At 34.7% G+C, this 72,089-nt stretch overlaps 1 pseudogene; it reads right to left on the bottom strand.

Moving 5' to 3' along the window:
* Positions 1–2,303: 2,303 nt before the first annotated feature.
* On the bottom strand, positions 2,304–43,008 carry LOC105730510 (COP9 signalosome complex subunit 4-like; annotated as a pseudogene).
* Between the last annotated feature and the right edge of the window lie 29,081 nt (positions 43,009–72,089).

The following is a 72,089-nucleotide window of genomic DNA, read 5'->3' on the forward strand; positions in this document are numbered from 1 at the left end:
CTCTGGCTCCACGGCCCTGTGTGCACACCTGCTCTTTCCCCCATGCGGCACTGTTATCTGCCTATGTGCCTGTCTCCCCCCAGCAAACTTCCAAACTCTTGTGGGCAGGGATTGTGTCCCAGAGCACTCTGCATCCCAGGGCCAGGCCGAGTGCAGGGCATATAGTACGTATTCAGTAAAAGCCCATCATAGCCAGGTGTGGTGGTGGGTGCCTGTAGTGTCAGCTACTCAGGAGGCTGAGGCAGGAGAATCACTTGAACCCTATGTCTCAAAAAAAAAAAAGCATATGAAATGGATGTTTGATCCTCTATCCCCCCAAAACCCAGCTACTCTGGAAGGAATGTACACAAGGGCTGTGCCCCTTATATATGTGCCCAGCCAGTAAGTGGCAATGGAAGTGTACTGCATGCAAGCACATGGCCCTTTCTGGGGTCCTCTCAGGCAGGCTGGAAACCCCGGCTCACAGGTAGGCAGGTGTACCTGGAACACAGGGCTCACCCAGTTAGAGCTCCTAAGACTGCAGTTTACATACCCGCGATAGGGGAGTTGATTATTTATTTTGGCTTCTTGGATTCTCTGGGAATATCCTCTGAGCCCAACGCCAATTCCCTTTTCCTCTTCTGGGGCCCTCTACCAAACATCTGTTCTTAGATAGCTTACATGTCTGGCTCGAGTTTAGAGAGATCTTGGAAACGCCCCCTATGTCCAGGAAAAGCCCTTACGGAGGAGATGGAGAAGATCTGCGCTTTTGTGCAGGGAATACTGGAGCTGGATTCACAGCAGCCTGGGAGACTGAAGTTAGCTGTGTGATCTTGGGCAGGTCACGTTACTCCCCAGAAGGTGGATGGGTTTTAGCGATCCCACAGACCAACGCTTGAATACTGGCTCTGTTCTGGCACTTCCCAGCTATGCAGATGGGCAAGTTATTTACATTTTGACTGCCTCATTTTTCCCAGCTGTGAAATGGTGATAAACACCAATTTCATAAAGTAGGTACAGGAATGAGGTAGGAGCCAAGTGTCTACAACGCTGTTCAGTTTACGACTCAGGAAGGAGGGCACCTATGCCAGTTGGCAAGGCATATGGCACAGGGGTTTCGAGTGCAGCCTCAGGAGGCAATGGCCAGGTTCACATACTGCATCTTCTCCTTTCTAGCTGTGTGACTTTGGACAAGTTATTTTCCCTCTTTTACCTCAGTTTTCCCGTCTCGAAAATAGAAATAAGATTAATCCTCTCTCCTAGAGTTATTTTAAGTATGGAGTAAATACATCCGTGTGAAACCCATAAAATAGTAAAGAAAAAATAATAATAAAAGGAATCCGTGTGGGTAAAGGAAGAGTGGAGGGAGGAGGATGCCGCCGTCACCGCCGCCACTGGGCCCCAGGACCTTCACCTGCTGTTTGAGAGGCCCAGGCCTCCCGGGTTTCTGGTCCCTAGCCCATCAGAGCTCTGCGCTGGCTTCCTGGAGCCAACCTGGTTGGCAGCACCCCACGCCTGGCGAGGCCACCCCGGTTCTATGAGGTGAGGTGGGTGAGAAGCTAACTGGACCTGGGGCCGTGGCTGCTGCCCGCCTCTGTGGTCTGGAACCTGCTACCCCTTGCTCTACGGCCGCTTGGCTCCTCCACCGCCACCTGCTGCAGCCCGCGGAACCCTTTACCTTCTCAGCAAGTCCCCACCGGAAGCCCTTTCGGGGACACCACCTCCGCTTGTGCGGGCCCCACTGACCCAGTTCCCCACCTAGGAGCCCTGGCCCAGCTCCTGCTCGTAGGTGAGGGGAGGGGAGGGCTGGGGCAGAGCACCATCTCCCCATCCTTTAACCAGGTCCTAGAGCTGAGGTTTTAAGCCAGGGCTGGAGGGCAAAGGTCATAACGTCACCAGCCACCTACGAGATCATGGAACCTGGAACAGAAGCCTCAACCCCCACGAGACCAAGCTTCACATGGAGTGCGGGGTCAGTGGGAGAACAGAGGTCACAGTCTCTAGAGACAGAGAGGGGTGTGTACATGGGAATATAGCTCATCTCTGGGGCCATGGGGCCTCCTAAGGAGCACCTTTGGCCCTCTAAGGGCCTCTAGGCCCTGGGCCTGCCTCCCCAAGGGCTCACGAAGCCAGAGGCCAAAGTGCTACCTTCCCTTCACTTACCACCCAAGTCCTCATGCCCTCTGAGGTCTGGGAGAGGAGGGACTCAAGGAAGGGGGATTCCATGTACATGTTATACATATTTATCACTCGTTTCACGTAGCCTCAGACCTTTTGTACATTTTTACAGGGGTGCCCCTTTCAACAGTATCCTTCCTGGTTAATTAACTCCTCAGACTGGTTAAAAAAAAATCTTTATGAAGCTGATTTCCTCTGATGATCCTATCTAGGTACATTTTCTCTAGAATCCCATAGGCAGCAAGTTGCTGGCACTTTTTGTCCTCACAAGAGTAGCTAGAATCCGAGAATACTGCTGTCCTGCTGATGCTAAGATGGTACAGTGCAAACCATGTTTTATGGCCTCTAGTCTTTCACTTTTGTGGACTATTGTCTTGTAAGAGAACTCATTGTACCTTTGTGCAGCTTCAATGAATTTTCTTCTATAATCAAGAACACACACATAGCATACCTTATAATGTATCAGTAATTGTTCATTGATTGATTCATTCTGAAGCAATGATGCACAATTTATGTAAGCCTCCATCTGGACTGGAACATCATCCTCCAGACATAGCCTAGCAAGCTTCAAGTAAGTCTCTCATTTATAATCTACATTGTATTGCTTTTGTCCTGTTTCCAAAGGAATTCCCACCAACACTTGGGCGGCATTTCTCCAATCTTCTTCTTTCTTATATATGGATGCAAGATGCTGCCTTATGGAAGCAAACTGCTCCTCAAATGAAGTGACTCTAGGCTGGATCTTTTCCAAGGTGAAGCGATAGATTTGTTTGGCTGTGCCATCAGGCAGGTTAGGGAGATGTGTGCAAAAATCAGTCAACAACGGCCATGAGATCATGAGACTAACATCCTCATTTATCATTGCTTCCACAAAAGCTTTCGCTGAGTGGCTTTTTCCCAGATCTGACGATAGTCGCCAGCCAGATCCTTATGAGAACCGCTTATAAAGATCTTTTTTATGATCCTTTTCTCAGTGACCTGGCCAGCATTTGGGATTGCCTCTATTTTAGATAAAAGCCATTTCAACTGGGGTGGGATGATATCTTGTTATGGTTTTGATTTGCATTTCTATAATGATAATGTTGTTGTGCATCTTTTCATACACCTTTTAGCCATTTGTGTGTCTTCTTTTGAGAAATGTCTATTCAGGTATTTTGCCTATTTTAAAATCAGATTATTGTATTTTTTCCCATTGAGTTTTTTGAGCTCTTTATATATTCTGGTTATTAATCAAAAAGATGAAGAGTTTGCAATTTTTTTCCAATATGTGGGTTATCACTGTACTGTGTGGATTGTTTCCTTTGCCATGCCGAGGCTTTTTAACTTGATGTGATCCCATTTGTTCAGTTTGGCTTCAGTTACCTCTTCTAATGGGGTATTACTCAAGAAACTGTTGTCCACTTCAATGTCCTGAAGAATTTCCCTAATGTTTTCATTTAGTTAGTTTTAGGTCTGAGACTAAAGTCTTTAAAATTCATTTTGATTTTATTTTTGCATATGGTGAAAGACAGTGGTCTAGCATCATCTTTTGCATATGGATATCCAGATTTCCCAGCACCATTTATTGAAGAAACTGTCCCTTTCCCAATGTATGTTCTTAGCACCATTGTCAAAAATAAGTTTTATATATATATATATATACACACACACACACACACATACATATATGTCACTGAGTTTTCTATTCTGTTCCATTGGTCTATGTGTCTGTTTTTAGGCCAGTATCATGCTGTTTTGGTTACTTTAGCTCTATAGTATAATTTGAAGTCAGCTAACATAATTCATTAATTTCTTTTCTTCCTTTTTGCTTAGGATATGTTTGACTATTTCTGAGTCTTTTATGGTTCCACATAAAGTTTAATGTTTTTTTCTATTTCTGTGAATAATATAATGGGTATTTTGATAAGGATTGCATTGAATGTGCAGACTGCTTTCAGTGGTATGGACATTTTAACAATGCATATTCCTCCAATCCATGAACATGAAATATCTTCCTATTTTTTATGTTCTCCTCAATATCCTTCATTAATATTTTAAAGCTTTTCTCACAGAGATCTTTCACTTTATTAGTTAACTTAAATCCTAGGTATTTTATTTTGTTTTTAGTATTGTATATGAGATTATTGTCTTGATTTTCTTTTCAGATTCTTCTCTGTTGGCATATAGAAATGCTGCTGATTTTTGGTGCTGATTTTATATTCTAAAACTTTACAAAATTTATCATTTGTAATAATTTTTTTCATAGTCTTTAGGTTTTTCCAAAAATAAAATTATGCAACCTGCAAACAAGTATAGTTTAACAACCTCCTTTCCGATTGGATGACCTTTATTTCTTTCTCTAGTGTAATTGCTCTAGCTAGGACTTCCAGTATTATGTTGAGCAACAGCAGTGAAAGTGGACATCCTTGTTGTGTTGCTTATCTTAGAAGGAAGGCTTTCAGTTTTTTGTTGTTTAATACGATACTAGCTGAGTCAGCCACATATGGCTTTATTGTGTAGAGGTATGTTCTTTCTACCCACAATTTTTTGAAGGTTTTATACATGAATGAATGTTGAATTTTACAAATGCTTTTTCAGCATCAATTGAAATGATTGTATGGTTTTTGTCCTTCATACTGTTCATATAATTTATCTCATTGATTAATTTGAATTTGTTGAATTATTCTTGCATTCCAGGGATAAATCCCACTTGGTCATAGTAAATGATATTTCTAATGTGTTGCTGAATTCTGTTTGCTAGAACTTTGTTTAGAATTTCTGTGTCAAGGTTCATCTGAGATATCAATCTGCAGTTTTTTGTTGTTTTGTTTTGTTTTTATGTGTCTCAGTCTAGTTTTGATATCAGGATAATACTGGCAGTGATATGGTTTGGGTGCGTCTCTACCCAAATCTCATCTTGAATTGTAACTTCCAGAATTCTCATGTGTTGTGGGTGGAACCCAGTGGTAAGTGATTGAATTATGGGGGTGGATCTTGCCTGCATTGTTCTCCTGATAGTGAATGAGTCTCAGGAGATCTGATGGTTTTAAAAATGGGAGTTTTCCTGCACAAACTCTCTCTTTGACTGCTGCCATCCACATAAAATGTGACTTGCTCCTCCTTGCCTTCTACCATAATGTGAGGCCTCCCCAGCCATGTAGACTTGTAAGTCCACTAAACCTCTTTCTTTTGTAAATTTCCCAGTCTTGGGTATGTCTTTATCAGCAGCATGAAAATGGACTAATATAATAAATTGATGCAAATACACTGGGGCGCTGTGGAAAAGATAACTGAAAATGTGGAAGCAACTTTAGAACTGTGTAACAGGCAGAGGTTGAAACACTTTGGAGGGCTCAGAAGAAGACAGAAAATTGTGGGAAAATTTGGAACTCCCTAGGTACTTCTCGAATGGCTTTGACCAAAATGCTGATAATTATGTGGAAAATGAGATCCAGGATGAGGTGGTCTCAGATGAAGATGAGGAACTTGTTGGGAAATGAAGTAAAGGTGACTACTGTTACGTTTTAGCAAAGAGACTGGGAGCATTTTTCCCCTGCCCTAGAGGTTTGTGAAATGTTGAACTTGAGAGAGATGATTTAGGGTATTTGGCAAAAGAAATTTCTAAGCCACAAATTCAAGATGTGACTTGGGGGTGCTGTTAAAGCATTCCATTTTATAAGGGAAGCAGAGCATAAAAGTTCAGAAAACTTGTAGCCTGACAATGTGATAGAAAACAAAATTCCATTTTCTGAGGAGAACTTCAAGCCAGCTGCACAAATTTGCATAAGTAACGATTAGCCAAATGTTACCCCTAAGACAATGAAAAATGTCTGCAGGGTGTGTCAGAGGTCTTCATGGAAGTCCCTCCAATCACAGACCCAGAGGCCTAGGAGAAAAAAGTGGTTTTGTGGGTTAGGTCCAGGGTCCCCATGCTGTATGTAGCCTACGGACTTGGTTCCTTGCTTCCCAGCTGCTCTAGCCATGACTGAATGAGGCCAACATAGAGCTTGGGAGGTGGCTTCAGAGGTTGCAAGCCTCAAGCCTTGACAGCTTCCATGTGATGTTAAGCCTGTGAGTACACAGAAGTCAGCAGTTGAGTTTTGGAAACCACCACTTAGATTTCAGAGGATGTATGGAGACAGCTGGATGTCCAGGCATAAGTTTGCTGCAGCACCACAGTAAGGTAGATTCACTGATAGCTTACACTGTGCACCTGGAGAACCCACAGACACTCAATGCCAACCCATGAAAGCAGCCAGGAAGGGGGCTGTATTCTGCAAAGCCACAGAGGCAGAGATGCCCAAGGGCATGGAAACTCACCTCTTACATCAACATTACCCAGATGTTAGACATGGAATCAAAGGAGATCATTTGGAGCTTTAAGATTTGACTACATCACTGGATTTTAGACTTGCATGGGCCTGTAGCCCCTTTGTTTTTAATTTCTCCCATTCAGAATGGCTATATTTACCCAGTGCCTGTACCCCCATTGAATCTAGGAAATAACTAGCTTGCTTTTGATTTTACAAACTCATAGGCAGAAGGGACTTGTTTGTTTGAGATAAGACATTGGACTGTGGAAATTTGAATTAATGCTAAAATAAGTTAAGACTTTTGGGGACTGTTAGGAAAGCATGATTTGTTTTGAAATATGAGGACATAAGATTTGGTCCAGGACTTAAGCCTGGACATCCATGTGTCTCCATACAGTGTCTGAAATCTAGGTCGTGGTATCCAAAACTCAACTGTTGACTTCTGCACACTTGCAGGTTCAACACATGGAAGCTGCCAAGGCTTGCACCCTCTGAAGCCACGGCCCAAGCTCTATGTTGGTCTCTTTCAGTCATGGCTAGAGGGGGTGCGGTGGAATGATATGGTTTGGTTGTGTTTCCATCCAAATCTCATCTTGAATTGTAACTCCCACAATTCCCATGCATTGTGGGAAGAACCTGGTCAAAGGTGATTGAATTACGGGGGCAGGTCTTTCCTGCACTGTTCTCATGATAGTGAATGAGTCTCAGGAGATCTGATGGTTTTAAAAATGGGAGTTTGAAACTCCCTCTTTGCCTGCTGCTATCCACATTAGATGTGACTTGCTCTTCTGTGATGACTGCGAAGCCTCCCCAGCCACGCGGAACTGTAAAGTCCATTAACCCTCTTTTTTTCTTTTTCTTTTTGTAAGTTGGCCAGTCTTGGGTATGTCTTTATCTGCAGCATGAAAACAGACTAATACAGACAACATAGAATGAGTTTGGATGTATTCCCTCCTCTTCTATTTTTCAGAAAGTTTGAATAGAATTGGTATTAATTCTTCCTTACATGTTTGTTAAAATTCATCAGTGAAGCTATTGGTACTGGGGGGTTTTTTGTTGTTGGGAGACTATTATAGTTTCAAACATTTTACTTATTCTTTTCTGTTCAGGTTTTAGATTTCCACGTAGTGGGCCGGGCTCGGTGGCTCACGCCTGTAATCCCAGCACTTTGGGAGGCCGAGGCGGGTGCATCACGAGGTCATGAGGTTGAGACCATCCTGGTCAACATGGTGAAACCCTGTCTCCACTAAAAATACAAAAAATTAGCTGGGCATAGTGGTGCGTGCCTGTAATCCCAGCTACTCAGGAAGCTGAGGCAGGAGAATTGCCTGAACCCAGGAGATGGAGGTTGCGGTGAGCTGAGATTGCGCCATTGCACTCCAGCCTGGGTAACAGGAGCAAAACTCCGTCTCAAAAAAAAAAAAAAGAAGATTTCCACGTAGTTCAATCTTGGTAGGTTGTATGTGTCTAGGAATGTATCTATTTCTTCTAAGTTTTTCAGTGTATTGACATATAGTTGCTAATAGCTTTTAATGATCCTTTGAATTTCTGCAATTTCAGTTGTCATGTCCTCTTTTTCTTCTTTGATTTTATTTCAGCTTTCTTTTTTTCATAGTCTGCTAAACCTTTGTTGATTTTGCTTATATTTTCATAAAACCAGCTTTTCATTTTGTTGATCTTTTATATTACTTTCTTCATTTCAGTTTCATTTATTTCTGATCTAATTTCAAAAAATTTTTTCCTACTAATTTTAGGTTTGGTTTGCTCTTGTCTTCTAGTTCTTTAAGATATATCCATAGGTTGTATATTTGAAGTTTTTTTCTTTTCTATGTAGGCACTTATAGCTATAAGTTTTTCACTTAATAGTGCTTTTGCTGTATACCACCGATTTTGGTACATTATTACCATTATCATTTGTTTCAGTATTTTTTTTTTAATTTCCTACTTAAGTTTTTTTAATCCAAGGCACATTCAAGAGTGTATTGTTTACATGTGTTTGTATAGTTTTGAAAGTTCCTGTTGTTATTAATTTGGGGTTTTATTTCATTGTGGTTACATAAGATACTTGATATGATTTCAATATATTTGAATTTTTAAAGACCTGTTTTGTGGCCTATATGGTCTATTCTTGATAGCAATTCTTGTGTTGAGAAAAATATTGTGTACTCTGAAGCTATTGGATGAAATGTTTTGCAAATATCTGTTAGGTCCATTTGGTCTATAGTGCAGATTAACTTCACTGTTTCTTCATTGATTTCCTCTCTAGATGTTCTGTCCAATGCTAAAAATTGTGTGTCGAAGTATCCAGCTATTGTTGTTTTGGGTTATTTCTCCTTCTTCAGCTCTAATAATATTTGCTTTAAACATTTGTTTGCTCTAGTGTTGAGTGCATATATATGTTAATAATTGTTATAACCTCTTGCTAAAGTGATTGCTTTATCATTATATAATAACATTTCTGTCTCTTTTTATACTTTCCATGTTCGTATCTATTTTGTCTAAGTATAGCTAATTCTGCTCTCTTTTTTGTTTCCATTTGCATGGAATATATATTTTTTGATTCTTTTATTTTCAGTTTAAGTGAGTCTTTATAGGTGAAGTATGTTTCTTATAGGCAATAGATCATTGGGTCTTGCTTTTAAAATCCATTCAGCAACTGTATATCTTTCAATTGGAGAGTTTTCATCCATTTATAATCAACATTATAAGTATAATTGATAAGTAAGGACTTACTCCTGTCATTCCATTTTTTTTTTCTGGTTGTTTTGTGATGTTCTATTCCTTTTTGTTTGTTTGTTTTTTGTTTTTCTTTTAGTGAAGATGATTTTCTCTGGTGGTATGTTTTAATTTGTTGCTTTTTTATTTTTTTGATATCTGTTTTATATTTTTTGATTTGATGTTACCGTGAGGCTTATGAGTAATATCTTAAAACCCATAATTTTAAACTTATGGCAGCTTAACACTGATGACATCCACAGACAATGTAGCAAACAGGCAAAGAGAATACTAATAAAAATGCTGCACTTTGACTTTATCCTTCCACATTTTACCTTTTGCGGTTTCTATTTTTATCTTATTGTAATGTTTGTGTCTTGAAAAGTCAGTTTAGCTTTTATTTTGATCATTCATCTTTTAGTTTTTCTCCTCAAGATATTAGTAGTTTACACACCACAATTACAAGTTATAGTGTTCTGTCCTTTTCTCTAGACTTACTATTACCATTGAGTTTTGTACCTTTAGATAATTGCTCATTTCCTCATTAACATCCTTTTATTTCAGATGGAAGAACTCCTATTTGCAATTCTTGTAGTACAGGTCTGGTGTTGATAAAATGCCTCAACTTTTGTTTGTATTGGAAAGTCTTTATTTTTTCTTAATGTTTCAAGGAAATTTTTACTGGATATACTAAACAACGTAACCTTTAATTACTAGTATGCACTACTTTATATTTAATTTTAATGTACTTTTATTATATTTTAATATTAAGTTATTCCTACATAAATTAGAAAATAGAGGAATATGAAGGTATATTTGAGAAGATCATCAATAAGCCATTCACTTTATATGCTATTTTATAGAAGGTCATTTTGCACACAAATTTTTATTTTTTATGAATTTTTAAATAACTGAGAGCAAACACTCTTTAGTTAAAAAAGGCAAATAAAATAAGATTTATAATATATGAACACATACAGTGGTACAGAGAGTAACAATTATGTGATTTATATTTTTAATAATAAGTCCAGTATTCTTAAATTGAGATTTTGCTAAAGATAAATTTAGATACTTTAAGTTGAATAGTTATTGGCATTATCTATGCTATGAATCTATCAGCTCATTGCCACCATCTATGTGCCAAGTACTAATTACCCAAAAGTTTTAGTCACAATTGATATTTGTTTGTGAGGAAAATATATTAGTAATTTTTTTGCTATAATTCTTATTAGACATTTTAAAACAAGATTGAATATTTGCATCAGATAAAAATATAAAGGTATATTTTGTTCCTAAAGGTGTCGGAGTTGTGGATAAACCAAATAGGCGTTGATCTGAATTACTTTTTACAGAATAATAAGCCATTATATTACATTATAAATTGTAGCATGAAGGAAAATGAGAGGACATTTAGGATCAGTGTTTCTTACTTTTCCTCCATTGGTGCCAATGTATATTCAACTTGCTAAACTGATGAACAATGTTTGTTTTGCTTAAATGACTAGCTGGTGAAAATATGGACGCTCTAGAATTACTCTTTAAATCACATACTCAATAACTATACAGATTATAAAAGTGAAAGGCCAGGCGCGGTGGGTCGTGACTGTAATGCTAGCACTTTGGGAGGCTGAGGGGGGTGGATCATGAAGTCAGGAGTTTGCAACCAGCCTGGCCACACTGGTGAAATCCCATCTTTATTAAAAGTACAAAAAATTAGCTGGGCATCGGGGCACACACCTGCAATCCCAGCTACTCAGGAGGCTGAGGCAGGAGACTTGCTTGAATCTGGGAGGCAGAGCTTTCAGTGAGCCAAGATGGTGCCACTGCACTCCAGTAACAGAGAGATACTTCCTCTAAAAAAAAAAAAAAAAAAAAAAGTGAAGAATAAATACTGATACTGGAAACATAAGTACATAATCAAATTGTATTTTTCCGCCCAAACTAAAAACTTTGCTTTTTTTGCATGATGATTTTGTACAAATGAATATTCATATTCTCTCTCATTTACGCTTCTGGGAATAATCTTGAGTCTTGAATAGAGAATATATTGTAGAAAAGATGGAAAATATTATATAGCATCTTTAGAAGTTCCAAAATGGATGCTTAACTTCACGATGAAGAAAACAATATCTGGCCCATTGAGCGTATCTTTTTGTCCACCATAGTAAAATTAGTGACCACTTCTACTTTTGATTGCTGAATGGATATGTGAACTGAGAAGGCCAGATATTACTGCAGAGAGAAAAGCTAACAGTAGGGGATACTGAGATTTTGTGGAGGTTATTTTTTCAATTTTAGTCTTTGTTTACTGAAGAAAAAGATATTTCAATATTTTGAGTATGACTTCTGTGCCTCATTTGGTTCAGCTTTGTTACCAGGAAACAAAGAGAATGACTCAGAATGGTACTTGGCTCAAGGATAATGTCTTTCTGCTGTCTATATTCTTCTGGCATAAAATCTCTCCATGATTCACAGGAGACCAAATAATTCTGGAGTGAGAAATCCCAAGCATTACATAAAAATACTTTCAAATAGACGATGAGAGAAAACATTGAAAGGGATAGATTTCCTCAACTAGATTAAGTTCCATGTCTATATTATATTTTAAGAGTTTTCTATAAAAAATTCTGCTGTTCATTATATTGTACTATTTATTGTTATCATCCCGGAATAATCATAAATGAATAAGCATTATATGATGACAAAAAGGGAAGGGAAAAATAGAAAATATCTCATTACTTATTTTACTGTGTATAGACGTGTGATACTGTCTGGGGATTCTAGGGAGAATTTTTGTTATTTATCTAATGCACGATTTATTCAGTTGACACCTTGACAGCTATGAAATGTGTAGTATGTGTTAGTATGTTGTATATGTGTGCACAACAGCTACGGTCTAGGCCAGACACAAAGATGTTTGAAGTAGTTATTTTCTTATCAGTGTATTCATAAATTAAAAGATAAACTTGGGGCAAAGATAGCATAGTTTCAGAAATTGACATTACAGAACAATTGGGTTGCTATTGAAATGTTTTCTTTGTTGTTGGTTGGGTAAGAAAGCTACTGTGTTATTGATTATTTATCATTGATATTTTTCCAAATCAAGTATTTATCCTTGAGCAGTAAAATCATATGTGGAGATTTGTACAAAAAAAGAAAGTACCTATATGTGTGTGTGTGTGCGTGTGTGTGTGTCCACATATTTGCTGATAGGCATACTCAGGTATCTTTGTCACTTTGCCTTAAACTATATAGTCAATAGTCTTAATGACTTAAAATACAATTCCTGCTCAATGTAAGGAGTCCCAATGAGCCTACAGTAGTGTGTTGATTTTTTTTTTCTTCTGTCTTTATGGAAAAAAAAGTGGTTGAAATTTGTGGGATACTCCCTGATAGCCCAAGATAATAGGGAGTATTATAAAACGTAAAGAATTTTCAAACTAGATTATCTCGTATTACAATAATACAGGATAATTTTAGGCTAGTACTTGCTATGATATTATATATATTCTGGAGACATTATCTAGGTCTGTACAATCTAATATTTTATATTGTCTCCAATTGAAGAGCTTGTACACAGCTATAATGTTCTTTGAATGGAAGAAGATATCTGAATTTTGGAGGATAACTGGTAGTGTTTGAACACAGGGATTAACAATCAGTCTCTGAAGCATAATGGAAATACTAGTTTAAACATTAGTTCAAAATTTCACTAGTTAAAAATTAGGTAAATAATATCAATCACATGGGACTGTTGCGATACTTATATATTCTTGGCCAAAGTAGGTGCTCTATAATTGGTTGAAATCTTTGCTGTTGCTTAAGATCCATTTCATAATTTTGTAGCAGTCTGTCAGCCTATCAACATTTTGTCATTCGTGTATCATCTATCTTTGTCTTTCATAATTTCATAATTATACAATGATCTTAAATATTCTTGCCTTTAGTTGTGAATTTTTTAGTAAATTATATTTTGTCATTTAATAACACCTCTTATAGAAACTCATGTTTCTGTGAATTATTTTTATTGAGTGAGTTTCAATCTTCATAACATGCCTGCAGTACATGTTAAATTGATAGGAAAATACTGTCACAATAATTTAATATTCATTGTCTCCACTTGTTTATTCTAAATATCTGAGGAAAAATAATCAGAAAACTGTATAAATACATAAACACATACACAGAGAGAGTGAGAGAGAGAGAGAGAGAAAGGAGAGACAGAGAGAGGAAAAGAATAAGTCCCTGAACAACGCCATTTTGTTCAACATAGTTTCATTACAACATTAATTCGGAATGAAAACAACAACAACAACCAATTCCCATCTGTGCCACTGTCTGTGTGGAGCTTGCATGTTCTCCCCATCTCTGCATAGGTTTTTCTCTGGATGCACCAGTCTTCTCCACATCTCAAAGATGTGTACATTAGGTGAATTGATGTGTCTACATTGTTTCCATGTGGGGGTGTGTGTGAGTGCCTTGGATGAGATGCAGCCTGTCATGCCTAATGTCCTGTCTTGCTTTATGTCCTGAGCTTCCAGCATAGGCTTCATGTGACTCTGAACTGGAATTATTGGATAAATTATTATCTTACTTATTTTTATTAATGTTTTACATATATGTATAGCTCACATGTATTTCAGTGTTGAAAATGAGAAGAATTTTGGTCTTTATTTCAAAGTTTGGTGGTGTTTTTGTGAAAAGAAATATGTGATAGGAATTTAACTCTCATTGATGTCAATTAGCCTATCATAAAATTGATTTCATCATACATTGTTTCACTTAAAGTGACAGTTTCCAAAAACCTATTGATGACGTTAAATGAAGACTTATGTGTATGTGTATGTATATGTATATGTGTATGTGTATGTGTATGTGTGTGTGTGTATGTGTATACATACACACATTCCAGTATTTGTCATTGAAAAGCTTGACAGTAATCACTAGGCAAATAGGATGATGCATTAGTTTTCTGTTGCTGCCGCAACAAATTACCACAAACTTAGCAGCTTACAACACCCATTTATTATCCCACAGTCTAGTACATCAAAAGTCGAGGGACATCATTGCTCAGTTGGTACTTTGTTTGTCACAATGCCAGAATCAAGGTGTCAGCAGCCTGTGCTTCTTTCTGGAAGATCTGGGCATGAATTCACTTCCAGTCTCATTAGAGGTGTTTGCATGATTCAGTCCCATTGTGTGTATAGGACTAGAGTGCCCTTTGGTTACTGGCTACTGGTTGGAGTCATTCTCTAGCTTTAAGAGGCCACCTGCATTTCAAGGTTTATGATATTCTTTCAGTTTTAATAACAGCAATGATTAGTCAACTCTTCCTCATGCATTAAAAATCTATCATGTCCTCTTCCATCTCATCTCTTTTGTGCCTTCCTCCTCTGCTGCATCTCTCTAACTGTTCTTTCTTTTTTGCTTTTAAGTGCTCCTGTGATTACATTGAGCACACCTATAATTCAGAACAATTTCTCTAAATTTAAGGTCAGGTGATTGGTAAATAAAATTACATCTGCAAAGGCCCTTCACAACGCAGCCTAGATTCGTGTTGATTAAATAACCAGGGGATGAGAAACTTGAAAGTAGCAAAGGTATCTTAGGAAGTCTGCCTGTCATAAATAGAAAATCTTTTAATTTTGTTATTTGTATTAATCTATCAATAAAAAGGCAGTAACCCATTCCCAATTGTGAATACAAAGGAAACTGAAAGGTTGCCTATGCCAGTTGTCATAAGATTTATGGAAGCAAATTTAATAAATACTGATGACTACAAACAGACATGTTTTGAATTTTTAGTTATAGGATGTGGTATTAATTAACTAGTTGAATTTATTCATATATCAAGCTTCATTTACTTCCTTAAAGTGATGGAGTAATTTGCAATATACTTCATGTTTTCATTTAATATTTAACAAATATAATTTTCCCTATTCTGATTATATTCCCCTAAGAAAATACCATGATTTGGGAGATTAATCTTATAAAATATAGTTACTTTTTAATCTTATTCTAGCGACCTTAAGATTTACTTAGTACTATCAACTTAATATGAAATCCATCCTCTAGCTCATTTTTATCAAAATAAATCTAGATCCCTGAAAAATTAATTGACTTTTCCAAGCTTATACAATGTGTTAGTGAAGAGAGGGAGACGATGTTTCTACCTGCTTCTCTTTATTTCATCTGTTAGTCTACATTACCTTGTTTTAGAGATTTAAGTTCTTATATCCATTTATTGACTGTGCTCCCAAATACTACATAGGCCTTTATAATAGAGAAAGTAATTTACAAAATTTGCATTTTATTTTGACCATTCAGTTTGCAAGTTAATGTAAACTAACAACAACAATTTTTAAAAAACCATGTTTTCTACTTGTTTTTGTTATCTTTTTGCTTAGAAGAAGCTGTGATGTCTAAAAGGTTAAAGGTTTCACAGAGCTTCATTGACATTAGGACATTTACATAGCAAAAAGCTATTAAAAACATCCATTTTACAGTATAAGCACAGAGAAATTAAAACATGATTAATTTTTTTGTGAAAGACTCATTGGCTTTGGAAATAAATAAAATGTTCTAGAAAACATTTTTTAGTCATTTGAAGAATAATTTAATATATTAATAAAGTAAAAAATGCTGGAGGATTTGTATTTTGCCTGCCAAATATTTTTAAATAACTCAGTAATCACCACCGTTAACAGGAATAGCAATTACTTACTTTTTATCTAATTTGCATATGATACTTTTTGGTCCTAACAATAAGAGATATTTACAAAGTTGATCCTGCAAATTACAACACTAAGATTATAAAGGTATAAATATGGAACATATACATAAAATTATTAATTTTTAACTGTTGAACTAGCTTTAGGACAAAGGAGTGTTAAGTATAACAATTCAGAGAAACTGGTTGTAACTCACAATTTGTTTAGAAAGGTGTCTCTCAAAAGTGTGCACCCCAGGCCTGGGAGCTTGTTAGAAAGGTAAGTTATGAGGCCCTTTCCTAGACCTACTGAATCAGAACTTCTGGATAGGGGAACAGTTATCTGTGCTTTTCTAAGCTGTGTAGGACATTCTGAGAGAGCTAAAATTTAAAGGAACCACTCATCTGAGGGAAAGCAGAAGATAAAATAACTTTTTAAAGCCTTAAATGCATCAAAAAGAACTTCTTAAAACATAGCGAACTTTACTTTTTGAACTGAGACTATTTAAATGTTACTTTGTATGGTGGGCTATTTTGGAGAGAGATTAAGAACAGATAAAGAAAAAAAATTTAGATTATCTTTTAAGTTCTAAAAAAATGCAGATTATTTGTGCAAAAGAGAGACAACATTTTGAGTACTCTACTTGAGAATGAAGAGTTTACTCTTAGCAGATAATGTTGAATGAAAAGCAGAAACTCGGTAAGAGAATGATGATGAGATAGCAAGCAATATAAGTAGTGGATTCCGCCTTAATCTGCAGGAGTTTATTACACACATAACCTTCAAGTTTTTTTATGCCAAGATAATTAAGAAGAAATAATTATACATTTATATAGGCTTATTTCATTATACAGAATAAAGGCAGTGAATCTATTTCTCCTCAAGCTCTTAAAGCTTTTTTATATAAAAATATGTTTATCAGGTATGGTGGCTTACGTCTGTAATTCCAAGATTTTGGGAGGCTGAGGTGTGCGGATAAACTGAGGTCAGGAATTCGAGACTAGCCTGGCCAAGATGGTGATACCCTGTCTCTACTAAAAATACAAAATTAGCCGGGCATGGTGGCACAAGCCTGTAATCCCAGCTACTAGAAAGGCTATACGGCATGAGAATCACTTGAACACAGGAGGTGGAGATTGCAATGAGCTGAGGTCGCTCCATTGCACTCTGGCCTGGGCTTAAAGAGTAAAACTCCATCTCGGGAAAAAAAAAAAAAAGTCCCTGCCTGATTTCCTCAGAGGAGTGACAACCATTTATATAATAATTGACAAATAGTATTTCATTTAAAACAGTCTAGGTTATTATATCTCATTAGGTAAATAATTTTAGTTTATTATAAATAGCATTTATTAAATGTTTTACATAATTATTTCCATTTCAATCTTATTTTTTTCATGTTTTTTATTACTGTTAAAATTATAAATGTACTTAAATCCTGGGCTATATATGAGACACAAGTGAAATGTTTAACTCACTATAATAATGTGAAAAGTTATGGAAATTTTTGGCCAGGCATGATGGCTCATGCCTGAAATCCCAACACTTTGGAGGTTGAGAAGGGAGGATTGCTTAAGCCCAAAAATTTGGGACCATCCTGGGCAGTGCAGGAAGACTCCATCACAACAAAAATAATTATTATTATAGAAATTTTTATATAGAATCAGTGAATATCAGAATACTCAGAATTATAAACTGGACATCAAAAAAGCAAATATTTTGTTTGAGTTATCAGTTGTGGAGATATTATGTCAGTTTTGTGTCAACAATTTGGTTTATCTCAAATGTAGCATATACAGGTTAACTGTTTATACCATGATGTAAACAGTTTGATATGCAATAATAACAATAATAATAATAATAATATTGCAGACTTAGGCAACCTGTACAAACATTTCAAAACAGAAATTCCTGTTGGAACATTTTTTAAAATTGAATTTTCTGAAACAATTTTGGAAGCCTCAGAGAATATTCTCTGAGATTTTATCTAATTACCATGTTTTACTTTAGGACAATCTTAAAGGACATCAACATAGACTATAGCGATAAGTGAATTTCTTTAGCATGTTATTGTTACAAGATAAAGAGGTACTTGCACTTGTGTTTGTATCTCTAATAAAGCTGGCACAAACAAGAGTGTAAGAAACGAGTTGAGGTGAATTTAATATGTTAATGATTACAACTGTGCCACGTAAAGCAGAATGAAATTAAAGGACATTGTTCTAAAGATGTCCTCCAATTTGTACAAACAGAAAAGATGATGACATATGGAATATAACAGAAAAGAACTAATACCAATATTCAACCGTTAAGCAGTAATTTAGCAAAGCATATATTCATGGCTTATGCCATAGGGTTAAAATAATATCAAATATTTGTTGAGTGATTGGTGTCATAAATAGTTCTAAATGCTTAATGTACATTAGCTCCTTTTTTATAATAATCTTATGAGGCAGGCCTAATTATTATCCCTATTTTACACATACAGAATCAAAAACATATAAAAGGTCAGGCAGCATATTTTAGTCCACACAGCTAAAGAGCCAGAATTTAAAGCAGAGAAAGGTCTTGCTTGTGCTTATAATATTAATAACTATGTTATACCTATACATATATATTAAATTTTATCCAATATTTATAGCAAGCATTGTCATGATCATTCATACTCAATGATAATTGCCAAGAAAGTTTTATTAGTTATATAAGTAAAAATTAAGATTTTTTTCTCACTAATTTTGAAAACAGAAATTATAGCATTTTATTTCAGAGTAAGATGGAAAGATCACAAATGAGAATAGAAATAAATATATTTTGTATTCATAACTTTTGTCAATATATGACCATTCACCAAAAGGTATTAAACAACCCAGTGACTATTTGCTTTTTTGTATTAAAAACCTGGGAAAAAATGAAAGTCAAAGTTCAAAGGGGATCTTTTTCTTTGAGCTTAAAGACCATATAGGATCTTGATTTACTTTATCTTTTAACTAGACAGGTGAACAGCACATTTTGATTTTATATTATGATTTCTTTAAAACATTTGTCATGAATATAAATACTTCATTTTATACCTTTAAATACTTTAAATGAAATATAAATACTTCATTTTATACCTTTAAAACTCACAATAGTATCAGTAATGTTATATATGAACATATACATAAGTGTATATGTCCTGAGTATACCAAAAGCACTTTTATATTCAATTTTTAAATAGTATAAGATACAAATTCTTGCCTTCATATTTTCTTTGTGACTTCATAATATCTTATGAACATTAAAATATCAACTGAAAAATCCACATAACTTCAGAATTGCATTGCTAAAATAAAGACACAGATTCTTGTCGCAATCAAAAAAATAAATTATTAAATGTCTATTTTAAAAAAGAAATCCCCTCTTAGAAAACAATTTGCAATACAAACTTACTGAGGTAATCTTAATTTAAGACCAAATTCCTTTGACAGCTAAATAGTAATTTAATATAATCCAGGATATAATATATAAAAAGAAGCATAATGAAATCCTTACCAATTACTTAATAAAACAATAAGCAATACATCATGATTAGAATTGTTTTGTAGACAATAGGAAATACTACGTTGGTACCCACTAAAAGGAGAGCACATTTAAAAACACTTTTAGAAAAACAGCATAATCAGACAGTAAACGCTATTTTGTTTAAAGTAACCTTGGTCTACATTTTTAAGATTGGCAATATGAGCAACTACAGAATCGTGTAGACCACACATGCTTTCTAAAAATGAGCTACCAGTGTTCAGCATTATGTTTGTGATACATGAAGTTGTTTTCTTTTTCTTTTCCAGAAATTTGCCTGGTTTAGAAACCATAAGTGCTCTCTAAACATATGATAATAGAATTTTAACAAAGGTGCTTAAAATCATTTTCTAGTTTCGTAGCCACTCTGCTCATTATCCATTTTGAGTAACATAAGAGGCCAAAATCTTTTAAACAGTGCCAGTTACTTAGAAATATTTTTAAAGAAAGCATATTGAATGCCAGTTTATTTTTGTCTGAAGAGACGTAATAGCTTTATTTTACTTAGCTGCCTTTTATTGCTTAACTTTTATAAGACATTATAAAATGATTTTATTAAATCATTTATAGGCACATGTCTGCCCTATTAGAGTTAGTCTGAGGAAGGGGGATATGGAACACATGATGTTGAGGGTATTTCTCAACAAGTGATCCATGTCAGCCAATTGAAATATTTGATTCAATCTCTCTTGAAGCTATTGTTTCTTCCAAAGGGCAAATTGCTGTTAAAATGGAGAATTGATGCTTGCTGCTACAGTTAAAATAGTCTGTCCCTCAAGGTTCTTAGGGAAAATAGCTGAAGAATATAGAGTTTAAATGGGTTTTTGTTGTTTCCATTGGAGTCTTAACATTTACTTGCTTTTATTGATCTAAGGCTTATTAAATAAGTCTAGTAACTTAGTATTGTACCGTCTAGTGATTTATGCCTGTAGTCTTTAAATAGTGTGAGAGTCCTTGGAGAATGTTAAGCCCGAAGACTATTAATAATATTCTTATTAATTTTTTTTGTTCTAATCTTTGATGTTTTCTAAATTATAAGAATGATGAGTATTTTAAAATATATAGCTTCATCCTAAAATGCATGATTAGGCATGAATATTCATTTATCTCAAAAAGATATATAAAGTGATGTAAATCAACTTATTTTTGTGGTACATGCTGTTGTTTGGTTATCTTAATGTTCCTTCTTATTTTTTTCCTTGATAACCTTGAGCTTAAGGAAGGAACTATGTGCCACTTTCCTAATCGCCTTACATATAGTGCATGTATTTGCCATCACACAATTAGAAATCTGCTGAGGTTTCTACTTAAGCTGTGTTTTCCTTATAGAAAGAAAATGACATGGATTTTCCCTTATCTTCTCCCCTTTCTACATTAAGGTTAACCTGATACCTGAAACTGAAGCAGCTTCCAGGAAACAAGGAAGCAGCAAACATGTGAAAAATAATCATAGAAATGTTGGTCACAATACTGTCGAGTCACTCAATCAGTAGCAGCCACTGGTTTTGCCTAATTTTATTTTTCTATTATAAAAAGCACCCTGATTTTCTAAGAGGCAACATTAAGGCTTTCTGTTTCTTGCAGTTACAGCAATATTTTTTTTAAGGAAAGGTATTGATTGAAGTTTAGGTGTATCATATACCATAGAGACTACAATGGACATGTGCCAAGAGTAGCTATTTTTTTAACTGTGCAAATTTTATAACTGTAACATGCACATGGGTTCACTGGTTGTGTGACTACAGGAGGACATAAAGGGATTTGGTGACCTTTTTGTACTGTGTGTGGTCTCCACCATGATGCTGCTACTGCTCTCTCTGGTTCTAACTATGTGATGGTATCCCAGACAGTCCCAGCAGCTACAGTCAGATTTAGGGACTATGGCATGAACTTTGGATCAATGGAAAATAAAAGTAGAGGAGAGAGGTCCAGGCAGATAAAGACTTATTTTTATCCCCACACAACAGATTTTTTCAGAGACTCACTATTTCACATTGTCTTCTGAGGTTATCTGTCTACTGAGACTGAGTGAACCACCAACTGTGCTTGTCAGGAACTGAAGCTATTTCAGTAATGCATCTCCTTGTATCCTTGTATTTTCCCAATTTCCTTTCCTGCCTCACTTCCATTATCCATTTATACTGTTGCCCTGTGACCTCAATTCCCAATAAAGTTATAGCCTGCAAATCCTGCCTCGGGACCAATTTTTGTAGATAATCTGAGCTAAGAAAACTAATTTGTGCTTGTAAATTTTTTCTTTCTAAGATAAGACTATTGTATTCACTACAATATGTTGCAACTTTCCCCTCTTTATATCTATTGTAGCAGTGAATTCTCTTCACTCCCTACCCATAATAGCCATTTTATTTATACAAATGTTCTGTGACATTCCTGGAATAATGACTCCATCAGTCTATGGCACTTCCCAACCCTAGTTCTCACCGATTTTAATTCTGAACACTTTCTTTGTTAAAGTTTATAAAGGTTTTGCTAACAGTAGGATCGGATAAATCATTATCCATATTTATTTATTTATTTATTTTTATTGTACTTTAAGTTCTGAGGTACATGTGCAGAATGTGTAAGTTTGTTACATAGGTATAACACATGCCATGGTGGTTTGCTGCATCCATAATCCCATTGTCTATATTAGGTATTTTTCCTAATGCTATCTCTCCCCTAACTCCCCACCCACTGCTATCCCTCCCTTTGCCCCCCACCCCAGACAGGTCCCAGTGTGTGATGTTCCCCTCCCTGTGTCCATGTATTCTCATTGTTTAACACTCACTTATGAGTGAGAACATGCAGTGTTTGGTTTTCTGTTCTTGTGTCAGTTTGCTGAGAATAATAGTTTCTAGCTTTATCCATGTCCCTGCAAAGGACGTCAAGTTATCCTTTTTATGGCTGCATAGTATTCCATAGTGCATATGTGCCACATTTTCTTTATCCAGTCAATCATTGATGGGCATTTGGTTTGATTCCAAGTCTTTGCTATTGTGAACAATGCCACAATAAACATATGTGTTCATGTGTCTTTATAACAGAATGATTTATGCTACTTTGGGTATATACCCAGTAATGGGATTGCTAGGTCAAATGGTATTTCTAGTTCTAGAACCTTGAGAAATTGCCACACTGTCTTCCAAAATGGTCGACCTAATTTACACTCCCACCAACAGCATAAAAGCGTTCCTATTTCTCCATATCCTCTCCAGCATCTTGTCTCCTGATTTTTTAATGATAACCATTTTAACTGGCATGAGATGATATCTCAATGTGGTTTTGATTTGCATTTCTCTAATGACCAATGATGATGAGCTTTTTTTCATATGTTTGTTGGCTGCATAAATGTCTTCTTTTGAGAAGTGTCTGTTCAAATCCATATTTTTAATAGTGTTTTAGATATTCTTAGTTTACTTGGGTTTTATTGCAATATAACAAAAAAATAAAATATTTTTCTTAAAGCTAGCTAGTACTAGCACTTCTGATTTTTCATAAAATAGTTTTCTCTAGCATACCTTATTGTAAGAATACAGAATATAATACACATACAAAATATGTGTTAAGCATTTATTTATGTTATCAGTAAGGATTCTGGCCAAATACAAGACTATTAGTAGTTGCATTTCTGAGGAATCAAAAGTTAAATGCAGATTTTTGACTGCATGGGAGTCAGTTTTCCTACCCCTCCATTGTTCAAGGGTCAACTATGTATAAAAAGAGTGTGTGTGTTTGTGTGTTGTGTGTAATATATAAAATTTCTTAAATTAACAAAATAAATTATAGCATTTATTTCAAAACCATTTTCTTTGACAAGATTGTAAGTTTAAGTCCTTCTTTCTTAAACACAAAATAGTATACTAATTACCATCAAAGTGTTACATAAAAAGTCTCCTAAATGTGTTTCCTTTCTAAATTGTATAGTAGTAATCAGAAAGTAATCAAAAATTTAAAAATGAATTTCCTTAAACAGGTATCAAGCAGTGGGGGAATAATTTAAGGAAGGTTAAGCCTTTTCACATCTTGTAGGAGGTTATGAATAGAAATCTTTTCACAGAGCACAGTTAATTTAATTTGAATTTAAAATCTTGACTCTTTATTGACCCCCTTATTCTAAAACAGATGAACTAAAGACTTGTTGGATATTTTTAAAGTTAATTAGAATCTTGTTTAAACTGCACACCCTCTCCCAGAAGGAAACATTTTACAGGTGTAATAGATAAATTACTATATTTTATAATATAGCAGAAATAGCTTACATATTGTGAATATGTGTAATACGTCAAGTTTCTTGTTCTCATTCCATTTGCCAAGGTAGGAGACCTAATTCTCTAAAATCAAATGAGTCTGGAATGACAAGGTCTTTAACTAGCATCTATAGAATAGAAGGTAAGACACTGGAGAATAGTGTCTATAAAAAAATCAAGACATACAAGGAATCTTAGAATTTATCAAGCCTAAAATTTATCTGACACAAATTTGCTACAATAATCTTTTGAAAGTCTTAATACTATCACATTACGATACTGAGACTTTAAATTCTAATTTGGTGCTATTATAGTTAGATATTAATATTTTTGTACAGTTCTAACATAGTATATTTTTGATAATATTCTTTTCTCCAACCCAAATAGATTAAGTATTTTCTTTTTACATGACAGTCCCATCACATATTTGAAAATTACTGTTTAAAATAATGGCTAATACTGAGTACTTACTAAATGTCAGGCTTGATTCTTAGGGCTTTATCTGAATCACTTCAAGTATTTCTACCTTCTAAAGTAGACGGTGCTGTCAGAAGACAAAGAGGAGGCACAGAAAGGCTAAATCACCCTTCATCTTATCACTAGTAAATGCTGAAGTCAGATTACAATCCACATTATCATTCCTTGCTCTGAGTTCAGCATGAGTTAAGTATGACATTCTAAGTCACCTCTTTCCAATAAATCATTTCCCTTGGGGTTTTTTCTACCTCTCTTGTCTAAAGAAAGTAATATTTTTTTAAAAATATTCAGCAGTTTAATACAAAAAAAAAATTATGTTTACTTTCATTTTCCAATTTACATGTATTCATTAGAAAAAAAAATTTTAAAACAGATAAACCAAACTAAAAACAAACTTTTCTATAATCTCACCACTTCGAAAAAAACCACAATAGTAAAGTGTTGTATATAAAATATTTTGTGCTATTCTATACTAAAAATGATATGTACTACCAATTTATTATCTCTTTACTTTGTCTCTTAAAGCTTCTCCTCACCCTCCAAATAATATTAATTTTACAAAATACTCTGAACATATACATTAAGATATTGTACAAATCTATTTGCATCATTAAAAATAAATAAATCCAACACAATGTCTTATTTTCTGGCACATTTCCATTTGGGAGTTCCTTGTTTCTCTCTTTTGCCTCAAAGCATTTGACTTTCATTATTGAATTAATGTCGCAATACAATGACACCACCCAACTTCTTATCAACTGAGTGCTCTAGTTGACCTTGATAGTTGTATCATTTGAATGTTTTTGTTCTCTACATAATTCACGTTAAAATTTAATTCCTAATGCAATAGTATTGAGAAATAGAGCCTTTGGAAGCTGACTGAATAATAAAGGCTCCACCTTCATGACAGGGAGGTCTTGTAGATGGGTTATCACCCCTTTTGATCTTCTGCCATCTACTAAAGTCCTTCACCAGACACCAGATGCTGGCATCTCAGTCTTGGTTGTTCCAGACTTCACAATTGTAAGAAACAAATTTCTGTTCTTTGCAAATTACCTAGTCTCACAAATTTTGTAATAGCAGCACAAAATAGACTAAGAAAATGTTGGAGAATATGTTGCCATTCTTTATTCAAATATGGCCAAAAATGGTTGGTTGTTTTGACAGCTTTATTGAGTTACTATTCAAATGTCATATAACACCTATTTATGGCATTGAATTTAATAATTTTTAGTGTATCATAGACCTGTGCAGTCATCATGCTAGTCAATGTTACAGCTTTTTTATGGCTACCAAAATAAACCCCATACCCACTAGCTATCACCTCCTTATCCTCTCACTCTACTTCACAGCCCTCAAGCAATCATGAATCTATTTTCTTTTTCTGTAGATTACTCTGTTCTAGACATTACAGAATTGATTTAGGCTTCAGTTAAAGAAGAACCAGCTAGATTTCTAATTTCCAACACTAGGTAATATTGAATATAAGTTAAAAATAAATACTAAATCATAATTAAAATTTATATTTAATTTAAAAAGCATTTCCAGGTAAAAACTTCATTTAATTAGGTTTTTTTGGTTGTTATTGTAGTTATGAAAAGTTAGCTAGCTAGTGAGTAAAAAGGGACAAAATGCAAATCACCATTTATCTACTGTCACCAGCATTTTACAAACTTCTATGTACTGAATATTTTTGTCCCACCAAAATTAATGTTGAAATCCTAGTTCTCAATGTGATAGTATTAGGAGGTGTGGCCTTTCAGAGATGATTAAGTCATGATGCCACAACCCTTTATAAATTACATTAGTACCCAAACAAAAGAAACCCAGAGAACTTTCACTGTCCCATCAAGGTTAAAGCAAGAATAAAATGAATCAGGAAGTTGATACTCAACAGGCAGCAAATTTGCCAGCACCTTGGTCTTGGACTTTCCAACATCTCGACCTGTAAAATTAATATTTTGTTGTTTATAAGTCACCCAGTATATTATATTCTAATTCCCAAACAGACTGAAACATAAAGCATCAGTACAAATATCAACATCTAAGAACTGAAAAAACTTGCAAGCTTTTAACCCAAACTGTAGCACATCTCATTTAGAATATAGAGTTTATTAGCAGAATTTAATGTAAAGGATCAAAGTATTAGTTAAAGAAGAAGAGTTGAATGGTAACATTTTTGCTTTTAGACAATAGTCTAAAAATGATCAAAGTACATGCTGAAGATCCAAAGTGATCTTTAAAACAGATCTATTAGTAACTCTTATTTATTTTCATCTATTATAAAGCCAATTGTTCATGGCAACACAGTTGGCATTGGCTCAAGGGTATTAGTCTCCCTGCCGGGTCACTGTGTTGACAACAATCTCCTGTTGCTTGTCCATTTGCTATGCTGGACAAACCTCCAGGTTCATTTAAAAAAAAAAAAAAAACACCAACAAAGAATGGCAGAAGAAGCAGTTCACTGTAAATACTTAATGATTATTATTACAAGATTTATGAAGATTACTTTCAGATTATAGCATCTGGTATTTTTAAAAATTGTTCCTTTCAATATTTCCATCCTCAAAGAACTAGAATCTTATGACTGAAGGCCATATGATTACTGAATTGGAGCATGCATAAAGAAATATCAAATAATTGTATGCTTTTCTTCCAAAATTTTGAGTCTAAAATTTCAAATAATAATGCTTTGTTCTTATAGAGTATGAATTCCACAAAGACTTTTAAGTTGGGATATTCAGTTATCCATCCTTAATGTAGTGAGACATGCAAAGTACCTGGAGCTATATATACAAAGATAATGTTGAAAGATTTCTATATCACAGCACATAAATATCAAGCTGTTGAGAGTAAATCTCCCTTTTGTGACATGACATATGCTGTAAGAATGATTTTATTTACACATAGCTTTTAGTGACTTTTATCTTCTTGAACTGTACAACAATATGGCATGCCAATGATATTAAGCTAGTAAAATATAGATTTGTTAGAGACGATATTAAATAGTCCTGTCTAGTAAATGTGCTAATATATTTACATTTTAGTTTACAATGTCAATGATAACATTATTTTTATATCTGTAGAAGTGTATTTGTCTCTTTTGTAAAAAATAGAAAGTTAGGTTAATAAGCTCACATAGGACCAATGGCATATAACGGTAATATGTATTTCTATTTTCCTTCTTTGGTCAGTTTTTATTGCATGTAGATGAATTTCAAAATCTTTGTATTTCAAATCTTTGCCACTGCCTAATTCATTGTAAATTGCAAGATAATGTTTCTGAAAGTAAAGAAAGAGTAATCATCTACAAAAAAAATCTGTAATGTGTCAGAGATTCCTTCCTCTTCCTTTAGAAGAATATGCTAGAATATTGAGGTAAAGCATATATTTAAAAATTCCCTATGTTGTCTCCTATGTCACTTAAATATTATGTAAAATAAACACTCAATATATTCTCAGAAATCATTTTCTCTTTATAGTCACATATATTGACTCAATGAAATTAAAAAGTATTATATGAAAAAGTGTTTGTTATTGGCTAGGCTTATTCAGTGTTTCTGAAAGAGTTTAACATGTATTTACCTTATAGGATAGAAACAATAGTTTGGCATGCAAAGTAAGAAAATGCCTTAACACTGAAACTAATTAACAATAGTAACAAAACTAATAATTATACTAGAAAATTAACATTTATAAGAGCTTAAATATACTAGGCATTTTCAAAGTCATTTGAAGATACAAGGAATATTCTATTATAGCCTAATTCAGTAATGCTAGGTTAATATATAGTCTTTTAAGGGTTAACAAAAAGGAAAATTCAGCACTGACTGTACATGTAGCAAACAGAAAAGAGGTAATAAAAATCCAGAATAGAGTAATAAAATTAAAATTTAACATTTATTTTAGATGATTATATATTATAAACTCACCAATTAAGATAAATAGGTTAGAAAATAACCAAACTATTCTGGGGGAGAATCCAAAGAAAATTGAAATGCTATATAATAGGTAAACATCTGAAGTCACATGACTGAGAACTATTAAAAGCACAAATTAATGCTCAGACCAACCAGTTACATGTATATGAAAATAAGAATCAATTATATTACAAATTTTAAGTACAAAGAAAAAATATATAAATCATGCAATTGTAAATTCTGCTTTCTGTTTGTTTTCAGCATTATGGGCCTTCCTAGTATAATTCAAATAGATCTTGAAAAAATATTAATGAAAACAATATAAAAACAAATATTCCACCATACTTCAATAAATCAACCCACAAAAATACAAAATTTAAAAAATTCACATTGCTTCGGAGGTATTTTTGGAGCTAGAAAACTTAAGAAAAATATATCTATGATCAGAGAACAATAAAAATTATCTGAAACCTGAGTAAGGTCAATGGAAATATGTAATATTAAAGATGGACTTGTTGTGAAATCAAAGGCAAACAGTAGCACTGGAATTTGCAGAATATACTTTGTGCTCTGGAAGAGTAAGAAAATGGTATTAAGTACAAGAAATGATAACACGGATTAACAATAAAGACATTTTTGTCTTACTCTCTGAATCTCTTTAAAATATAATTGATTTTTAAAGCAATAATACAAACAATATCTTATGGAGTTTGTAACACATTAATAATAAAATGCATGATATCCATAGCCTAAAACCAGGTGGTTAAAGATGAAATATAATACTGTAAGAATTTTGAACTAGTTGAAATGATATAATATCATTTGCAAGCAGACTCATAAATTATATGTATATATGGTAAATCCTAAAACAAGTACTTAAAGTACATAAAGTTGTACAGCTAATTAGTCAACGAAAGAGATAATGTGAGATAATAAAAATATTAAATTAGACCAGGTGTAGTGGCTCACGCCTACAATCTCAACATTTTGAGAGGCTGAGGAAGGTAGATTACTTGAGCCTAGGACTTCCAGAACAGTCTGGGCAACATGGCAAAACCCAAGCTCTACCAAATATACAAAAATTAATCAAGCGTGATGGCATGCCTATCGTCCCAGCTACTTGATAGACTGAAGTGGGAGGATCAATTGATCCTGGGAGGTAGAAGCTGCAGTGAGTTTGATCACAACACTGTACTCCAGCCTGGGCAACAGACTGAGACCCTGTCTCACAAAAAATAAAAATAAAAACAAAAAGATAAATAAAATGAAATATCAGTAACAAAATAAAAAATAATATGATAAAAATAAATTAATTTAGAAGTAGGTAGTAAAAGAGGAAGGAAGGGACTAAAAATGGAAGAAACAAGTATAACCCCAATAGCAAAATGCATGATATAAATCTATTCATAAGAAAGTCACATCAAGTTTAAATGGTTTAAATAGCTATTGCACAGAAAGAGATTGTCAGACCTAAATGCATATACAAATACACTATGTTCATAATATGTTTAATGTCAGTCCTTCCAAAACTGATCTATAGATTCAACAAAATGCCAATGAAAAAAATCTCAGGAGCTCTTTTTTTGTGTGTAATCAGCTGATTTAAAAATTTTTATGAAAATGAAAAAATTTAGACTATCCATAACAGCTTTGAAAAAAAAAGAACAAAATTCAAAGACTTATAATACTTTAAACATTATTATAAAGTTACAGTAATTAATAGAGTATGACATTAACATCAAGATGCACAAATGAATCAATGGAACAGTCTGGAAAGTGTATTTCTTATACCCATGCATATCTAAGCAATTGATTTTTGACAAAAGTACAAAAGGAATTCAGTGGAAAAAGAATATCTTTTTCAATAAATGGTACTGAAATTAATATATCTATATGCTAAAATGTTAAGAATCTTAAATCCATATGTCATGGCATAACAAAAATTATCTGAAAATGGATCATAGGCCTAAATGTAAAGCCTAAAACTAGGAAAAGTTTATAATGAAATATAGAAAAAAAATCTTTGTGACTTTGGCATAATTTACTAAAAATTAAGTAAATAATCAATATTAAAAACTTTGGCTCTTCTAAAGATACTGTTAACAGAATCAAAATACAAGTCACAGACTGGGAGATTTATAATATCTCTCATAAAGAACTTCTATCCAGAATTTATAACACATTCTCAAAACAATAATAAGAAAACAAAATCCGTGAATAGAATGGGCAGATTTGAACAGATACTTTTCTAGGAAAATATACAGATCACAAATATATGCATAAAAAGTTGCCAGTATTATTACCTATTAGGTAAATGTCAATGTAAATTAAAATCATGGTGAATTTTATTGAAATGTTTTTAGAAATACATCATTGACAAGAATATGGAGCAAATGAGTCTTGTGCTTTCCTAGCGTGAATGCAGAATAGCATTACCATTTGAGAAATTGTCCGTTTCTTATAATGTTAAAAATGTATCTACCATGTGATTCAACTATTTTACCACTAAGTGTTTACCCAAAATAAATAAAAACATATGCTCATACAAATACTCCTATATGAATGTTCATTAACAAAATTATTTTAATAGCCAACATGGGAAACCACCTAAATATCCACCAACAAGGGGGAGAATTCTTGGAGAGAGAACTTCAACAAAATTTTTCTTTTTGACAGAGACTTGGATATAATACTTTTGCCCCTTCATAGTGTCTTTTATTCAAGGGGAGCAGATTTGGCAATCAATCAAATATTTGCAAGCTTGATATTCATAAGGGTTGCCTTTATTATGTGCTAGGATCTGTTTGTTGTCAGTCAGAGAGAAATGCACACTCTTCTATTCCCTGATTAAGGAAGAGAGTCAAAGTTTTCCGAGTGTTTCAGGATGTCTGGGCACCATGGAGTGGAAGACTCTGTCAGGATTCTATTAGGATTGCTATCCAATTAACTGAATGTTCTAGGTCAACTTTTAGCTAGTCATGGGGCATACAACTGAATTCTTCTCGGCTGCTTCTTCTGCCTATAGTGGACAAGGTGATGCAGGCCTGCTTAATTTATCTAGGCAGCTGTTTGGGTTACTGAACTTTATATATATAGACTATATTTGTAAATTTTTCAGTTCTTTCTTCATTCTCCTTCTTTCTCTCTCCTTTCCCTGACCACACAGGCTCAGGAATAAGATTTAAGTTGGAATTAGCCTTTAGTTTTTAGCAGAATGTAAGGTGCTTGCTAATTACCTGTGCTTCTTTCAAAACCCTGGAGGATCAAATGTTTATTGAATTGCTCAGGTTATTCCAAGAAGTAATTGGAAGGATGTGGAATCAGAATTATTTTATTTCTTTATGCTTGTAGTTACACAGATGAATTTTATTGTGTTATAATGTGTTTATTGTGTTATAATGTGTTTATAATGTTAATGAAGATGCCCATTTGACAGAATTTTTTAGTTGATGTAAATGTTAGTGAGTTTTACTTTATGAAGGTTTATATTTTACAAAATATAAAAATGCATCATCTCTTCATATTTTAAAAGAATAACATTTTTTACTATTCTAAGACATTTGTTATTGTTTATTCATAGTTTAAATTTAAACTACTTTATTAAAAAGTCAAATATTATTATTACTATTATTATTTTGAGACAGGGTCACACTTTGTCACCCAGATTAGAGTGCAGTGGTGTGATCTCAGCTAGCTGCAACCTCTGCCTCCCAGGCTCAAGAGATCCTCCAACCTCAGCCTCCTGAGTAGCTGGGATTACAGGTATGCACCACCACGCATGGTTAATTTTTTATATTTTTGATAAAGACAGGGTTTCACCATGTTTCTCAGGCTGTTATCAAATTCCTGAGCTCAGATGATCCACCTGCTTCAGCCTCCCAAAATGTTGGGATTACAGGTGTGAGCCACCATACCTGGCCTAGAAAAGACAAATATTATTTTTTAAATGACTACACCTGTGTTGTATTTGAAGCAATAAAATATTTGAAGCATTTAAAAGCACATTATCATCTCCCTTTCTAATACACATTGCAAATAGTTTTGATATTTCTAAAACTTTATTCAAATGTGATTATAACTAACTCTCAAAAATATTCACATATGCATAAGAAAAGTAAATATATAAAAAATTTTAATGGTATTATTTCTAAAATGTTATATTTGCCTTTTGAATACACTGGAAATGCATTTTAGGCTACAAGAAACACTGAACATGGAAAATTCAATGTCAAGAAAGAATAATGGAATTCAATTATTTGTCTTATGAGGCTTTCAGTATTATCCAGATTTCCCATCTTAACATTTGCCTAAATTTCCTCTTACTATTTCCAGATTGATATTAAAGACTTACTGATGGATAGATAATGCAGTTACATTCTCTAAAACTTTGTTCAAGCTAAAGAGATCAAGTCTATGCAAACTCTTCTGCCTAAAAAGAAATATATTGTATGGTTTGGTTACAGAGGCACGACATGTGGAAAGTGCTATAGAATAATTATCTCATAATTGGTTTCCCAATTATTACTGAAAACCATGAAGAGCAAGTAGAGCACTGAGTCTCATAGTAGATAAATGCTGTTTTGAAAAATAATGACAACTGTAGCAACAAACTTTATGTAGTTTGCCTGTTTTATTATGTTAAACAGCACTAGCTATGGCAAGATGTCACTGTCTCCTAGGAATAGTAATTATGGGATCATTATCTTTACTAATAATTCCTTTTATGTGTAGTTTCATAATATAATTTTCATAGGGCCTCTTGCTCATCCTTATACTTTCATGCAGAATATTTTTCACAATATTGCATGGAATTTAAATGTTTGATCAAGGAGGTAAAATGTACTTTAAAAATAATTGTGAGGTATGTTAAAATGTTTCAATTCAAAATCAAATCCATATATTAATTTTGAAATATATTTATGCTATATCTAAATTATATAAAACATTGTATTTCTCTGAACAGCTTGTTGACATGCTTCAGTACAAATAGTTACTGAGTTTGTCATCAGATGCTTGTGTCCATGTTAGACCACATATGGTGGTTCAATTTTTTTATAATTTAAGGAAACTATCCAAACTTCAAAATTGCAAAATGAAAAAAATAAAAGAAAAAAGACAAGGTTAAACATTATGTTTATGTGCTTATTTGTGTGTAAGTGATTTCTGAATATTTTCCAATGGCTACATTTTCATAAACCTGTAAATTAGAATTACCATCATAATATTTACCAAGAAAAATTAGTATCATGATCCTTCCTTGTATATCAGAGTTCTTCCTTACCACATTATGAAATTAATGATAGCTGTATAATAAGAGAAAGTAAAGTCTAAAGTCCAAAAGAAACAAAAACTACATTGATCTATTTATATACTTCAGTAATCAGCCAAACATTTATAACAATATTTATTTTGGAAAAGAAATAACTATTTAAATCCTACTTTTGACCTGAGAGTTCCAAGGTCAAAGCATCTGGGGTTTTAAAATAGCATTTGAATCTGTCTAGGCCACCACCTAAATGCCAATGCCTGAACCACAGAGATAAGTTTTATCTCAGGCATACATTTTCCTGACAATATATTTAATATATAAATAATAAAACACTTCAGCATATCAACAAGAAAAATGCAACAATCTCAAAAGTCAAATAATAATATGAGTTAGAAATTAGCAGAAAAGGAAACCCCAAAGACTCACAAAGATAGGAATAAGTTTTCAGACATGATTAATTTTAAAATTCAAATTGAAACAACAATAAAATAATAACTTGACATCTTTTGCCCTGGAAAACACTTAAAAACCTGGTAATGCCAAGATTTTGTAGAAATAGAGGGAAATAGAAAGCTTCATGCACTTTTGGTAGCAGTGCCACCAGCTATAAAATTCAAGAGTGCAATTTGGCACTCTGAATGTACATTGTTTTTAAAAAAATTTCCCAGAGGTCTATTAGGAGAACATAAAATAGATATTCAATAAAAAATATTTTATAGAGAGTATTCATTGAAGACAATAAAAAGGAGATTGTCTAAGTTAAATGTGATATATTCATATCCTGGAATATGTATATTCTGTACATATGTATTTCTGTACAGTGTACCAGAAAGAAATGAACTGGCTATATCACATGTAAAGGTAATTTAAAGAATGCTGAAATATGAGGTTATATAATTTAATAGCGTTTATATAAAGATTCTTTGCACAGAAATTATCCACATGTGCAAAAAATCATTTATACATTAGAAAGATATTTTTAGAAAATATGATTTGGTCTTTACTTTCTCTTATTTTATAAAAATATTATTGCAAAGTGTGAATAAATAGGGATAATTAAAGCAAGAGAAAACAAGAAAGATGCCCTATATGGATCAAAAAGAATAATAAATTTTGAAATGTATAAATATTTCTTCAGTTCTCTGCTCCATGCAGAGAGTAGGGATGTGAATAAAAGAATGAATGCATATAATTGAGTTGGGATTTTCACATAATTGATGAATGACCTGAATATTTATATTCAGAAAGTGCAACTTCTCTCAATTAGAATTAATAAAAAGAAACTTACCTGCAAATATTGTAGTCAAACTGTAGACCACTAATGAAAAACAAAGATCTCAAAAGCAAGTCATGGAAAAAATGAATTTTTAAAAAAAGTCTCTAAGATTCACACTAGACCTCTTAGCAAAAGGCCAGTGGAATGATATTTCATGGTGGTGAGAGAAAATATCTACAAACCAGAATGGCATGGCTGCCTCAATAATAACTCACTGCCACTTCCAATTATCTTTTGCCTGGCAGGTCGCCAACACCTCCCCAACATACATACTAGTACAAAATCATTTTCAGCTTTTCCCCCAGAGTATATCAGTAAACAACCAATTTCTAAAATAAAATAAGAAAAACACTCAGAGATATCTCTTAAAATAAATAAATGCTATGTGAGAAATTTGCTATTTAAATAATGTCAAAACTGGAAGCCACACAGGAAAGTGAATCAAACCAGACTGTAGCATGAACAAGAAGCCTTTGACTCTTCCCCACACAACCCTAGAGGGATACAACTGAGGAGGCTGTTTATCTGAAGCCAGGATCCTGGGCCACTCCACAGGAAGCTGGAAACTCAACATACCTGCCTGACTGAAGTTTAAACCGAGAAAGTAAGAATTTTCAGGTTGAAGTCATCATACATGTATATAAAACCAGGAAACTGTTGAGAACGTTTTTTAATCATTATTTTTCAATGTCTTATTCATAATGTATGCTGTTGTGAATCTAAGTATTTAAAAAACAGATACAGATTTTTTTCTGCATGAAACCATAGACATTTCAGGTTTACAATTTTTCAAAGTTGGTTTAAATAAAATTTGTAAATCTACCTCTGTTCTATTCTAAATTTCACGCCTAGAAAAATCATGGAAAATTACCTCTGTAAAGGGCCAGATTGTAAATATCTGCAGCTTTGTGGGAGATACAATATCTGTTGCTAGTAATCACACTTGCTATTGCGGGATGAAACAGCATAGACAATATGTAATTTATGGACAGAATCAGGTTTGCCTTGCAAGGGGATAAGATTTAGCTTATTCACTATAGTTTGCCAATCTCAGTTTTATAGTAAATCTTCATTCTAATGATGGCTTCACATGTTCATCAAGCATTATAAAACCAAATTATATGCTTTAAAAAGATGTGGACCACTGAAGATAAAGACTTATTTCTTCAAAATGGTAAAATCTTTAAAACAATGGAAATCTTATAATCATTGGGCAACTCACATTTCTGGAACTTGATTTTATAAATCTCTCAAGTGAATATGAAAACATTCAAATATGTTCCAATTTTTCTACAAATAGAAAAATTCAGACAAAGTTATACTTAAATATTAAGTAACATTTCTAGTTATAAGATCCTTTGATTTGGAATTAATGTTATGTTTCCATCTGCCTGTGAAATTGATAACCTGGAAATTAATTGAACTAAAGAAGAATGAAGGGAATAATGAAATAGGGAGAAAAGGTTAAGAGTAAAGGAGGAAGGAAAATTATAATTGAATTGGAATGTAAATATCTGATTTGGGAAGTTTCAGATTTTCCAAGTTTCTTGCCTTAACTTTTGACCTATTCGTCATTATCCTCCTCACACTGAAGTTAATGACTGTTACCTAGACTCATGAATGAGTTGTCCTAATTCAAAACTTTTCTGAATCAAAGGAGAGAAAAAAGGTGTAAGTGATATGATTTATACTAGTTAAATAAAGAAAAAAAAGCAAGAAAGAGAAAGAAGAAAGGAGGAAAAAGGAAAGGAAGGAAGGAGCAAAGGAGAGAAGAGAGAAAAAGAAGGAAGGAATGCATAATGATCTAATGAAATAAATTCTAATACTTTATTAAGTGACTTTAAGAAGACTGAAATAGAAAATGCTAACGTATTTATCAATATGAAGAATAAATATGATTAATGTCAGCTGCCTCCATATTAATCTTTACATTTGATTCAATTCCATTGAAAATTGCAATAGAGCCCTTCATAGAACTTCAACATTTTGATCTTAGGTTTTATAAAGAAAAATTAAGGACTAAAATCCGGACATCTTAAAATAAGAGCCAAATGGAGGGACTTAACAAGCCTTATTGTAAAGTTATAATAAATAATACCAGGTAGGATTAGAAGGGGATAAACAAATGGTCAATAAAAGACAATTAAGCACTCTGTCAAATAAATACATCTGAGGTGACATGAAATCACTGATGAGCAGATGCAGATGCAAAAATTGGCCAATTACATGGAAAAACAAAATGTAATACTTAACTCATAGCCATACACGAAAAGTGTTTTGAAATAAGGTAAAAACTTAGATGTGAAAAGCTAAACTTTAAATTTTAGAAACAAATATAGAAGAGTATATTTATGCCCTTGGTTTAGAGATAGATTTCTTAAGTAAACCACAGAGGTACAAGTGTGAAAGCATCAAAAGGCTTATATTTTTGGTAACATAACAATTATATATTCTCTTAAAATTAAAATCTCTTCAGCCTCACGGTATTAAATGAAAAGTCTATTACTTAGGTTATGTAAAATTTCTAGAAATCTATACATAGAGACAGAATGAACAAATCCAATACATCATTCATAGGAGAGTAAAAACAAATCATCATACATACTTTTTAGAGCACTTAACCTAACCATCATCTAAGAAAATAAAATCCGTATCTATTTAAAAAAAAACACACATAATTTATCCACACTGTCAGACAAAAGGAAGAACAATAGGAACTCTTAAACACTGCTGGCTGAGATGAATATTGGTACAATCACTCTGGAGTGCTATTTGGCAATATGAGTGGAGTTGAAAATGAAGATACGCATACAATATAAACATAAAGGTTTCTATTCATAAGTCTTGAGTAACACCTGCAAAAAAAGAAGTTCATGGATCAGTGTCTATATTAGCAAAAATGTAAGAAAAAATTCCAAAAGTCTGTTGATGAGAGGATAATGATTTATTTTAGAAAACAGAATACTATCCAGCATTGAAAATAAGCAAATGTTAACTGCATTTTTCAACCTGGATAAATCTCACAACAGAAGTAAATGTTAGCCACATTTACATACAAAAATAAGTAAATGTTAGCTACGTTTATCAGCAAGGATGACTCTCACAACATAATGGATATCTAAATATATAGATACATATGTACATAGAAAAAGAGAGCAAAATACCCATTGTATAAAATTAAATGTGGGTAAATATTCTTATTTTGAAATATATTAATATATATTGACAGTATAAAATATATACACAATATGTGAATAATAATAAGCCAAGTGATATGACCACTGATGTTGGTTATATTTTTGATATCTCATTGGGATTTCTAAATCTTTTAAATTAAAAAAATAAATTATGTTATTTTAGTCACTTTCTCTGCTTAATAGCCACAGTACAAACCCTCTTCCTACTCTCATGCCACAAATATAAGCATTTCCCATTTCGTTTTGCCAAGCTTTTCTCTTTTATATTCTGTAGCAATAACATCTGCTCCCAGTGTGTCAGCTTTCAGTTTTATGAAAATATCTTTCAAACTTACATCTCCAGTCTAAACCACTCCCTCAGTAATTCTGCATGTTCAATTTCCTGTTGGGTACTACCAGCTGGGTGTCCTACTAGCAACTAGGAGTATTTTATTGCATGCAGATCAAACAAGGTTTAAGTAAAGCTCATTGAACATTACTACAATTAGCAAACAAGAATGTGTCATCTTTGTTCTGTGCATTCTCCTGTAGCTGTATTGATTTAGAACCTTGCTCATAATCTCTACATGTATTTATTAATCCTTTACCAGACTCCAAAATCATGGGAAGGATCTCTTATAACAAAGAAATGGGATAAAATAAGTTCATGTTCCAAATGGCCTAAAACAATTTCATTAAATATTTGTTTATTTGAAAGAATACGAACTGTATATATATTTTTTATATATTATAGTATCCTGACTTGAATGTCATCAAGCAGGGAACAGCTGAACATATTTGCATTCTTTTGGTTTCCCTGATTTTCTCTGTTTTGAACTTCAGTCTTTTAGAGTTGATCCCCAGCAAGATAAAAACAAAAGCAAAATGCTTCACTTGATCTTGTTTCCCCAGCACGCTAATGCCCATCACTTTTCATCCTTGTTTTTCTTCTACACTTACTGCTCTGCTTCCTCTGAAAATATTCAGTTCTTAACCGATTGAATTCTCATTTCTGCCATTCACCCATGTATTATACTTTATCTGGTCCTTTAAATCTGTAATAATTTCAAAATTCAAAATTCAATTGTTTCTTTTGAATGTACATTTTATTCAGCCTGTTTATTGAATATAATGCCAATAACTATATATTTTTAAAAACACTTTGTATTTACCATTTTTTTCTTTTTTTTTTTGTATTACTCTTTTATTCTATAAATACTCCTGCTCTGTATATTTTTCTGTTTGTCTTATTCTGCCAGTTTCTAAAATATTGTCTCTCAGATAGACTTAAAATTTAGGGGGATTTTAATTATTTTTCCCTGGGACTTAATATTAAGAGTATTGTAATAAAAATACATTTATTTATATGTTTTGAGGAACCATGTATGGAAAGAGACTTATTTGCAGACTATTTTAGATACCTTAACATTTTGCATAAATATCAACATAAAAATTAATCCGAAACAGAGGAGAATGGAATCTTGTATGTCACACTAAAGGAAGAGACCTATGCCTTCTGAGTATATTTCACTATTACTGTACATTGTTGTGAAAGTCTTCCTCTTTCCACTCTTTTTTCCTAGTCATCTTTCTGTAATAATGCTTTTTGTTGGTAGCTGCACTCCTCAATTCTTCCCTTGGGAGCTGCTATCTCTATTAAAGAAAAATAGAATCCCAGTCTCCTGGCAACCTTTGTTTAAGATAAAGTTTGGAAGGAGATAGATGACTTAAAGAACAAACATTTTAGTTTTAGTTAGAATTTTTAGGAACTATCTAGGTCTAGGGCAGTCTTTCCAGCTCAGGAAACATTTTCAAAATAATAGATGGCCTCAGGACAAAGATCAAAGAAATCCGGAATACTGCCAGTAAAACATGGCCTCTGGGAATCCAGGGTATGGAAGAAAGCCTGTTGTTAAGACCTCAGAAAGTTATAAAGCAGTTTCTCAAATGCCTTCTAAGTTCAACAAAAAAATTCCCCAAGAATCTAAGAGCATATCCCATTGACCCTCTTGGCTAGACAACAATGCTTCTAAATTCTTGAAAGCATTGTTACACCACTTCTTTACAAGGGTCTAAAAAAAAGAAGGCTTATCTTCAAGATAATTGCAGGTGTGGATTCTGTCTAAAGGAATGAAATATAAACCAATAGATAAGAAATTTGTAGCTAAGGACAATCATTGTTAGGGATGGGACCCTAATCAAGAAACTGGCAACACATGGCCAACTGTTTTAGAATGCGAAAGACTGGTGATTGAATGCTTGCTGCTCCCCTGCTAGTTTTGGGATGTTTATTACAGGTATTCTATACCCAGATTACCATTTTACGTTAAATGTGTATGGGAGAAATTATCTGCCTCTTTTCTCCTAGAAACCAAAGAAACCATATTTAAGTAACTAAACCAAAGATGCACATCTCTACTGTGCTCCTTCTGAATTTTGGACCTGTGAATTCATGAAGATAAAATAGTTTTTGTTGTATGCCACTAAATTCTCAGAATGGTTGTTATGAAGCAAGTGTTAAAGACACTTACATATCTTCTGTTCTATTTTCAGATTTCCTCCACAATCATAGATGAAGAGGACAGGAAAAGGGAGAAGAAAACATTTTAAAAGGCCATGTGGATGAAAAGGTCTTAAAGCAGAATTCACTCACCATTTCAAGACATGCAAACAAGACCAGAAACAAATAAGGACCGATGAGGAAGAGAGTAAATAACATTTTTCTAGTACATTTCCAATGTTGATGCTTTATATAACACACCATTAATTAAAATAATAGCCCTGAGATAGAGACATTATGTTCCCCCATTATAGATAAGGTAATGTAGGTTTGTAGAAGTGTCAAAACCAGTTTACTAGTATAGACATATTTGACTATAAAGTTTTGACTATTTCACTTTACCAAAATATTAACATTCAGGCAGCAGCTTGCCAAATATATCACTGAGTCTATGGGAATTCTCTGTCAGTAAGAAAACTGAACTTCCTGGAAAAAAAAAAAATCTCTTCTATCTGTCAACATGGAGAGGTAACCTTAGGGAGAAGTAACTTAAGGATGACAAACCTGAAACCTTCTGCACTGTCAGAAGTATGGTTCCCATAGGACGTCATACACAGAGGGTAGAAGCCAGTAATAATGCCAAGCCTCTGATTTTATTTTTGAGGTAGCAAAGTTGGATTGCTCAGGTTGTTGTTGTTGATTATCTCTTTATGTCTCAAATTTTAACTCAGTATTTGTCAATGTCATGTCATAGAGGCTATTCTCCTAATTATATTGCACCAGGGATCAGTTCTAGGACGCATCATTCATTATTTTTATTTTAATTATATGATAATTAAAATTATTGTTATACTATATTTTCTTATAATTGAGGCAGGATTTTTGCTCCTTAGCTCAGCTAAAACCTGGGTTCTTGTCACACGAACAGAAAAAGTTAGGTACGCAGACACATTAAAAGGTGAGGAGAGCAAAATTTATTAAAAGAAAGCTCTCAGTGAAAAAAAAGGAGTCCTGCCAATAGAGTCTCACCTCACAGATTGAATACGAGGTCACTAGACACATGAGCTGAAGAGACCAGGCTCCATCCCAGTGCACAAGGCACGAACTTCCCAGTGTCTCCACCCTACTCTCCTGTGTGCAGGTGGGTACCCTAGTTCATTGTGGAGATGCCCAAACAAGGCCCTGTAAACACTTGTGTGGTGGGTCAGAGATTCTCCAGGGACTCTCCCCTTTAACTGCCTCCTACATTTATCATTTCTCTCTCTAAAGAAGTACATCTAACTGCCATTAGAATAAGGATAAGGATGAGTACAAAGGCTGATCTTAACTGTTTTCTGCTGGCATGGGGTGCTATTTTGGGAAAATGGCAGTCAGATCTCCCTGAGAGGCCTGTCTAACAGTTTCCAACAAAAGGGACAATCCACTGAGGTTCTGATTGCATGACTGTTTGGAGTTTAATGGCCTGAAGGCAAAAAGAGACAAAATGGGTTATTAGAAAATATGGGGTTAGGACAGTTCTTAAATCCTTAGGATTTTTACCATTTTGCACAGGGAGAAGGAGACCAAAAGCCCGACTGGTAAAAACTTTATCCTTTTGCCAGCATATCAGACTTCTGGGTTTCCTTCCCCCAAGCTGTATCCTAGGCCAAACAGTTTAAGGTTTAGGAAATAAACTTTTCCCAATTTGGAGTATGAATCCAAAGGGAGTGTCTCATGCTACAGAGACACAATTTCGTATCATTGAAGAGAGGACAGAGGTGAAAAAAGGGAAAAAAAGGCACTTTTTTCAAAGGAGTCCTAGAGTTTCAGGATGCATTTTTAAAAAGTACAAACTGAAGATGAATGGCTACTCATCTAGTTGAGGAAAGGAGACATCCCAGGTTCCCTTCTCTTCCTGGCAAATGCCCCAGGTAAATGAGGGAGTGAAAATAAGGTGTCTCTCTTTCTTTCCTTCATCCCTGATTCCCAGTAACCACAACAAGGTACTGCCCATGGTGTCAAAGTGGCTTCCACCCATGTTAACGGGGGTACCTAGGGGTTGGAAATATGTACTTTTACCCACATACATCCTATCTCCCTTGCTGTCAGTAGCCTTCAAATTTCCTATATTTCATTTATGCCATGTATACTAACATGAACTTTATCCATGAAACAAGAAGCTTGTATTAATTAGCAGGAATTAATCTTGTCCACCTGCACTCTACCTTTTAACTTCCATTATCATCTGCCTCTAGATTCCTCAGATCAAGTTTTTTTGTTTTTTTGTTTTTTGTTTGTTTGTTTGTTTGTTTGTTTTACCTTAGGGCTTTGACCCAAAGCTTGGAATTGAGTTTGGGACAAAAATATGTCTCAGGGGAAGTTGCATAGACTCTTTTATCATAAGCCAAATGCTAAGGCAAAGCTGTGGAATTGAGTCCTCCTCCAACAAGGGAGAGAAAAGGATGTCTTTGATACACCCAGATAACTGGTGGCTATAGTTATGCTTGCTAAGATTTGAGTCCACAGGGCTTGGCTTTGGTTAACTCCCTTGCTCTTACTTTCTCAAAAAGGAAACCTCTAGGTGATGGGCACCCTATTTATTCCCATTACCTGGTAGGATTTTCAGGATAATTGCTCAGAACTAGAATGTCAATCCTGGTTTTTACATTACCTATCCCTTTTGTTCCTTCTGAGCTGAAGTTGGAAATTGCTGGTTGGTTCACAGGTGTAGACATGGTTAGTGCAAAATGTAAGCAAAAAATTAAAGACAACTAATGAGTCTAGAATTTAATGACAAATATATGAAATGTCTTTAAATATAATTTCTCTCTCTCTCTCCATAATGATTTTTTTGTTAAAAAAATCATTATAGGACTGAGAAGTTTGAGAAATAGACTTTAGTTTTATACTTGACCTGGTTACTAGCATAGTGTGCAGCATGAATAATCGTGTTTACATAGGCCTTTGGATTAGCTTTGATGGAATTCTGTTCCACAAGGCATCCCAGATAGGACTTTCTAATGCTAAACCCAGCCTTGGGTTTGCACCCTCAAATCCCTGTGAGATGGGTAAACTTCTCTCTTCTTGAAGTCCCAGGAGCATGAGGTTCCTGGCCCGGTTAGAAAGTGACATTCTTTACTTACTACAAGTTAGGAATCCTGTATGGGACTGTGAAGAAAAGGTATGAAACGAGTTTTCCAAAGGGACTTTTATTGCCTTTACCTGTCGAGCTTGACTCCCTAAAGAGAGGCATACCCTTCCAGTTAAAGCCTTTTTAAAACAACCAATTTCTCTAATTGCATCTCATTGCAAAAGAAAATGGATTTTTATTGCACTGATGAAAAAAATTATATTGTCATGAGTTAAGAATACCCACAGCTAGTTTTCAAATTTTGGAGAAGCCAGGAAGAGAAAGAGAGACAAATATGCTCTAAATTTTGTTCATAGAAGTACACATTATCCAATTATTAAAGGCTGTAAATAGCTCAATATAAGTTTCCTTGTTCCAAGAATAGTCAAAAAGATTACTTCAGTTTTCTATTAATTCAGTCCTTTCAGTTAACTCTTGTTTTGCTTGGTATTAGTGAACATTTCAGCCCTTCATTAGTCCTGTATGTTATGTCACAATCTCCAAAATTATCAGAAACCTACATTTAAAAGCACCTGTCAAAATTCTACAGCTGATTATAAATCATCCTTTGAAGAGGATCAAAACAAGACAATAATTGTCTATAAATAACAAGATGTCCAGGGTAGTTACATCAACAACATGATTGACAGAAAAATTTGGTTATCTCTATGATTTACAATAACTTGCCATAATCACCTTAACTGTGATTAATAGTGTATACTCGGACAGAATTTTAGGGATCCCAAGAAGTTTGGAACGTATATTAATATTTCCTAAAATATTACTGAAAAATATTAAACGTAATTTTGGCAATCCCGTGTTTCTAAACACATCAGATGATCCTGTTTACCTGTCTTCTGGATGCTCCAGCAGCCCTCTGTATCATCCAAAAGCCAGGTGTCAGGAAAGACAATTTTAAAACTGTAGCTTGATTTTGGGAAGCCTATAAAATGTTAGAGGTTCAAATGCTTAATGTGATAATGACTCAGAAATTTTTTTAAAAAGCAAAAACTTTTATAACCCTTTATAAATTTTGCTAAAGAGCATATTAGTGCATTAAGAATACCTTATTCTGCTTTTATTTGCATGCTTAATTTACAAGAAAAAACCATATAATACTCTTTTGAATTTAGTTAATGTGTTCACACATGAAATTTCTTTTGCAGGATTAATTTTTACAATTCTTCCACAACTTGCTGAAACTTTTAGATTTATCTCATCTAGTTCAAAACAATCCTTAAACCCCAGGCAAAAATTGACATTTTGATGACATCTGCATTTTACTAATAATCTTTAAGGCGTTTTTTATTTCTCAAAGATTAAAGTCACATGAAACAAAAGGTACTACAACTTTAAAAAATATTTGATCAAAGGGCCTATTCTAATTTAAGTCAATTAATTAGAGCACTTTTTTATAGACATCACACACATAACACATACATAACTACACAGACAGATATAACAAGTTTCAGTAGCTTTAAGATTTTTTGCCTGCCAATCTCCTAATAGGATTATTGGCCTCTGGGTGGAGCCCTTTAGGAGGAAGTCTAGGAGAGCATGTAGTTTCTAGGGCCTAATAAACAGATACAACTGGAAGACAAAAACAGATTTTTAGAGGGATCTATCTGCCTCTAATTCCTGGGGTTCAATGAGAAAAACAGAGTTCTCTTCCAAAATGGAATCTGTAACACCTTTTCTGGCTTTCCTAAGGATTTCCAAGCCATTAGAAATTATCTTAGGGCCTCATATGTATGCATTAAGTGTGGCAAGACAAAATGGAGAAAAGTAACTTAGTTGACTGAGAAAAATCCTTTTTCCAGCTAAACAAGATCCAAGAAGAGAAAAACATAGAGGCATGTTAAATATACCTATAACTTGGATATTTACTTTTAATTAAGCTGAGTACTCTTTAAGATAATCCTTTTAAATCCTTTATTACCCGACTTTAGCCATGCAAAATGACCAATATTTCTGGCTTTCAAACTTTACTAGAGGCTCAGAGAAAAGAAAATACAAGGGGGTTCATTGAGGGGAAGAGAATCTATAAACAGCCAAGGTCATACAGATAACCAATCAGAAAGAAGTCATTGACTAAGCCGGAACTGATCCTTAGCAGCCATTGTAAAATGGCAGAGGCTAAAACAAAGCACTGCCATGTGGTTACAGGTAACACTCCTAGGGATGTAAAAAAAGATGAAGACCTACAGCAAAGTTTGCTACTGATCATGCAGAAAGCAATGCAAAGCACACCAAATTGGCTACGGCTTAAGACCAACCTCACAAATTCTTTTTCATAATTAAAACTTTACAAAAAATATAAACAGTGATAATTGGGATCCTGGCCTAGTAAAACATCTTCTAAAAGGAAAAGAAGCCTCTTTCTTAAAAGTTAACTCCTAACCAGGTGAGAGAAGAAAAAAAATTTAGAGTTCAGGCCTGTGTTTACAGCTGTCAAGGTGGAGAAAAGGGAAAAAAGAACAGCTTAAAGTGCAGAATTGGAAAGCTAACTGGGGGAAGAACCTCTTCTTATGCAAATGGGTTACTTCAACAGGAAGAGAAACCTTTAATTGCTGTTTATTCCCTGGGGCTTGGACAGAGCTGGACCCCTTGGTGGCGTGAGGGGAAGACACTTTGGAGGCTTGGCTGGCAACACTGGCCAGCCTGCTATATGGAGCCTTTTGACCATGTGCCCCAGCCCCAGCAGGGAGGGGATGTGAGAGGAGAGCAGCTGCTCACCCATTAACTTCAAAAAACAAAAAAAAAAAAAAAGAAGAAGAAGAACTAAAAAAAAAGAGAGAGAGAGAGAGAGGCCATATAAAGGTTGCATTGCACTGAGGCTGAGATTCTCAACCCTGAAGAGTGACTGCACTGAAGGCACAATTTCCTCTACCCTCAGAAAAATTCACAAACAGTAAGGCTCAGAAATGAATGGTAAAAAGATTTTTTGGTTTGCATCTTATGCACCTTTGGTCATATTCCCAGATAAGCCACCAAAATGATGCAGGATTTTTGCTCCTTAACTCAGCCAAAACTTGGGTTATTGTCCCATGGCCAGAAAAACTTTGAGCAAACTGATATGTTTGGCTGTGTCTCCACCCAAATCTCAACTTGTTTGTCTTTATAAATTACCCAGTCTTGGGTATGTCTTTATCATCAGCATAAAAATGATCTAATAGGGTAAACTGGCACTGTAGAATGGGGAGCTGCTATAAGACACCTTAAAATGTGGAAGCAACTTTGGAACTGGTAACAGGCAGAGGTTGGAAAAGTCTGGAGGATTCAGAAGGAGATAGAATAACATGGGAAAATTTGGAACTTCCTAGAGATGTTTTGAATGGCTATGACCACAATACTGATAATTACATGGACAATGAAATTGAGACTGAAATGGTATCCTATGGAGAAGAGAAAGCTATTGGGAACTGCAGTAAAGGCAACTCTTGTTATGTTTTAGCAAAGATACTGGAGGCATTTATCCCCTGATCTAGAGATTGTGGAACTTTGAACTTGAGAGAGACGATGTAAGGTATTTGGTGAATGAAATTTCTAAGCAGCAAGGCATTCAAGACATGACTTTGGTGCTGTTGAAAGTATTCACTTTTATAAGGTTAATGGAGCATAAAAATTTAGAAAATTTGTAGCCAGATAATGCAATAGAAGACGGAATCTCATTTTCTGAGAAGAAATTCAAGGGGGCTGCAGAAATTTCCATAAGTAATGAGGAGCCAAATGTTAATTGCCCAGACAATGGGGAAAGTTTCTCCAGGGCATGTTAGAAACCTTTGGGTCAGCTCCTCTCATCACAAGCCCAAAGGTCTAGGAGAAAAAAGGACTTTCCTGCTGTGTGCAGCCTAGGGACTTGGTGTCCTATGTCCCAGCCACTCTAGTCATGGCTAAAAAAGGCCAGGGTACAGCTTGGGTCATGACTTCAGAGGGTGCAAGTCCCAAGCCTTGGCAACTTCCATGTCGGGTACACAGAAGTAAAAAATTGAGGTTTTGGAACCTCCACCTAGACTTCAGAGTATGTATGTGGAACACATGGATTTTCAGGCAGAAGTTTGCTGAAGAGACAGAGTCCTCATGAAGAACCTCTGCTAGGGCAGTGAAGAAGGGAAATGTGGAGTTAAAGCCCCTACACAGAGTCCTTACTGGGACACTGCCTATGGAGCTGTGAGAAGAGGCCCACCGTTCTTCAGAGCCCAGAATGGTAGATCCACCAACACCTTACACTGTACACCTGGAAAAGCCACCTACACTCAATGCCAGCCTATGAAAGCAGCAGGGATGGTAGCTGTGTCCTGCAAAGCCACAGGGAAAGAGCTGTTCAAGGCCATGGGAGCCCATCTCTTATATCAGCGCACCTTGAATGTGGACATAGAGTCACAGGAAATCATTTTGGAGCTTTAAAATTTGACCACTCTGATAGATTTTTGGACTTGTGTGGAACCTGTAATCCCTTTGCTTTGGGCATTATTTTTTAATTTGGAATGGCTGTATTTACCTGATGTCTGTACCCCCATTATATCTAGAAAGTAACCAACTTGCCTTTGATTGTACAGGCTCATAATCGGGAGGGACTTGCTTTGTCTCAGATGAGGACTTTTGGACATTTAAGGTAATAGTGAAATGCGTTAAGAATTTGGGTGACTGTTGGGATGGCACTATTGGTTTTGAAATGTGAGGAATTAAGATTTTGAAAAGCCAGTAGCAAAATGACATGGTTTGACTGTGTCCCCACCCAAATCTCATTTTGAGTTGTAGCTTCCATAATTCCCACATGTTGTGGGAGGTACATGGTGGGAGATAATTGAATCATTGGGGTGGTTTTACCCATACGATTATCATGGTAGTTAATAAGTATCATGAGATCTGATGGATTTACAAGGAGGTTTCCCTTTTGCTTGGCTCTCATTCTCTCTTACTTGCCACCATGTAAGACGTACCTTCTGCCTTCCACCATGATTGTGAGGCCTCCTCAACCACATTAAGCTGTGAATCCATTAAATCTCTTTTTCTTTATAAAGTACCCAGTCTCAGGAATATCTTTATCAGCAGTGTTAAAATGGATGAATACACATCCAGACATGTTAAAGGTGAGGAGAGCAAAATTTATTAAAGGAAAGCTTCCACTGAAAAAAAAGAATTCCTACCAACAAGCTCCCACTTCACAGATTGAATACCAGGCCACCACACAATCTGCAGAGGCCAGGCTCCTCCCTATCTCTTCATGATGCACAAACTTCCCAGTGGCTCCACCTCACTCTTGCAGGGTGCAGGCAGGCCCCTGTAATTCATTGCTGGCATTCCCAAACCATGCCCTGGGCAGGTTCCCTCATTTGCACAAAAGCATTTGATGTAAACACATGGGTAGGTCAGAGATTCTCTGGGGACCCTTCCTCATCTGCTTTCTACATCTATCATACTCACAATTATATTTCTTTTTATTATAAAATATGCAATGTTTTCAAAGACTATGAGTAGTGATATGTTTGTGTAGTATATTTGTAGTGATATGAAGCACTATGATAACAATAATAATATTCATAGGCATGAATCCATATTTTCAACTTAATAAAATAAATTGCTGTCTTCACTGATAAATACATTATTTTATTTTGAAATATTTAAAAATTTAAAATGGCTAGGGAAAATTAAATTTTCTTTGAAAACACAACACACCTCCAAGTTTTATAAATACCATTAAAATAAGATGAAGAAGTTTAAATGACTCTGTTATGTGCTCCCAGGCAGAGGCAAAAGACTGTATTGAGAAATGATTTGTCAGAATTTTTTTTACCTTTCTGTGGTACCTACTTTATCAAAGCTGTAAACCAGGTTTTCTTCATCGATTTTCACTGTTGTTGCAGGTTGAATCCACTGGGAAGAGTGGATTCGCAGCAAAGATTGTTGTATTTATTATTATATTTATGTGGGAGTACTCCTGGCACCAGCTCTGGTTTGGAGCACAGTGGAGTGGGATTGGGTTAAGTGAGAAGTCTAGTTGTTGTTCAGGCACCAGTAACACCCTCAGTTGACCCTACAGAAAGTTGAAGAGCTAAAGCAACTTATTAGAAGCATTCCAAATGCATTGCAATTAAAATAAGGACTTTTTTTCCCTTGCATTTGTCTGTCTATAGATGTGAGCCATCTCCAATAGGGTGATCCCAACTAAAGCATCTTTCTGAAGTTGAGGCCGTCTCTGAAGGTCAACTGAAAGCTATTTGCCAACTGCAAGCCCAAAGGATAAGGCAATGTGATTTTCGTCAAATGGTGTGACTTATGGTCTATTTCTATGCAAGAAACTTATTTTACCTCAATGTAGAAAAGGAACTAAGAGAAGTGATTTCAATAAAGTCATAAAGATATTAAGCTATACAATCTGAGATAAAGGGCTAGTCTTCTAAACTTTTTAGATCTCTCTAATGCTTGGTAAATTACTCATGATGAAGATAGGTTCAGGCCCTAAAAATTATTTGTAATAATGCAAAGCAAATTTGTCATCTGGCTTTGCTTAGAAACATTCTGTGTGTCTTAGTTTCCCAATTTTAATTAAAAATATGTCTTTAATTTCCATTTTATTTCAGGGCTTTCCAGATAGTTTGATTAGTGTTTTAGGCAATAAATCTCTGATTCTGGAGCTATTAAAAATTCCTACACTTAAAAGAGATTTTATCATGCTGGGACTATTCGCATTGAAATAATCACAGAAAAGTCAGCTGTAAGAGTTACGTAAGTATGACTACCACCCAGAACCTTAAATATAAAGCAACTGGAATAAGAGAATCTTTGAAATTGATTTAAGGCTATCCAAGCTGTCAATGGAGATACGACCTTTTTTGTGCAAAGTGAATGGCAGGTAATAATAATCTCAAATTTTAATTATATAGTGACCCATAATAATCAATACCCTTGTTACAAAGGATCTGAAATGATACATAGAGATATTTGATAAATGTGATAGCCTGCACCATTTGACTTTAACAGTCATCCCAGGGGGTATAATGATAATTTTGAAAATATATATCGCCCCGTAGTCATTAAATGATCTTTTAAGTGAATGAAAACCCTAAATCAAAATCTTGGTAGTCACTAGCTTTCTTATGAAATGATTTCATTGTATATGGTGTTAGTCAATGCTAATAAAAATTAATACAATTGTATATCTTGAAAGTCGATAACATTTTCCTCTATTGTTAATGAGGATTCAGGATATATTCATTGGGCCATCAAGGGGTTGGGGATTACAACAAGGTTAATGGGAAGAGTCCATATACAACACATTTTTAAGAATAAGAAAGTTATTTAATTTTAAAAAGCCAATTGAGCTATTTTTTCTTACATATCATAATCTAAGATAATCAAAAGTATGATAAAATTGTTGTTGAAGCATCTTCATGTGTATTTCAACTGTTTGAATTACCTTCATTTTACAATTCTAGAGATGTCACTCTATAATTATCTTCAGTTACTGATATGTATGTCTTGTCAACATTTTCTAAGAAGTTCTTGAAATAAGCACATTTATTGAGGATTTACAACACTTTACAAGTTTATATGACATGGAGAGGGGCCAGTTACTCTGTTATAGAAAGTATACACCTCAACATACACTACCCAAAAGCAAATCAGTGGGAATTTTATTCAATAAGGCATTTGTTTAATGTAGATGCCTGAGTCTCAATTGCTGCTTGAGCATTTGTTTCACATGTAAAATTAAAGCTGAATTCCATGTAAATTTAGAAGCAGTATTCCATGACAAATTTGGAGTTGGCAGGCAGAAATGAGCTTCTGAATCTAGCTTAAACTTCAGTGCTCCTAATTATAATTCTAACCTAAACTATCAAATGGGAGTATAAGAATATTTTTAAAAATAGATACATTGGAAATCATGTGATTATATTTCACAAAGTATTCATAATAGTTTATACAGAGCAGGTTAAACACACTGTTGCCTATAAAATTTGACTGTGAGAAATATGGTACAAACAGACATTATAACGTAAAGGTTTCCTTATTATGTATAAGATAAAAATTTTTAAAGTTTGAAATTAACTTCATTTCTAAATTTTTATGGTAAATGTTTTTAAAGTACTAATATCATGCTGGATTATTGGGTTATTAATGTATTTTTAATTTCTAAATGTGCACAAAATAGAAGAGTATAATAAACTCTCATGCACCCTTCAAAAACCTTCAGTAGTTATTATTTTGCTACTCTTGTCTCATCTATCATCTCATACATATTCTCTCTCTCTCTCTCTCTGTTTCTCTCTTCTTTCCTATTTTTTGGCTGTTACTGTCTAGAATATCTTAAAATACATGCAACTCTAACCAAAAAATTTTAATTGTTATATAAGCACCATTCAAATAGTACAGCAAAAATAGCAATATTTTCTTAACATAATCTATTGTTTCCAGGTTCCCTTGATTGTCCTAAATATGAATTTTTAGAATTATTTAGTAAAAATAAGTATTCCAACAATGTTTTCACATTGCATTTGATTGATATGTTTCATAAATGTTTTCAATCTATAGCTACTATCTCATTACTCTCTTTTTTTTCATTGTAACATATATGATGAAAGAAGAACCCAGTCATTTATCCTCTGAAATGTTTAATATTTTAGGCCAGACACCATGGATCATACCTGTGGGAAGCTGAGGAGGGCAGATTACCTGAACTCAATAGTTGGAGACCAGCCTGGGCAACATGAAAAATCCCCATATCCACAAAACAATGAAATAAAAAATAAATTAGCCAGGTTGGTTGAACATACCTGCAATCCCAGCTACTTAAGAGACTGAGGTGGGAGGATCGCTTGAGCTGGGCAAGTCGGGAACAAAGTGAGATATGATCACACCTCTACACTATAGCCTGGGCAACAAAGTGAGATCTTGTCTCAAAATAAATAAATAAAGCTTTGTACAATTTGGGTTGAGTTGATTGCCTCCTGGTACTCTTTTTTTCTGTTGTCTTAGTATTTCCTGTAAATCAAGCATTTGATTCAGAGGCTTGATTAACTTAGGTGTTATTTTGTACTTTAGTCACTTGTAGAAATAGTCACAGTCTCAGGGCAGTTACTTTTCCAGAGGCATGTAATGTCTAATGGCCCTACTCATGTTGAAGCTTTTGTAATTTAGTGAGAGGAAGCGAATGGCACCCAGCAGGTTTTTTTTTTTCTTTTCTCCCTTGTTGCAAGAGGGAGGGTTATAGTGTTACAGGATTCATTCAGTGCCACTCACCAGCCAGAAATCTCTTTGACTGCTGTGACCTCTGCTTGGGACCTTCCTTGGGCCTACCAGGCTCATTCCGTCCGCTCAGCCTAGCATGCTGCTCTTGGCTTGCATCCTGGCCCAGATCTTGCACCCACCCAGGGATCTGCGCTCACCCTGCAACTGGACCAGGCATGCCACGAATGGCTTCCATGTTTGGCACTGACATCTAGACAAGGGGAACATGGTGATGCCTGAAGACTCAGAGATGCCAGCAACTATGAAGCCCCAGGGGGCTTTACAGCTCTTTCCCAGGGAGTCCAGAGGTCTGAGCCCCCAAGAAATGTTACAACTCTCTTTTATTCCTGCCACCTGCAGCCCAGTAAACAGGGGCATGTTACAGCTCATTCCTGCCATCTGAAGCTTCATGAGTTCCAGATTCTTGTCCCACGGCCAAGAGGAAAAAGGTATGCAGACACTGGAGAGTCAGCGAGGCAGGAGATACTTTTTTTGAGTGACTGAAATAAAGCTCTCAGTGGAGAAGGGACTCAAAAGCAGGTAGCCTTCTGTGTGACAGAGGGCCCAAAGCAGGTTGCAGTTTGCGAGGCAGAGTCTGAGGGATTTATGGGCTCAGAATAAGGGAGTATGTGCTGATTGGTCTATGAGTGGACCTGGAGAAAGCATCTTTTGATTGGCTAAAAGACACCAAGGAAGTTCTCACTCCAGTTGAGGACTCCACACATAACTAGCAGCTCAGTTTTCAGGATTTAAAATCCCTTTGACTTGAAGGTTGGGTTTCACTGGGGACCCGCCCCTGTCTGCCTAGGAATTTGTCTGTCTTCTGTCGCTGTTGCTCTTAATAGATGATCAGTGGCTTCCCATGTTATTTGGTTCAATCCATTCATTATACAATTCCCCATGAATATTTCACCTAATAGTTTTTGTAGATATTGATTAATGTTTTCTAGATGCATTTATTTAGGGAGTAGAAAATAGTCATGTTTGAGTTATATAATTTTTCCACATCTTTTAGCTATAATTGCTTTGAAGTGTGGACATTTCCTTCATTGGCACATTTGGTCATTAAGATAAAATATATACAAGAAATTTGGTATAAATAATTGGTACTCTATCCTTGTAAATCAGTTTTCAGAGCAATGATTGGTTCTACAAGCATCGTACGACTAGTGAGGTTATTGATTTTTTTTTTTTAGTTATTTTGAAATGGGTTCTTACTTTGTTGCCAAAGATGGTCTTCAACTCCTGGGTTGAAGGGATCCTCCTGTATCAGCCTCTGGAGTGGCTGGAATTACAGGCATTAACCACCATGCCTGGTAGGATGGTTAATACTGTCACCTTAATTGGATTGAAGGATGTGAAGTATTATTCATGGGTGTGTCTGTGATGGTGTGGCCAAAAAAGATTAACATTTGAGTCAGTGGCCTGGGAAAGGCAGATCCACCCTCAATCTGGGTTGGCACCATCTAAAAAGCTGCCAGCACAGCCAGAATATAAAGCCAGCAGAAGAATATGGAAAGACTACACTGGTTTAATCTCCCAGCCTACATCTTTCTCCCATGCTGGATGCTTCCTGCCTTCAAACATTAGACTCCAAGTTCTTCAGCTTTATGACTTGGACTGGCTTCCTTGCTGCTCAGCCTGCAGATGGTTTATTGTGAGACCTCACCTTGTGATTGTGTGAGTTAATAATCCTTGGTATAAACTCCCCATTATTTATATATACATCTATCCTATTAGTTCTTTCCCTCTAGAGAACACTCACTAGTATACGTGGCAATATTTTTAAAATATTATTTTGAAATTGTGCACTTTAGCAGTGATTGCCATCTTGCCCTCATTAATTAGCAAACTCTGACAGTTACACCTGTAATCCTCATTTTTCTCTTAATGGTAATTCCCTTAGATTTCCCAATGGATTTAAGTGAAACATTATGTTTCACTGGCTTGTGAGAGTTTTGAGTGGTAAGAAACCAACAAGGAAGCTCAGACATATTTATGATTAGTTGTCTTCTGACTAACCAAAAGGCATTCTGAATGACTAATGAACTAGAGTCTTTACTCTTGGAGATCATCACCCAGATTAACAGATAGAATATTACAAATACAGATTAGAAAAATGTATTAGTAGATACAAATTTGTAGAGATGATGAATACTATTTGAAAGAATATATAAGTTGAACATGTCAACTTACATATTCTTTCCTTAAACATATATTGCTACTGAAATAAATCAAATGCTGAAAATTCAAATTAGTTTATTCTTCTGTCTTTTAAATATATATATATATACACACACACACATACATACATATATGGCTTATGATTGAATATCTCTAGATATTCAATATCTAGAATATCTCTAGATATTCTAGAGGTTGAATATGGTAGTATATTATAATGGAGAAAATAAGAATAATTATCATTTGAAACAACTAAAGGTTATAGGTAGGTTATAATTTATAGCATTTTGTTATCAAAATCATTCAAAACTATCTTATCTTTCCTATGTTTGAGTGCGGGATTTCCTATACCACTATATACCATAAATACCAAAGCATTAATGTACTTTACCCGGCATTTTATTTCCCTTATTCACATTTTAAGTTTTATTTTGAAGTATAGATTTACTCTCTTTCCTCCATCCAGAGTGGTTAGAACTTTGTACACTTCTCTGCACTTCATAAAAATATTCACCAACACGTCTTGTTTCCTCAGGGACCAAGTGCAATGAGAAAGAGGACACTGTCATCAACTGAAAGCTACTAAAATATACAAACATTTCTATTGGTATTTCTTGCTGCATTTCATATTTTGACATTGAGAGCTCTTCTGGAAAAAACAGCGAGACACCAGAGGGATATCTGGATAACTTGAAAAGAAAATTAAACCTTGATTATATACTTGTAACAGTTCTATAATGAAAACAAAACAAAAGGAGCAATTTTATGTAAGTGATGTTCCAAAAATCTGACCCTGTCTTTTACCATCATGATATGTTCTAAAAGATTAAGAAAACTTCTCTTTGATTTGATAACAGATATGCAAGAAACAATTACTAATGCTACAAATATTTTAAAAACAAATTAATCATTTCACCTCCAACTCAAAAAAAAAAAAATCCTGAAGTCTCTTTTAACACTAAGGTATTTTTTTCTATTTATATTAGCTTTCGTGTATTAGAATTCTATCCACTCCAAATTCCATCAAATGTAGCAAATCAATGTCAATATTAATCTGAAATCTTTCTCAAGTGACATATATCGCCACACAATAAAAGAAATTATTTTTCTTCTGGTAAACATAGAAGGTGGGCCTGCTTATCCTTTAATCCTATCTCAAATTTTATTTCCTACTTTATTTCTTACAATATTTTTTTGTTAAGAACTATAAAATAATGTACTCATGACACTTCCTTTTTCTCTAACTTTGGAAATAAATACAGAATTTCTCATTGATGGATATACTTTCATTCTTGTGGTCATCCTAAATCATCCTGGTTAGCAAATATACCTTAGACAAATGGATTTAATAATACTTATAAAGGTAACTTTAGTACCTATTTTTGTACTAAATCAATGGCACATGGCTATTATAACAAATTTTATATTTTCTAAACCGTACAGAATATAACACTTTTTAGATCTTTGGCTAGGAAATGCAATGCCACTTTCAGCATATACACAGAAAAAATGTGAAGACTCACTTGCACAGACGGAAACACACACACATGCACATACAAATTCATATCTAGCTGATACTCTAATTTTATACTAAGTTGATCTATTTTTGCTTTTAGCTTTCAGCACAAAATATTACATTGTTACATATTGACCCTTGCCTTTTGTTCATATAAAAAGTATTTTCAATTCATCGTTGAAGAATTTTGAAATCTCCTTTTACGAGTTTTCTTTAATGTTGCACCAGAGTGCCAAGAATGTTAATGATATTGCTATTATTTTTTTATAATTGAAAAATGACAAATTATCATCTCTAAAGGCTGAGCTTGTAGTCTATAATCAATCTACTTCATTGCTAAAAATGACAATGACAAACAGTAGGCTTTGTTTTATTACCTATTTCATTTTATTAACATCTTAAAATTAATATTGAGTTATATTTTTTATAATGTTAAGTGCTGAGATTTATTATTTCCTTTTATGTGGGTAATTTAATATTATACACAATATATTATGTATGTGTAAGGTAATCAACAATGTTTATCTTCTTTAGCAATGTATTTATTAATCAAAAGTGAAAACAATTATTTATATTATGAATTTTCTAATAAAATATTCAGAACAAAATTATTACTTAAGTTGGTTGATGGATTACCAGAAGTTACAAAAAATGAAATCATTTGTTCTGAATGTTGTTTTAGTAAATTTTTGAAGAGGAAAAATCACCTATAGGAGGCACACTTTCAATAATAATTAAATAATACAACTACAAAGTGCTGATTTTGGATACAATTTGAAATATTTAACTTATCTCTTAATAGAATAGACCTATGAGGATGGATTGATGTCTGACAGCTCATTCCAGCAAAGCCTCAAGTCCCTCTGGAGTCCGTGAAACAGATTTAGCAGATGGTTACAACAATTGTAGGTACACTCAAAATTAAACTCACAACTCTGTGAATGCTACCAAAATATACTGTTTAATACTTACAAAGAATTGGAAGAAACCTAACCTGAGGTAATGAATATCTTGATGGCAGCATGATTACATGCCTATGATTGGTTAATTTGATTAGGTTAATTTAGCTAACAAAATGGATTCTCATTTTGAAGGTCTTACATTTGATTATGTTGAGGTTTCAACTTTATTATATTGTTTTATTTTTGAGACAATGTTTCTATTAGATACTTCTATGTTATATAATTTTGAAAACAACTTGTTATATCATCATGTACATCAGCATTATTAAAATATGAATACCAAAAATTGATTTTAAAATATATTTAACTTATATTAGTGATGAAATAAATTATTTAGACTACTAAACTAACATAATTAACTTTAAAAATTCTCATACAAATATATATCTTCCAAGATTTTATTTTTTATAAAAAATCTCTAAAGCAAATTGTTGACTTTAGATTTATATACAAATTTATACTGTTATATTTAAGTAGGTTAAGATTTAGTGGCTCATATCAACAAACTAACAGCAAACAGTTATTCTTATTAGTGTATACTGACTTAGCACAAATATTCACAGTACTTTTATCAAAATAATTTCATCAAAAGGACTAAGTAATGTATTACGTAAAAAACAACTTTTATTACTATGCAATGCAGTTTGCCATAGATAATAAATTATAAAATGTAAAAACATCTAGTTTCAGACAATTTTTAATGCATTAAAACAAAACAGTGAAATGCAAATTTTTTGATGTTTAAATTGGATGAGGTTTTTTTTGTTCGTTTGCTTGTTAGATGGAGTTTCACTCTTATCACCCAGGTGCGATCTTAGCTCACTGAAACCTCTGCCTCCTGGGTTCAAGTCATTCTCCTTCCTCAGTCACCTGAGTAGCTGGAGTTACGGGCACCCACTACCACATCAAGCTAATTTTTTTATTTTTAGTAGAGTTGGGTTTTTTCCGTGTTGGCCAGGCTGGTCCAGAACTCCTGACTTCAGGTGATGCAATGCACTTATGAACCTTGCAATCATTACCTCAAATAATATAAAGAATTTTCTGTCACTCCAAAAAGTTCTCTTAACTTCTTTCTGGTCAACTCCTTCCAATTCCTGGCAACATGTAACCACTGATCTGCTTCCTTTCGTGATAGATTAGTTATGCTTGTTTTAAAATTGTATATAAATGATATCATGCAGTATATAATCTCTTTGATTTGCCTTCTTTTCTTCAACATAATAAAATTGAGATTCCAAATATGTTTTCACTATTTCAGCAAACTTTTCCCCTTCTGTTACTAATATTTTATTGTAGGGACATAACACAATTTGTTCATTATTCTGTTGATGGACATTTGGATGGGTTCTAGTCTGGGGCAAATAATTATGAATTTACCAATCTATTGTAGGATGTAAATTTTCATTTTTCTTGATAAATATTATGTAACTGCTAGAACATAGATTAAATGAGTATTTTACTTTTTAAAATGTGCAAAATAGTATTCCAATGTGTTTGTACAATTAAGGTAAATTCCAGCTGTTCCTTATCTTGGCCAATATTATATATTGTCAGGGTATTTAATTTCATTTATTTTAGTGGATGTAAAAAGAAATTTCTTTGTAATTTGTCTTTCTCAGAGATTAATGATTTTGAGTAACTTTTCAAATGCCCTTTTTGCATCTTTTTTTGGTGAAATATTCCTTTAAATATTTTGCCTATATTTTATAGAACTTTTAAATTAGTATTGCATTGTATATATTTCTCATATAATCTGGAGACAGATTTGTTGTCTATTTTCTACTAGTCTGTGACTGCTTTTTAGTTTTAAATATATTTTTATTTGTTTGGTAATATAACATAATACAGTAAGAGTATAATCTAAACACAATATAATACACAGGTTTTATTTATTCAGTTCAATGACTTCTGAGTATTGTATACACAGTGTAATCAATAAGATAGTGTTGCCATTATCTAGAAAAAAAATGTCTCTTGTGCACTTTTCTAGTCCATTTGCATTTCCACACAGGCAGCCTCATTATTATTCCTATAATCATAAATTAAATTATACTCGTTTATAATATTTTATAAACGAGTATAATTATATATACTCATATAATTTTTATAGAAGAGTATAATTTAATTTATGATTATAGGAATAATGATTTATTGATAAATATATATTTTTTAAAGTATATATTGATAAAAATAATATTATTAAGTATAATTTAATAATTTAAATTATCTTCTTCTGCAAATAAAATTATAGGGCAAATTGTTTTTAGCTCATCTTCTTTCACTCAACATAATGTTGATGAAGTTGTAATGAAATTTTTTTTCTATATTATTTGGGAGTGTGGTAAGTATCATATTAACAATTGTCAGAACTCAATAAGCTAGACAGTTAAAATATAATGAGTGATACTGGTTTTGATCTAAGAATAATAATGTTGAGATTGTTTTTAATTTGATGTACTGAAATATAAAAAATAATTAATTTTGTGAGGTGAGGCAGTTTATTAAATAGGAATTATAATAAAAATGAAATATTCTATCAAAATAAGGAGAAGGCAATGTGATAATATCCTAGAAGAATATGAAAATTAATAATTGTGAAACCATAACTTTATACTTAGCTGAACTATGATTTGACAATAAAGGTAATTATAATACTGTTCTTAGATAAATGAAAACATAGTGCTTGTCACTTAAAAAACAAATATTTACATCAGGAAGAAGGAAAATTATTTCAGTTGAAATGGTGATAGCAATAACTGGTAAACATGTGGGTTTATCTATAAAAATTATTGTTTAACCTTATAATAACCAATCTGAATTTAGAAAATAAACTCTAAAACCTAGAACACAATTGGAATAGACTCATATAAAATGGCCAGTTTTCAAGCTTTCTAAGATTTTTGTACCATTAAGGAGAAAAAAGATGATATTTCTTGGTGTTAAAATTCCTTATTTTTTTATAGTTAATATATTTTATTTATAATATATTACAATTGTGGTTTTACTCTGGGAGGGTACAGTTAATTCCACATCAAGTGGTCTATTCATATAACTCACCTAGTTTAGAGGCTAAGGAGAAAAGCCATATGGTTATCCTATGTAATGGCGAGAAGGCTTTTGGTAAAGCTGGAAATGTAATTATTTCCAAAGTTTATGGTAAATTGAATAGAAAAATACTTCCCTTGTGTGGTAGTCAATATTTGCTTAAAACCCATCCTCAGCATTTGTGAGGATGCTTACAGTATTTTATCTACAAAATCAGGCACACATCTACATGTCCACTGTATAGAGGACAACCCACCTTGTTCTGAACATTTTTGAAACCTCAGTGAAAAGCACAGCACGGTACAGTCCATGTGCAGAATGCAGGCATCTAGTCTACCACATTCCTTCATAGTCAACTCCTCTCCATGTTCCCAGCCCCTGACAATCATGGATGTGCTTTCCCTTCCTATACACTTGCCTCTTCCCGGATGTCATAGAAATGGAATCATGCAGTCTCTGATCTGTTGGGTCTGGCTTCTTTTGCTCTGTAAAATGCTTTTGAGATTCTTTCATGATTTTGCAGATACCAGCAGTTAATTCCTTTTTACTGGTGAGCAGTGTGGCATTGTGTGGTTATATCACAGTTTGCTTATCTATTCCTCAGTTTAGGGACATTAGGGTTGTTCTGAATTTTTGACAATTATGAATGAAGTTGTTATAAGCATTTGTGTGTAGGTTTTTGCAAGGATGTATGTTTTCATTTCATATATATATATATATATATATTTTATTGCGTTTTAGGTTCTCAGGTACATGTAAAGAACATACAGGATTGTTGCATAGGTAGATACATGGCAATGTGGTTTGCTGCCTCCATCCCCATCACCTATATCTGGCATTGTTCCCCATGTTATCCCTCCTCATCTCCCTACCCCCTACTGTTCCTCCCCTAGTCCCCCGCCGCACAGACCTCATTGTGTGATGCTCCCCCTGACACCCCCGCCACCCCCTGTGTCCATGTGTTCTCACTGTTTGGTTTGAGAGGGAGTCTTGCCCTGTCCCCAGGCTGGAGTACAGTGGCACGATCTCAGCTCACTGCAGCCTCTGACTCCCGGCTTCAAGATGTTCTCCTGCCTCAGCCTCCTGAGTAGCTATGATTACAGGAGTGTACAACCACACCCAGATAATTCTTATATTTTTAGTAGAGATTGGGTTTCACCATGTTGGCCAGGATGGTCTCAATCTCCAGACCTCCTGATCTGCCTGCCTCGGCTCCCAAATGCTGGGATTACAGGTGTCAACCACCATACCCAGCCAAAATGTCTTAGTATTAAAAGTTGTTTTGTAACAAATGTTTAAGTGTATTTATTATAAAATTTAAAAGAAAGAATAATTTCTAAACTAATAAAAAAGAAAACACTTAAAGAACACCAATGATCCAAAAGAAGGCAGGAGAATAGAACAAATGAAGCATAGAAATAAACCATGTAAATCAAAAGTACAAATTATAATGGTAGAAATAAATTCAAATATAGTTGTGGTTACAAGCAATGCACAGGAACAGTTACCTCTACTTAAACAGTAGACATTGTGAAATTAGACTGAATATATACACTGTAATTTTTTTTTTCTTTTGAGACAGAGTCTTGCTCTGTCGCCAAGGCTGGAGTGCAGTGGTCTAATCTCAGCTCACTGCAAACTCCACCTTTTGGGTTCAAGAGATTCTCCTGCCTCAGCTTCCGGAGTAGCTGGAACTACAGGTGCATGCCACCACACCCAGCTAATTTTTGTATATAATTCTTTACAATGTATCTCAGGGCATGGAAAGGTAAACAATAAATGTATAGTAAAGTAACTAGAATAAATAATAATAAAGAAAGTTTATGAAATTAAAAGAGAATGTCCTATTTTTACTTAGCTAGTGTATAAATCACTTCTTTATAAGGAAAACAAACAAGAAACAAATAAACCCCCAAAAAACTCAAACAAACAGAGTCATACTATAAGAAATGTAAAATGGATAGCAGATAAACAAAATAAAATAATGAAAAACAAAACATAATATGAACCATATCTATTATAACATATCAGTATTTTACCCCTATTAAAATGCAAAGAAAATTTCCTCATCTCCATTGAAATGATTAGCAATAATAATACAAATTATTTGCTACTCCCTAAAGCATGTCTAAAACAAATTGGCAAAGGATGTTTTAAGGCATAAGAACAGGAAAATATGTAAAAAAATAATAAGTAAAATTAAAGGTTGGACTCTATTAATTTAAGAAAAAAGCATTAAGGCAAAAAGCATTCAAGGTGACAAAAAACATCTTATTATATTGATACAAGATACTATGCACAATGAAAATATCATAGTCATAAAATTTTATGAACCAAATAACAGCATAAAAGTATATTAGGCAGGCAGTGTTAGAAAGTCAGAGACATACACAAAGTATACAACTGTACTTGATTTTAACACATCATTATCTGTCCATGAAACATAAAATAGTAAGAAAATAGAGCCATACAAGATTTGTTCTATATGTAAAACTGAGATGTTATATGAAACAAAGCTGAAGAACCGTGATGTAAATTTCTTTCTTTTCTTCTTTTTCTTCCTTTTCTTTTGTTTTTGTTTGTTTGTTTGTTTGTTTGTTTTCTAATGGTACATATTCACTTAACTTAGAAGCATATTTTTGGCGATATGTGAGGTGGGAAATTAAAAATAAAGAAAATGACTTTTTAGTTACTCAAAAGACTGTCCTTTTTTTTTTAATTAATTGTAAATAAGACAATGGTGATACAATTAAGCTTAACCTACATGCTTCATTATGGTATGCTATATAGACACACACATATGTATATACACAAATATTTATAACAAAGCTCTCATTGCATATAACATTATGCTTCCATTGTCTATTTGGTAACTTATATCAGGAAATAATGTTCCATTATTATATGTCTAGTCTGAAATAATATTCTATTAATATAGGTCTAGTCATTGGTTCCTTATGTAATTTTGTGAGTAATTTTTAGAAATATTCAAGAAAGTTTTCTAGGCAAATAATTATTCCACTGGTTGACTACAAGTTCTAATCTCATAATGCTTGTCTTTTAAAATTTTTAAATTTTGATCTACTGCTCTATTTATAGATTATTTGCAAAATTAGCTTAGGCAGTTTTCATTCATCCTTCAATCAATCTGCTCCAATGTGTATGTCTCACATATCTGCAACTCCATTATCTCATAACCAAAACATTTATGAAAATTTGACATAAACAATGCATTTGCTGAATGTGTTAATGTTAACTTGGTTCTGTTTTACATTAACAGTACATATTAATAAATGCAATTTATTATTATAAGATACATGTGCCTATTAACTAGTTTCTTACATTTTTTCTATTTTTTCTTATTATTTGTTTATTCTGAAAAGTCTTGCCTATATTCTTGCTTTTGATACTGTAGATACTTTAATCAATAGACTGTGAGATCATGAACAAAGAAGTATGACCTCTTATGTCATCAAACAGCAGGAGAAAAAGAAAACTCCTCAAATATGACAAATTTAAAAATTAGCAATTTAGGGAAGAACATAATCATAATGCAGAACACATAATTTAATTAATGCATTTTCAGAATGCATGTGTGAATTATATGACTCAATTAAAATGACTGTGAAATCTTAGACTGTGTCTACCTTGTTTTTCTCAGCATTGTCAGGGAGGAAAACACCAGAGATACTACCAGATGTAGTCTGCAGTCATCCACAACATTATTGTTCTTATAGCTAATACTAGCTTTTTAAGTAATAGCACTGAAAGCTTCCATAAAACTGTAAACTCTGTATCATATCAAATTCATAAAAGAACACCATTGATCTGCCTTTCTCTACCATTTATATCATCATGTGAAAGACAGGAGTGCTCAATCAAGGCACCTTAACCTACTAAAGTTATTAGAAGAGTAACTCCCATAGTTTCCTCTCCTTTCTATTAAACTTATTTGAAAACAAAACCAATATTAAAGAAATAATGGCTAGCATTGAGGCACACTGACATCCACAAGACAACAAAATTTGAAATCTATTATTTCATGTGGTAGATTCCTTGTAATTTCAGATTTTATACTAATCCCTATCATATCACCCAGTGGTCCCCAACCGCCAGGCCACAGACTGGTAGTTGTGGCCTGTTGGGAGCAGGAGGTGGAGATGAGCAAGCATTATCACCTGAGCTCCACCTCTTCTCAGATCGGTAGCATCATTAGATTCTCATAGGAAGGCAAACCCTATTGTGAATTGCACATGCAAGGGATCTAGGTTATGTGCTCCTTATTGACAATCTAATGCCTGATGATCTGCGGTGAAAAAGTTTCATTCCAAAATCATTGCCCACCCCCTCCACGCCCATGTTAGTCCTATGGAAAAAATTGTCTTCCATGAAACTGGTGCCACAAAGAATGGGGAAATGCTGATGTAAGTGACCAACCTGAAAAGTAATTGAGCTCCAGCCTCAACTTATTGGGTAACATTTTATTATCCATGTGTCCTCTATGATATTTAAATTAACTCATAGCTTTATTAAATGTCTAAATTATATAGTCTACAATTACATATCATTACTAAATAAAAAAAATTTTCTAATGTAAGCTTAATTTTTGTATTTTAAAGTCTACTCAAATAGAAAAAGGATTGTGAGATGCTTTAGATATTCTATCACTATCTACTTAGAAAATGTTATTTATTTATTTAAATAATTCTGTGATTTCTTCTTTTCAAATTACTTCTGAATGATTTCACTGAATTTATATACTACATTCATCATGTGGCAGTCAGAAAATTGCCCTTTCCATGTTAGCAGAAATGAAATATGCCATTTTGTCATTTTTATTTATTTATTTTTTTAATTGCATTTTAGGTTTTGGGGTACATGTGAAAAACATGCAAGGTTGTTGCATAGGTGCATACATGGCAGTGTGATTTGCTGCCTTCCTCCCCTTCACCCATATCTGGCATTTCTCCCCATGCTATCCCTCCCCAACTCCCCACCCCCCCGCTGTCCCCCCCACTCCCCCACAACAGACCCCCGTGTATAGTGCTCCCCTCCCTGTGTCCATGTGTTCTCCTTGTTCAACACCCGCCTATGAGTGAGAACATGTGGTGTTTGATTTTGTGTTCTTGTGTCAGTTTGCTGAGAATGATGGTTTCCAGGTTCATCCATGTCCCTACAAAGGACGCGAACTCCTCGTTTTTAATGGCTGCATAATATTCCATGGTGTATATGTGCCACATTTTTCCTGTCCAGTCTATCATCGATGGGCATTTGGGTTGGTTCCAGGTCTTTGCTATTGTAAACTGTGCTGCTATGAACATTCGTGTGCATGTGTCCTTATAGTAGAACGATTTATAATCCTTTGGATATATGCCCAGTAATGGGATTGCTGGGTCAAATGGAATTTCTATTTCTAGGTCCTTGAGGAATCGCCACACTGTTTTCCACAATGGTTGAACTAATTTACACTCCCACCAACAGTGTAAAAGTGTTCCTATTTCTCCACATCCTCTCCAGCATCTGTTGTCTCCAGATTTTTTAATGATTGCCATTCTAACTGGTGTGAGATGGTATCTCAATGTAGTTTTGATTTGCATTTCTCTAATGGCCAGTGATGATGAGCATTTTTTCATATGCTTGTTGGCCTCATGTATGTCTTCTTTTGTAAAGTATCTGTTCATATCCTTCGCCCACTTTTGAATGGGCTTGTTTGTTTTTTTCTTGTAAATCTTTTTTAGCTCGTTGTAAATTCTGGATATCAGCCCTTTGTCAGATGGGTAGGCTGCAAAAATTTTTTCCCATTCTGTTGGTTGCCGATTCACTCTATTGACTGTTTCTTTTGCCGTGCAGAAGCTGTGGAGTTTGATTAGGTCCCATTTGTCTATTTTGGCTTTTGTTGCCAATGCTTTTGGTGTTTTGGTCATGAAGTCCTTGCCTACGCCTATGTCCTGAATGGTTTTGCCTAGGTTTCCTTCTAGTGATTTTATGGTGTTAGGTCTTATGTTTAAGTCTTTAATCCATCTGGAGTCAATTTTAGTGTAAGGTGTCAGGAAGGGGTCCAGTTTCTGCTTTCTGCATATGGCTAGCCAGTTTTCCCAACACCACTTATTGAACAGGGAATCCTTTCCCCATTGCTTGTTTTTATCAGGTTTGTCAAAGATCGGGTGGTTGTAGATATGTTGTGTCGCCTCCCACACCTCTGTTCTGTTCCATTGGTCTATATCTCTGTTTTGGTACCAGTACCATGCTGTTTTGATTACTGTAGCCTTGTAGTAGAGTTTGATGTCTGGTAGTGTGATGCCTCCCGCTTTGTTCTTTTTGCTTAGAATTGACTTGGCTATGCGGGCTCTCTTTTGGTTCCATATGAAGTTTAAGGTGGTTTTTTCCAGTTCTGTGAAGAAGGTCATTGGTAGCTTGATGGGGATAGCATTGAATCTGTATATTACTTTGGGCAGTATGGCCATTTTCACGATATTAATTCTTCCTAACCATGAACATGGAATGTTTCTCCATCTGTTTGTGTCCTCTCTTATTTTGTTGAGCAGTGGTTTGTAGTTCTCTTTGAAGAGGTCCTTTACATTCCTTGTTAGTTGTATTCCTAGGTATTTTATTCTCTTTGTAGCAATTGTGAATGGCAGTTCGTTCTTGATTTGGCTCTCTTTAAGTCTGTTATTGGTGTATAGGAATGCTTGTGATTTTTGCACATTGATTTTGTATCCTGAGACTTTGCTGAAGTTGCTTATCAGTTTCAGGAGATTTTGGGCTGAGATGATGGGGTCTTCTAGATATACAATCATGTCGTCTGCAAATAGAGACAATTTGACTTCCTCCTTTCCTAATTGAATACCCTTTATTTCTTTTTCTTGCCTGATTGCTCTGGCTAGAACTTCCAGTACTATATTGAATAGGAGTGGTGAGAGAGGGCATCCTTGTCTAGTGCCAGATTTCAAAGGGAATGCTTCCAGTTTTTGCCCGTTCAGTATGATATTGGCTGTCGGTTTGTCATAAATAGCTTTTATTATTTTGAGATATGTTCCATCGATACCTAGTTTATTGAGGGTTTTTAGCATAAAGGGCTGTTGAATTTTGTCGAAGGCCTTCTCTGCATCGATTGAGATAATCATGTGGTTTTTGTCTTTGGTTCTGTTTATGTGGTGAATTACATTTATAGACTTGCGTATATTGAACCAGCCTTGCATCCCCGGGATGAATCCTACTTGATCATGGTGGATAAGCTTTTTGATGTGCTGTTGTAATCGGCTTGCCAGTATTTTATTGAAGATTTTTGCATCTATGTTCATCATGGATATTGGCCTGTAGTTTTCTTTTCTTGTTGAGTCTCTGCCAGGTTTTGGTATTAGGATGATGTTGGTCTCATAAAATGATTTGGGAAGGATTCCCTCTTTTTGGATTAGTTGGAATAGTTTCAGTAGGAATGGTATCAGTTCCTCTTTGTATGTCTGGTAGAATTCGGCTGTGAACCCATCTGGACCTGGGCTTTTTTTGGGTGGTAGGCTCTTAATTGCTGCCTCGACTTCAGACCTTGTTATTGGTCTATTCAGGGTTTCGACTTCTTCCTGATTTAGGCTTGGGAGGAGGCAGCTGTCCAGGAATTTATCCATTTCCTCCAGGTTTTCTAATTTATGTGCATAGAGTTGTTTGTAATAATCTCTGATGATGGTTTGAATTTCTGTGGCATCTGTGGTGATATCCCCTTTGTCATTTTTTATTGCATCTATTTGATTATTCTCTCTTTTCTTTTTTATTAGTCTGGCTAGTGGTCTATTTTGTTGATCTTTTCAAAAAACCAGCTCCTGGATTTATTGATTTTTTGAAGGGTTTTTCGTGTCTCTATCTCCTTCAATTCTGCTTTGATCTTAGTTATTTCTTGTCTTCTGCTAGGTTTTGAGTTTTTTTGATCTTGCTCCTCTAGCTCTTTCAATTTTGATGATAGGGTGTCAATTTTAGATCTCTCCTTTCTTCTCATGTGGGCACTTATTGCTATATATTTTCCTCTAGAGACTGCTTTAAATGTGTCCCAGAGATTCTGGTATGTGGTGTCTTCATTCTCGTTGGTTTCGAAGAACGTCTTTATTTCTGCCTTCATTTCATTGTTTATCCAGTCAACATTCAGGAGAAAGTTGTTCATTTTCCATGAGGCTGTGCGGTTCTGGGTTGGTTTCTGAATTCTGAGTTCTAACTTGATTGCACTGTGGTCTGAGAGACTGTTTGTTATGGTTTCCGTTCTTTTGCATTTGCTGAGGAGTGATTTACTTCCAATTATATGGTCAATTTTAGAGTAGGTGTGATGTGGTGCTGAGAAGAATGTATATTCTGTGGATTTGGGCTGGAGAGTTCTGTAAATGTCTATTAGGTTTGCTTGTTCCAGGTCTGAGTTCAAGTCCTGGATATCCTTGTAAATTTTCTGTCTCGTTGATCTGTCTAATATTGACAATGGTGTGTTGAAGTCTCCCACTATTATTGTGTGGGAGTCTAAGTCTCTTTGTAAGTCTTTAAGAACTTGCCTTATGTATCTGGGTGCTCCTGTATTAGGTGCATATATATTTAGGATCGTTAGCTCTTCTTGCTGCATTGATCCTTTTACCATTATGTAATGTCCTTCTTTGTCTCTTTTGATCTTTGTTGCTTTAAAGTCTATTTTATCAGAGATGAGAATTGCAACTCCTGCTTTTTTTTGCTCTCCATTTGCTTGGTAAATCTTCCTCCATCCCTTTATTTTGAGCCTTTGTGTATCCTTGCATGCGAGATGGGTTTCCTGGATACAGCACACTGATGGGTTTTGGCTTTTTATCCAATTTGCCAGTCTGTGTCTTTTGATTGGGGCATTTAGTCCGTTTACATTTAGGGTTAATATTGTTATGTGTGAATTCAATCCTGTCATTTTGGTGCTAGGTGGCTGTTTTGCCCTTTGGTTGATGCAGATTCTTCATTGTGTTGATGCTCTTTACCTTTTCGTGTGTTTTTGGAGTGGCTGGTACTGGTTGTTCTTTTCTATGTGTAGTGCCTCCTTCAGGAGCTCTTGTAGAGCTGGTCTGGTGGTGATGAACTCTCTGAGTTCTTGCTTGTTCACAAAGGATTTTATTTTTCCTTCACTTATGAAGCTTAGTTTGGCTGGATACGAAATTCTGGGTTGAAAGTTCTTTTCCTTAAGGATGTTGAATATCGGCCCCCACTCTCTTCTGGCCTGTAGGGTTTCTGCTGAGAGATCTGCAGTGAGTCTGATGGGCTTCCCTTTGTGGGTAACCCGACCTTTCTCTCTGGCTGCCCTTAGTATTTTCTCCTTCATTTCAACCCTGGTGAATCTGATGATTATGTGTCTTGGGGTTGCTCTTCTTGAGGAATATCTTTGTGGTGTTCTCTGTATTTCCTGGACTTGAATCTTGGCCTGCCTTGTTAGGTTGGGGAAGTTTTCCTGGATAATATCCTGAAGAGTATTTTCCAGCTTGGATGCATTCTCTTCATCACATTCAGATACACCTATCAAACGTAGATTAGGTCTTTTTACATAGTCCCATATTTCTTGTTGACTTTGTTCATTCCTTTTTACCCTGTTTTCTCTAATCTTGCCTTCTCGTTTTATTTCATTGAGTTGATCTTCGACCTCTGATATCCTTTCTTCTGCTTGGTCAATTCGGCTGTTGAAACTTGTGCATGCTTCACGAAGTTCTCGTGTTGTGTTTTTCAGCTCCATCAATTCGCTCATATTCCTCTCTAAGTTGTCCATTCTTGTTAGCATTTCGTCAAGTCTTTTTTCAAGGTTCTTAGTTTCTTTGCATTGGGTTAGAACATGTTCTTTTAGCTCACGGAAGTTTCTTATTATCCACTTTCTGAAAGCTGATTCTGTCATTTCATCACACTCATTCTCCATCCAGTCTTGTTCCCTTGCTGGTGAGGAGTTGTGATCCCTTGTAGGAGGAGAAGTGTTCTGGTTTTTGGTGTTTTCATCCTTTTTGTGCTGGTTTCTTCCCATCTTTGTGGATTTATCCACCTGTTGACTTTGTAGTTGTTGTCTTTCTGATTTTGGTAATTTTAAGTCTGCTGTGGCAGAACTTATAAACCCCCTGCTCTTCCCCCCAGGTGTTCTGTCCCAGGGAGTTACGGTTTTATGATGTTCCCCTGTGAGGTTGCTGTTTTCCCTGCCCACAAGGTGGCAGCCTAGTCACACTCAGGTTGCAGAGGCTTCGCTAAGCTGCTGTGGGCTCCACCCAGCTTCCGTGTGAACTTCTGGGTGTAGTTAGAACTGCTTCCTCTATGTTGGCCCGCCCCTGTAGTGCCTGAGTCTCTGTAGTGGCGGCTTGCCTTGGTAGATTGCCCTGGGAACAGCAGGGTGCCTATGGAGAACGCCCCTCCTCCACAGAGCTGGACCGTCCCGGTTTCAGTTGTGTTTCAGGTCTTCTTGCTGGGTAAGAGGGGACACCGTCTCATCTGATCTGCCTCCGGAGCCACTGCGTTGGCTAAAGCCGCGGCTCTGAGATTCGTGGCGCTGGCCTGGCTCCCCGTTTCAGCTCCCCTTGCTGGCTTATAGGGGACTCAGACTCTCTCACTTTGTACAGTGAGCCGTTGCCTCAGGGTGCCGGCCCAGCGGCTGCGCCATTCAAGCCAGCGGCGCCAGCAGCGCTGGCGACCCGTGTGGCTTCTCTGCGTGTGAATCTCCTGGTCTGTGGGCAGTAAAAATCAGTCTGGAAATACGACGTCCACTCACCCTCTGTGCTTTCTCTCGGAGCTGCATTCCCGAGTTCCTCCTAAGCGGCCATCTTGGATCTCTCTCCGCCATTTTGTCATTTTTAAAGGAGAGCAAGTAATAAACACATTTGACCTATTGCAGTTTTAAATAGGTGAAACAAATTATTATAGAATAAATCACTAAATATACAATATTTAGACTGAAAACTGTCAGTCCACAGACCTATTATATCACCATATGGAAGTGATATTTCCTTATAAAGTGATAAGATCATAATTAATACATGTGTTTTTTACATCAGAGTTTGATTGTGTATTAAGTATAAGACAGAATGAGAAGTGAATCAAACAGAATATAAAATAACCTGATAACTGAGGCAAAACATTTCTCTCTTTGCTTAAAATGTGAAAAAAAAATGATGCTTTGTTACAGGCTTATACTCAGGTTTATATTTTGGGTTCGCTATAAAAAACCCAAATAATATTACTCCATAACATACAATGGAGTGATGTCAATTTTAATGGTAGAATGTAGGGAACCAGCCCCCACATCACTCATGGGTACCCCAAGTTTGGTGGTGGCAAAGGATTGAGGAAGAGACAGATGAAGAATGAAAATGGGACCAGGATGCCATCACTTTTTACTGGAGGCAGTGAAGGCCCCAAGCTCTGGTCTCTCACACTATTTATTGGTTACAATCACTTTGATCTATAGGGTAGGGGTGGAGTGATGGTTAGGAGAGGGTGTTGTGATGGTGGAGTGAATCAGTGAGCTGGAACTGAATCAGTGAGCTGGAACTGGTGTGTCATTCTAAAGATTGATAATAGTGGTGGTTTGGGAGTTTCACAAAACAAGGACATGTGATTATCTTTAGCCTGTTATCTATGTGCAACTGGTGGAATGTGGGCCTTATAAAAAGCCTAAAAGTCTGGTTACATCTTAGTACTACGAAGGGTTCCTACATCCTTGAGCACAATGATTATGGTAACAGAGCCTAGGTCACCCTGCACTGGAACATGAGGCATGAAGAGGCCTTCCTCCCC

This window comes from Aotus nancymaae, unplaced genomic scaffold (assembly GCF_030222135.1).
Source record: "Aotus nancymaae isolate 86718 unplaced genomic scaffold, 86718_ANA_hifiasm-v0.15.2.pri h1tg000040l, whole genome shotgun sequence".
Classification (NCBI taxonomy): domain Eukaryota; kingdom Metazoa; phylum Chordata; class Mammalia; order Primates; family Aotidae; genus Aotus; species Aotus nancymaae.